General features: G+C 36.8%; 3 protein-coding genes across 3 annotated transcripts; all 3 read left to right on the top strand.

The window, feature by feature from the left end:
• Positions 1-21,840: 21,840 nt before the first annotated feature.
• On the top strand, positions 21,841-24,936 carry LOC110937790 (60S ribosomal protein L21-1). The gene is made up of 2 exons (XM_022180244.2): positions 21,841-22,171; positions 24,468-24,936. The coding sequence occupies exons 1-2, from the start codon at positions 21,935-21,937 to the stop codon at positions 24,723-24,725; spliced, it is 495 nt and encodes a 164-aa protein (XP_022035936.1). The 5' UTR covers positions 21,841-21,934; the 3' UTR covers positions 24,726-24,936.
• Positions 24,937-32,562: 7,626 nt separating this feature from the next.
• LOC110937791 (mRNA-decapping enzyme-like protein) lies at positions 32,563-46,882 on the top strand. Its single transcript, XM_022180245.2, has 8 exons — positions 32,563-32,888; positions 42,470-42,510; positions 42,746-42,795; positions 42,959-43,103; positions 43,544-43,594; positions 44,530-44,653; positions 45,151-45,585; positions 46,527-46,882. The coding sequence occupies exons 1-8, from the start codon at positions 32,730-32,732 to the stop codon at positions 46,581-46,583; spliced, it is 1,062 nt and encodes a 353-aa protein (XP_022035937.1). The 5' UTR covers positions 32,563-32,729; the 3' UTR covers positions 46,584-46,882.
• A 2,170-nt stretch (positions 46,883-49,052) lies between these two features.
• Positions 49,053-52,354, top strand: LOC110934121 (protein FAR1-RELATED SEQUENCE 5-like). Its single transcript, XM_022177311.1, has 6 exons — positions 49,053-49,071; positions 49,647-50,475; positions 50,580-50,838; positions 50,931-51,147; positions 51,253-51,497; positions 51,623-52,354. The coding sequence occupies exons 1-6, from the start codon at positions 49,053-49,055 to the stop codon at positions 52,352-52,354; spliced, it is 2,301 nt and encodes a 766-aa protein (XP_022033003.1).
• Positions 52,355-72,089: the final 19,735 nt, after the last annotated feature.

The following is a 72,089-nucleotide window of genomic DNA, read 5'->3' as shown; positions in this document are numbered from 1 at the left end:
TGCTCGCAAGTTTGAACAATCTTATAATTACTTAATAAATATTATCAAGTATATTATTATATGTAGGGTTATTGGATTTTAATAATCCTAATTTTCACATGTTAGCCGATAATAATCCCAACTAAAAGACTTCCCTCCAACGATCCCAACTTGTAATAATTTGGCCCTTATTGATCCTTTCCTAACATATATGCACTTAAATCAATTAAGGAGTCTCCAGGTGCAATTGAATCTATTCACGAAGCCAAATTCTTATATGTTTGAAAAGGATGGCCAAACTTTTACAAGTTAAGATCGTTGGAGGGAATTTTTAAAGTTGGGATTATTATTGGTTAACAAGTGAAATTTAGGATTATTAAAATCCAATAACCCTTATATGAAATTTAGGGAAAAAATAAAAGGGGAATTGGCCTGTAATAATCCCACCTATGCCTTATTGGCCATTAATAATCCCACCTCAGAATATTCCCGCCACCAGTCCCACCTTTCACCTATTTTTCCTACAATGGTCCCCCGTTAAAAAAACTTAACGGAGTTAAGCTTTTTTCCAAATTACAAACAGATTTTTTAGGGCTTTTGATCAAAACGATGATACGAGTCCATTGATGTAAGATTTACTTCGAAATGGTGCTCCAAGTGACTTGATTTTGGTTAATTGGAAATTTAAACACCCGAATTGAAGCGCCGTTTTCATCGTTTGGAGCACTGTTTCGAGGCAAATTTTACATCAATGGACTCGTATCGTCGTTCTAATCAAAAGCCCTAAAAAATTTGTTTGTAATTTGGAAAAAAGCTTAACTCCGTTAAGTTTTTTTAACGGGGGACCATTGTAGGAAAAATAGGTGAAAGGTGGGACTGGTGGGAGGAATATTCTGAGGTGGGATTATTAATGGCCAATAAGGTCTAGATAAGATTATTACAGGCCAATTTCCCAGGATATTTCTATATATAACAATTAGTGTCTATCTTAGGAACAGTCTAACAATTAGCCAAAGATTGTACCTTTTTTCACGTCGGTTCATTGTGAATGTTTTTTTTTTTTTTTTTTTTTTTTTTTTTTTTTTTTTGTCTATTGCTTGCCTCAAGCATATGTATTTTTTTCGATCAGTTATATTTTTTAATCTTTTACATGAACTTTCAACGTAATCACTTATATTCTTTACTAAATAATGCTTCCTTTATTTTTTAGTTTGAATCATTTACATTCGTCAGTGTAAAGAAAAATTGAATACTTTGATATGTTTATTTATTTTTTTAACGTTGCAATATAACGTTCTTTTTATTTTAAACGGGTATATTCAAAACGCACTTTATTTTTGCATAGTAAACTATATGAGTACCGATACTATAACGATATCGCACAATACCATATCAAACCAAAACGGTATTGACGTTGTGATAGGTATTCGACTTTATGGTCTTCGATGGATGAAAACATGTATTGATATTCTTTTGTGCATATCACGATTTTATTTTTTAAGTTTTCTCTTATCGTTGCTATAGCGAGTGTCAATACTACAACGGACCGATACTGATACCGACCAAGTTTCCGCAGCGTAACGCAAAGAAATCCAACTAGTTAAGGAATACTATTCATAGTAGAACCCGAAATTCATTTATGAATCTTTAAAAAACATTAAAGTTAAAAAGCTGTTGTAGATCATGACACTACACTTGAGTACTTGACCTTAAGCAGACCAACTTCACTATCAACTGCTTCTACACTTTCTTCCCGAACCAAATTAGTATTTTCTTTTTTTTATACATTTTTATGTAAATAATAAAAAGCAGAAAAATTGTATATTTTGTTTGTCACCGTGAATTTCTTTCACCTAAGTATTAAAATTCTATTTTATATACGTGTAAAAAGACCTAGTTTTTTCTTCTAGGTATAGTCATTGTTTCATATCTAAAAATAAATAAACTTTTTGTTTTGCGTATAAAATTAATGATGATTCAGTTTTCAAACTTATATTCACTCAGCCATATAACCCTTTTTAAACTCTTTATGACTTAGGGTGAACGGGGTGGGTGCGTGGTGCCCTTTCACCGCGCAGCAACATCGCCGCTGATCCTTCTCTCACCGTACGGCAACATGGAAATTGGGAAGTGTTCACCGCAGAAGGAGAGAGATGGGTGTATAGTAAGTCTCACTCTTTTCCAACCAATCATATATTTTTTTAAATGGTTTGAGTGAACCACCACTTGTGATTAAGGGCAAAAGAGGAGTCAGAGATAAAAGTTAACGTAGCAAGAAATCATTGGATGGGTAAAAAGTTTACCTCTTCTCAAGAATTCACCCTAAATTTTAGCTTACTCAAAACATCCTTTTGTTAAACCTTATCCTATGTAGTAGGGCATTTATACTTCGGATTAAGTTTTCTTGATTTCTTTTTTTTTTTTTTTCTAAATTTCATTATTATTATTACACATTAACATTATTAATTAGTATTAACATGTTAGGTGAAACCCACCCTTACCATGTATTATCAATCAAACCATTGCCAGTTTGCCACCACTCCATTTTATACCACAAAGTCAAACCATCATCACCCCATCTCCGCTAGTCAAACCATCATCCTCTCACCTTAACCAACACCATCACTAGGTGTGTAAATAAGTCGAGCTACTCGTAAACTACTTGAGCTTCATCAAACTCGGTTCCTCTTATTTACACCCCTAACCACCACCATTCTTAGCCAGCCTCCCAGATGAACACTTTCAACCACATCTCTGTCACACCAATGTACCCCTCTTGTAAATCATAGGTTATATGTAGTTATGTACCCTAATTAAAACCCATAAATCAAACCAACTTGAAAATATTTGATGTTTTTGTCTGTAACAATCCCAACTTTCAAAATACATGAGCTTTAAATACTTTATTTTAATAATGTTAATTTAAAACGGATTTTGCAAGTTTTTCTCTAGTTTTAACAAGAAAACCAAACCTGTTTACTCGGTAACTATTATGTGTCTGTAAGATGTATCCCCTATATGCAAGAGCTGAAGGGTTTGCAAAATGCAGGCATAGGAGTATCTAGGAGTAGGTTAGTTTATTATTCAAAAGAAAATTGATTAGTAGTAATAACAAAAGGATGAAAATCAAGCATTTAAATCATGTATGACCAGCAATGTCATGAATGAGCTAAGGCTATATCCCTATATTCTTCATTAAATTCATAGAACGTCATCTTTATCTTGTTATCTTTATTGGTGCACCATGGTTCCACATGCATTACAATCACCTGGATTAGTTAAGACTTTATACAACAAAAGATCAAATACAAATAAAGTTAACGTACAAAACATACAAACTAAAGAAAAGACAAAAAACGCGGTGATATTTTTGTAATTATCAATAACTATCAAAATTACTCTACAAATGATCCTGTAGAGTAATTTTGATCTTTTGTAGAGTAATTTTGTAAAATATTCTTGTAGAGTCATTTTGTTTTTGTAGGGTAATTATCAAAATTACTCTACAAGTGTATCAAAATTACTCTGCTTCAAAATTACTTTACAAGTGAATCAAAATTATCCTGCCAGTTTATCAAACAACATACAATTCAAAATTACTCTACAAATGATCATGTAGAATAATTTTGATCCCTATAGAGTAATTTTGTAAAATGATCTTGTAGAGTAATTTTGTTAGCATTTAGTTATGAGGTTTAGCTTTATAGTTTAGTTTTTAGCTTTTAGTTTGGGTTTGGGGGGGGGGGGGGGTTAGGTTTTTTTGGTTAGGTATAGTTGTTTGATCAAAATTACTCTACAAGATCAAAATTACTCTACAGTATCATGAAAATTACCCTACAAGCAGATAATAACAAAAACGTCATCGTGTGCTTTTTGTTTTTTCATGTTGTTTGTACGTTTAGTACGTTAACTTTATTTGTACAAGAACTTTCCCCGACTTTATACAAGTACATTAACTAATGCTCGAAACAATTCTCTACTTAGTCAAGTGTTTCATATATGTTTTAGCTCTTTCGACACAACAATCTACCATATTAATAATTTAATACTTTGCACATATGTTCACCTAAAAACCATAAAAGCATATTAACACTATACGTTGTGTTTGATTAGTGAGACCAAGTGTTATGGGGTCACCCCTAATGAGGTTGTCGTGACCCCCGGCTGAACACTATTACGGCCCTTGGTTAAGGGCATTAAACCTATTCATCGTTAGCAGCTTCACCATCGTTAAAGGGGTAATGGGTGGGCCCCATGTCCTGATGACCAATCACATGCTTTGTTTTGTTTAAAAGAAAATTATTAGATTCATATATTATTTTAATTAATAATCTTGTAAGTTATAAATTGAACTCACGTATATATTTTCAAACATTAAATACTGTTCTAATATTAGAATAAATTTTTCTTGTTTGAATTTCCTAACAACTGGTCTTAATTCTGGAGAATAAATTAGTTTTTGAAGTCGATAGATAAGCATAAAAGTAAACAATAAATCATTTAATAATATGCAGTCAAAGAATCTTTTATTTAAAAAAATAGAAAATATGGAAAGGGGGTAAAACTGAGATTTTACTAAATTAGGGAATTACATCAAAGGCAGTTAGGTTGGTGGATCGCCTACCAACTATGGTTAATCTTGCAAAAAGAAATATACAAGTAGGCTCGCTGATGTGCAAGTTATGTGGAGAGTCAGAGGAGACATCAGAGCATTTATTTGTTTCTTGCGGATTGACACAGTCCATTTGGGACTTTGTGGGATCATGGTGTCGACTTTATGGATTCTTCTTGTTCGATGTGAAGGATGTTCTCGGATACCATATGATGACTAGAGGAACAAAAGAATGGAAGAAGGTTGTGTATACAATCATCCAGACAACGATTTGGTGTATTTGGAGGGCACGGAATGATGCGACTTTCAACGGGAAGCAACCTCTGGCTAGGAATCTAAAAGAGGAGATAAGAGTCTTGGGATATCTCTGGGTCAAGAACCGAGCAAGGTTTACAGAACTTACTTGGGAAAAATGGTGCAATTTTGAGTTACTATGTATAGGTTCTTGATGTATCTGGTTTGATTTCTGGTGTAACTTTGGGTTAACAAAATGTTATCCCATGATGAAATATATGACGTCTTTGTTTGCTGTTCAAAAAAAAAAAAGGTTGGTGGGTTATTGAAGCATAAAACTTTGAAAAGAGAAACACAAGAAGATGGCCATTGGTTGAATTCTAGAATGCAACTCATGTGAATTTGTGCTTTTTGGACCTACTTGTGTGTGTTTTCTATATGTTGTTAAATAGGATTTCCTCCAATATTTCAACTTTTAACTTTGGTTTTTTATCCAATATATATCAAATGTTTACTTTTTATTTTTTGTTAAAGTGGGTATATGTTCACAATCCAATGTTATCATGTGTAAGCATTCACTTTTATAAAAGTACTAGATTCTGATTTTAGGGAACCTTTATTTTCAACTTACATAGAATTATGTTAAAAAAAGAATGGTTAAAATATATTATCATGAATTTTTTTAATCTTGTCGTCTGTGAGACTTAAACCCAAAACCTTCAGTTCAAACCTAGCTGTTTCTAAAGGTTTTATCTTTGCCAATGGACCACCAAACTTATTGATATACATTTCATTAAATTATTATTTATTTTACAAATTATTCAATCTTAATGTTTTTTAAAAAGCTATTTGAAAATAGATTGACTACAATAAATGGTACCTTTTAATGTTCTTGTAAAAAAATCTATTTTTATGACAAAGTCTTTGTTCTGTCAATTTATAAGTTAAGAAATACACCAACCAGGCATTAATGTCCTTTTTTTCATAAAAATGTGACATACGAAGAAGCATTGAAGGGCTAATTGCAAAAAGGCAACAATGTAGGGACTCTTTTGCAATTATGGTTTAGTACATTTGCTCTTTGGGAATCTTTGATAATATTGGAAAATCACACTAAAATTCCCTACATGTACTATTGTCTATCCATAGTAATTTCCTAGGTTGTTCAACTTTTCTAAAATTATCATTTATTAATTTATTGTAATGTAATAATAAATTATATTAATTAATCAAGCATATTTGTTTATAAATTTAATAAATTCTAAAAATGCCACAAAAACCAAACCGCTTGAATTCAACCCGACCAACTTGCTTCGATTTGGGACAGTTCGACTAGTTTCAATGGTGGTTGTACACCCCCCCCCCCCTTGCACAAACAACGATTCAAGTGGTCAAACTACAAGAAACAATAACTTAAATCGAATTTATTTACTTATACATTTAATAAATTCTAAATGTACCACGAAAACATCACCGCCTGGATATTAAACCAACCAACGCTTCAAGTGGTCAAACTAAAAGAAAACAAAAACTTTGCCAACAGGGTAGCAGTGACGAATCGAACCGAACCAAATCATACGTGGACCTTATCGAACAAGACCGAGAGGGTCGAATATTCTAGAGCGAGTTTAGTTATGAATTATTGATGAGTGTGAGAAAGGTAAGGAGGTGAAAAGTCAGAAATTAAAAAAGAAGGTCCACAAGTACAATGAATTATCAGGTGGGACCAAGTAGAGAGGGAGAGTACAACAAAAAGAGGGAACCATAAAGACAGATGAAGAACAGTTAAAACACACTTCACACATTACGGTTTGGACCACTTTCTTTTTTCACTCCAATTTAAGGAACCTCGCCCCCACCCATTCCCCTTCCCATGCCATCTCTGTTTCCACAATTAATTAATTTATTAAATTTACTTTTTTTATTTATATATATTTTAAAAGGGTGGGGTTCGGCTACAAAGTACATTTTTCCTACAAAATGTACAAAGTCATAAAATACCACAATTTCAGCCATAAAACACATTCAAAACCCACAAATAACAAAGTGAATATCACTAAAACACTATATCCAAACCCTAACAGTCCTTAAAAACTTCAAACACACCATCGTACAACTATGAATATAAAACACAACATGATTATCAACATAAAACACACTAATATTAGTCATTCGATAATCAAAGCCTTATCATCTAAAACACAACACAAAACCCACAAATATGGTGTTTTAGTAATCTTCACTATGTTATTTGTGGGTTTTGAGTGTGTTTTACGGTTGAAATTGTGGTGTTTTATGACTTTGTACACTTTGTAGGAAAAATGGACTTTGTAGACAACTCCCACCCTATTTTAAAAAATACTTTTTTATTTAAAAAAAAGTAAAATTACAACACCAAAGATAGGAGGAAAATAATACAGTAGAAACCGAGCGTACCCAACTGAAGCATGTCGGCCAGTTTGAGATTTAAACGATTCAGTTTTGGTTTAATGGTTCGGTTTGGAACTTGAAACACGCTATTTAGCTTCAATTATTTATATGTTTTTTTTTTTACATTTTTGGAATATTATGCATATTTGTTATGATCATGATGTTTATCATTTAAAAAAAAATATTGTACAGTCTACTGTTTAGGAAAAAAATCGGGTGTACCTATTTGCACACTTATTTGCTTATTGGCACACCAAAAAGGTGTTTTTTGTCTTATATGCACACCTTGCAGTGTCGAGCTATGGCCAAAGCGCGGCGTTTTGGTCCGGTCAACCAGACAAAGACTGACGGGTGTCTAACGGGTCTGTTGACCGGACCAAAACGCCGAGCTTTGGCCGCGTTTTGGTCATGCCAACCAGACAAAAGACTGACACCTGGTCTAGTTGACAGGACCAAAACGCGGCCAAAGCTTGGTGTTTTGGTCCGGTCAACAGACCCGTCAGACACCCGTCAGTCTTTGTCTGGTTGATCGGACCAAAACGCTGCGCTTTGACCACAGCTCGACACTGCAGGGTATGCACATAGGACAAAAAACACCTTTTTGGGTTGGTTATCTACACACTTGGTGTGTAGATAGTTTGAGCCAAAAAATCAGTTCAAACAGATTGTCCAACTGACCCATCCAGCCCGACCAGTTTGGTTTTCGTTCCTCGAAATAGGTAGCTAGCGGTTCGGGCCAGAATTCTTGTCAGGGGCTGTGAACACCCTACATATACCCGTATTTGTCTAACCATCGTTTTTACACCATCTCATATGAACTTATCTATCCCTCTCTCCACCAAGAAAAATAAATATATAAATGAAAATTTGTTCCTGAAACATTAAAGATTGTACTATATGTAAACAAGAGTTAATTACACAAATGGGTCCTGTGATTTATACTTAATTTCACCTTTGGGTACTAACTTTATTTTTTAACAGGTTTAGGCTCTATGGTTTCAATTTTGTAACACCTTTGGGTACTAACACCAAAATTAGTTAATTAATGACTAAAATACCCTTGCATTTTTTTTAAGTTTATCAATGTAACACATTTGGGTACTAACACCTAATTTTATTTAAGTTTAAATCAATTTTATAAAATCTACTTATTTTTTTAATTTTCATCTTTTTATTATATCTCTTAATTAACATAAACTCTATTTATTTTTTTTATTTTCATATTTTTATTAATTTTCTTATTTAACATAAAATTTATTTGTTACACCAGTATTTTTTTTAAATAAAATCTACTAGCTATATAGTTTTATGTAAATTAAATTTCTTACTCGTTTTAAATAATGTAAACCTTACTCGTTTTCAATTTTGGATTGAAATGATTGATAATAATAAATATCTTTCATGTAAAAAATTCAAGCCTTTTTTTAACTCGTTTTTTTTTTTTTCATTTACATTTTACTATTTTAGAAAGATATTTAATTTACATAAAATTATATAGCTAGATATTTTAGATAAAACTATATAGCTAGGTATTTTAGATAAAACTAAAAAAATTTAAGCCTTTTTTTAACTCGTTTTTTGTAAAAAAAGAAAGATATTTAATTACATAAAACTATATAGCTAGTAGATTTTACTGGTGCAACTAGTAGATTTTATGTAAATTAAATATCCTTCTAAAATAGTAAAATGTAAATGAACAAAAAAACAAGTTAAAAATGACTTAATTTTTTTACATGAAAGATATTTATTATTATTATTATTATCAATCATATATATCCAAAATTGAAAACAAGTAAGGTTTACATTATTTAAAACTAGTAAGAAATTTAATTTACGTAAAACTATATAGCTAGTAGAATTTATTTAAAAAAATACTGGTGTAACAAGTAGATTTTATGTTAAATAAGAAATTTAATAAAAATATGAAAATAAAAAAATAAATAGACTTTATGTTAATTAAGAGATATAATAAATATATTTTGAAAAAATTGATTTAAACTAAAATAAAATTAGGAGTTAGTACCCAAATGTGTTACATTGATAAACTTAAAAAAAATGGAAGGGTATTTTAGTCATTAATTAACTAATTTTGGTGTTAGTACCCAAAGGTGTTACAAAATTGAAACCATAGAACCTAAATCTGTTAAAAAATAAAGTTAGTACCCAAAGGCGAAATTAGGTATAAACCACAGGACCTATTTGTGTAATTAACTCTGTAAACAATGTAAACAATGACTGCATATGTAAATGAGCCTTCCAAGGAATCCCATGAAAACAATACAGTTAAGTAAGAACACTGCAAGTATAGATAAAGATTCCAAATGAAACTCAGGTTAAACTCTAGAAACGACCACGATACCACTGTTAGAGCGGACGGGGCGGGAGCGTGATGGCCGGTGGTCACGCGTTATAATCGATCGGCACACCGCCGCCAGTCACTTGAAAACGCGTTATCTTTCTAACGCGTTAACCACACAACGCGTTGAAGTTTGAGTTTTGATAGGGTATGACTTGTACATTGTGCATTAATACTTGTATATTGGAATCCCCATCACTAGTGATACCACCCCCACTACATTTCTATCACTATGACTAGAATATTGGGTGCTGACATGGCATGATTTGATTGGGTGCTCCCATCACTAGAACCCATCACTAGTGAACCACCCCGGGTCCCCTTAAAAACGGACTGTTGACCCACTTCACTATAGAAAGGCGTAACATCCGTTTAATACCTTCAGATTATCATCAAAGTTATTGGGATAAATGAAGAACACGTAACATTAAAATGAAAACTTCTTGAAAAGAAACTTGTCGACATTTATACATGTTAAGCTAAAGAACAGTTGCGCTAAGAAATTAAGATAGTCTGCATCGGGTCACACCGAATTTCAGGATAATAAAAGGGCGATTGTCGAGAAAAAACGCTAAAGACTTTCATTGAATACGCAAATAAGTCCCCGAACTTTGTTTTTCAATCATTGCATGATTAAATCCTGAACTTTTCGAATGTAACGTGCAAACGAGCCGAGCTGCTCGTGAGCTACTCGAGATCGGCTCGAGAAAAAGCTCGAAACGAGCCGAGCCTTATCGAGCCCGAGCCGAGCTTGAGCCTAAAATAAAGCTCGTTTGTTTATCGAGCCCGAGCTCGAGCCTTGAAAACAAAGTTATTATATGCACACCATCCAGTGTCGAGCCTAGAATTTATTATTGGGTGTACCTATCTACACACCATTTTGCCTATTTACACACCAAAAAAACTGTTTTTTGTCCTTATATGCACACCATCCAGTGTCGAACTGTGGCCAAAACGCGGCGTTTTGGTCCGGTTAACCAGACAAAGACTGACGCGTGTCTGACGGGTCTGTTGACCGGACCAAAACGCCGAGCTTTGGCCGCGTTTTGGTCCTATCAACCAGACAAAAGACTGACACCCGGTCTGGTTGACAGGACCAAAACGCGGCCAAAGCTCGGCGTTTTGGTCCGGTCAACAGACCCGTCAGTCTTTGTCTGGTTAACCGGACCAAAACGCCGTGTTTTGGCCACAGTTCAACACTGCAAGGTGTGCATATAAGGACAAAAAACACCTTTTAAGGGTGACTATCTACACACCATAGTTTGGCCCTTTATTATCAATACGAAGGAAACCGTATCATTCTGTCATTAAATAAATCAATCAATTAGTGAAACTTTTCAAATCAATAGTGAGCTGCAGGCGAGCGCGTACATGAAATTAATATCCATGATTCATTACTGAAAAGCAGTGTACAATCAGCTATTCAACGTATGCAAACTATGTAGACAGATTTTCACGTTACATGAAATCGACATATACACTGCATATGATTTTAGACAGTTGTTTTAAACAAGTGCCAGAAGCCTATATAATGTGGTTACTGATTAATAATAACCAGTTACACATGGCTATAGTTCCCTAGTTTATGGTACACGGGCCCACTCAACTACTCTTGTATTAAAAACAAACAGCACAAGAAAACTTTTAATGATTGGTCGATTCTCCAACGTATATGTGAATCCCGCAAGGTTTTGATCAGTTTAGCATTATCGATCCTGACGTAGAAATGCGTTTAGTCCACACATAGTGCTAATGTTTCTTAGTTTGTGAACATATATGCGAAGCTACTGAACACTCGCGCACGGCCCCTACAAGTTTCAGTTACGGAATTTCCATTATTCGAGAACTAAAGAGCTGCAGTGTCTGACAGGAATTCACATTTTCACCATTCGTGAATTGACCTGACATATTAAGCCTCTACACTGTTCTAAATTATCATGTGTATATTGTTTTCTGAAATTAGCCTTAAGGTAACGTGCACTAATCGGCCGAAAGACAAGGGAGTACATGCACTAATCGGCCTTTGTCTTAATTGCTGCTGAGTGTTATGTGCCTTATGTCCAAGGCTTGGTGCAAAACTACTATTGAGCCGGGGGTCTCACTATAAGCAGCCTCTCTATTCTTACGGGGTAGAGGTAAGGTTGTCTACATCTTACCCTCCTCAGACCCTACCTTAGTGTTGCTATTGGTGGGATTTACTGAGTATGATGACGATGACGACGAGCCTTAAGGTAACATGTTTGTCAGATATTACAAAGGAAGCAACGTACATGTTATGTCACATAATTCTTGAACATCAACTTACAATCTACGGCTAATGTCCATAAAATAGAGTCCCTTAACAATTCTAGGAGACGATTAATTCTTAACTTTTGTACGATGCTATAATCTGGTAAAGAAACCATAGTTATTAAAGGCGCTAAGCACACTTAAGGCGCATAGGCCTCGCTTGGGGCCTAGGCGCAAAGCGCAAAAAAAAGCGAGGGCCTGAAAAAATTAAGCGCATAATGAAAAAAAGTTAAACTATATTATGTATTAGAAAAAGAATACTATTCTTCAAATAAAATAAACAAAATTTATTATATAAAACTGTATATCATCTATTTAAAACCAAAAGTTCTAAAAATATTAGTGTATTAGTGTAGAAAAGTAAATTTCCTTGGATAAAAGTAGAAATCTGGCTAAAATCTTGTCGGAATTTATAGAATTTGACCAGAAACTCTCCGGAATCTAGGAATCTCGCCAGAATCTGCACCTGAACCATCACTTAGAGAATTAAAGCGCAATTTTCTCGACTTAAAGCGCAACTACCTCGCCTCGCCTAAAAAATGGGCCTAGGCGCAAATGGCAATGGCTTTTAACAACTATGAAAGAAACTTCCAAAGAAGTTGACTGTTGACCTTAGATAGAAGGCAGCACTGTATGCATCTTATTGAGTTTGAGTTAATTACTGTTTTCGTCCCTGAGGTTTGTTAAAAATAACGGTTTCAGTCCATTAGTTTAAAAATTGCGATTTCAGTCCATTAGTTTCATTTTCGTAACCATTTCAGTCCACTAACTTAACTCCATCCATTTATTTTGTTAACTTTGAGTTAACTAACTAATTCAGGGACGGTTTGCGTCAGTTTTAGCAACACAGGGACTTAAGTGTAAACTCTAAAACATTAAAACAAAAAAAATAGTAAATTCCAAAAAATCAAAAAAATTCCAAAAAACCAAACAAATTCCAAAAAATTCTAAAAAATAATAAAAATTCTAAAAACTTCTAAAAAATCCAAAAAATCTGTTTCGGCGCGAACTGTTTCGAACCCGAACCGTTTCGAGCGGAACCGTTTAGACGCGAACCGTTTCGACCCGTACCATTTCGACCCGAACCGTTTCGAGCTGAACCGTCCGAACCGTTTCGACGCGAACCGTTTCGACCCGTACCGTTTCGAGCCGAACCGTTTCGACCTGTACCGTTTCGAAGCCGAACCGTTTCGAGCTGAACCGTTTCGAACCGAACTGTTTCGACCCGTACCGTTTCGAAGCCGAACCGTTTCAAGCCGTACCGTTTCGAACCGAACCCTTTCGAGCTGAACCGTTTCAACCCAACCGTGCCATATCGAACCGAACCGTTTCGAGCTGAACCGTTTCGAACTGAACCGTTTCGAGCTATACCGTTTCGAACCGTACTGTTTCGATGCGAACCGTTTCGAACCGAACCCTTTGGACGCGAACCGTTTCGACGCGAACCATTTCGACGCGAACTGTTTCGAAGCCGAACCGGTACGGTTCGATACGGCACGGTTCGCGTCAAAACGGTACAACTCGAAACGGTTCGGTTCGAAACAGTTCAGCTCGAAATGGTTCGGTTCGATACGGCACGGTTCGGTTCGAAACAGTTCAGCTCGAAAGGGTTCGGTTCGAAACGGCACGGTTCGAAACGGTACGGCTTGAAACGGTACGGCTTCGAAACAGTACGGGTCGAATCGGTTCGGTTCGAAACGGTTCAGCTCGAAACAGTTCGGCTTCGAAACGGTACGGGTCGAAACGGTTCGGCTCGAAACGGTACTGGTCGAAACGGTTCGCGTCGAAACGGTTCGGGTCGAAACGGTACGGACGGTTCAGCTCGAAACGGTTCGGGTCGAAACGGTTCGGCTCGAAACGGTACTGGTCGAAACGGTTCGCGTCGAAACGGTTCAGCTCGAAACGGTTCGGGTCGAAACGGTACGGACGGTTCAGCTCGAAACGGTTCGGGTCGAAACAGTTCGCGCCGAAACGGATTTTTTAGAATTTTTATGATTTTTTAGAATTTTTATTATTTTTTAGAATTTTTTGGAATTTGTTTAATTTTTTGGAATTTACTATTTTTTTTTTGTTTTAATGTTTTAGAGTTTACACTTAAGTCCTTGTGTTTCTAAAACTGACGCAAACCGTCCCTGAATTAGTTAGTTAACTCAAAGTTAACAAAATAAATGGATGGAGTTAAGTTAGTGGACTGAAATGGTTACGAAAATGAAACTAATGGACTGAAATCGCAATTTTTAAACTAATGGACTGAAACCGTTATTTTTGACAAACCTCAGGGACGAAAACAGTAATTAACTCTATTGAGTTTTAATATATCTTCCTAAAACCATAGAACTTTAACAATACAAACATATTAAACAATGTGCTAACTTTTTTTATCGGGTAAGACTTAAAACATAACATATTAGACAGACCCTTATCATCCTGTGTTAATTGTTATGTGCCGTTTAGTATTAAGTGAACTTTAGTAGTCTGTAGTCAAGTCTTAGATGTTAGGGGTTAGTTCTGTAAATACGAAACGATAAGCCTTCTAAACGATAGCCCCAATTGCACTCAAGTGATTGAATGGTAGAATGGAGCTATGTGTTTGAATTGGCATTGTTCACATTCTGTTGTGAAAGACACTAATGTTGACTACCAGCCGTAAGAGATACAAACGAGACACATTTAGCCGCTGTAGTATTTATGAGCTAGATATAGAGAGCAGAGAATAATAATTATACTATGAATATGATAACAGCTAAATCAAATAATTCAACGCATACCGCCGGATACAGCACTTGCAGAATAAAACATAAGCAGTGGAAAATCTGCTAAAACAAAAGATTAAGAGTAAACTGCCATTTTGGTCCCTGAGGTTTGGTTAATTTTGCCACTTTAGTCCAAAACTCAAACTTTTTGCATCTGGGTCTCTGTGGTTTCAGTTTTATTGCCATTTTGGTCCAAAAATGAAATCAGGTCATATTTGTCTTATAAAATCCTGTTATTTTGTCATTTTCTGCAGGGGCAAAATGATCATTTCTTTTTTATAAATAAATACCATATTTTATAAGACAAATATGACCTGATTTGCCCCTGAGTAAAATGACAAAATTGCAGGATTTTATAAGACAAGTATGACCTGATTTCATTTTTGGACCAAAATGGCAATAAAACTGAAACCACAGGGACCCATATGCAAGTGGTTTGAGTTTTGGATTAAAGTGACAAAAGTAACCAAACCTCAGGGACCAAAATGGCAGTTTACCCAAAGATTAATTTTAAAAACAAGACAATTCCAATTAAGAAGTTAAAAACGAACTGAAGGTAACAAAACATAAGCAAGTGCAGAGGTACTCCTAATGGCAAACAGAAGCCATTTTGATCCCTTGCGTGCTTCTGAATGTATAGTATTCCTGTAATTAATTGTCGGAAAACAAATTAAACTATATGTAGAATTGAAAATCCCCACCCTTACATATAAACATACATGTGTTTAAACAGTTATAGATTAGTTTTTTCGACAAAATGCAAGCAATATTAAAATTATGTGTTGTGGGTTAACTAAATATCCGTTAACCCATTGCCACATCACCGCCACGTCACAACTTGACCATTAACTAAACAAAAAAAAGAAAAAGAAATTGAAGTTGGCTTGTGATTCGTAGATACATCCATGGGGGACACCCCAACCTCTCTTCCTCTGGTTCACTACCGCCAATATGTTAACGCTTTCGCCATTAACGAAAGCTGTTAACGGACCGGCGAGGTGTGCCGGCCGTTAACAAGCTGATGTGGTGCGTTAAAGGGAATCCGGTTAACTGAGAACGCACAGGCTAATACTCTCACACTACCTTTTTTTCCAGCCAATTGCATTAATGAACTAAAATACTAGATAATTTGCGATAAGAGGATAAGAAGAAGAATAATGTGGTAGACGTTATATAATCGTCTTAATCTCCATCAGTCACCTAATAGACACAACAAATCCGTCATCATCATCATCATCATACTCAGTAAATCCCACCAATAGCAAAGCAAAGGTAGGGTCTGAGGAGGGTAAGATGTAGACAACCTTACCTCTACCCCATAGGAATAGAGAGGCTGCTTCCAGTGAGACCCCCGGCTCGATAGTAGTTTTGCATCAAGCCTTGGACATAAGACACATAACACTCAGCAATCGGGACAAAGACCAATTGGTGCATGTACCCTTTTGTCTTTCAGCTATGAACGCCACCACATGATGCATGATTAACCGTCCTCAGCTTTTAACGTTATTTTCACGAAATTAGTAAAATAACGTTAAAATTGGTGCACTTTCACTTTTGCCCCCCGGTGGCCCACACATATATATACATTATATGTGCATACCGCAAGCGGGGCGTTAAATAATAGGAATTATATTATTATTTAATTAGGTGTCATGGTCTAGTATCATTTAGTATAAATCGATGATTTAGGGTCATTGCAACGTGTGGTATTTGTTCATAATAAAATAGAGTTCGTAACTAGTGATTAGTTACATAAATCTTCGTGTTTGTGTTGTTTGTTCAATCCGATTGTTCCAACACACCCTTGGCATATAATGATATAAACCAATCAAAACCTGCCTAGCAACAAGATCCCCATCACTCAAACCTAGAATTAAGATAGAACACTTGTATGGTCATATCAAACCCTAGAATCATAAAAGTTGAATATATTAACGAATCACAAGGGCACAAACTCCCTTAAACATTTTAAATTAATAACAAGAGTTAATTACTGTTTTCGTCCCTATGATTTGTCAAAAATCACTATTTCAGTCTATTAGTTTAAAATTTGCGATTTCAGTCCCTGTGGTTTCACTTTCATAACCATTTCAGTCCCTGTGTTTTCACTTTTGTAACCATTTCAATCCATTATTCTGTAAAGTACAGGGACTGAAATGGTTACGAGGTGGACTGAAATGGTTATGGAAGTGAAACCACAGGGACTGAAATCGCAATTTTTAAACTAATGGACTGAAATAGTGATTTTTAACGAACCACATGTACGAAAACAGTAATTAACTCTAATAACAATAACCAGATCGAATCAGTATTCAATTTCGAAAGCAAGATTAAACAAAGAGTAAGAATTACTTAATCAAAATTTTAAATGAATATCTCGTTTTCCTGCGAAAAACAATTAAAAAAATGCAAAATTATCTTGTGTGATCATCATATCAAAACCTAAAATCATAAAAGTTGAAGGATTCAATGAATAAATGAAGATGAAGAAACAACGTACCGAGTTTGATTTGAATGAGAGACAACGAAGACGTTGTAGATTCCCTGTGAATCTTTGCTAACTGACACACACACACTGTCGCAGGCCGGTTGAATTGACGGAACCGGTTAATTGTGTTGGGCCGGCCGTTATTTGGGCTACACAATGGCACTGTTGTTGATATGGCTTTTGGGGGCTAAACCATGGCCCAATGGATCTTTATTTTATTTTTTTTTAATGGTAAATTTGGATCACTAACACCACTACTGAGGTATTATTGTGCCACAAACGTAATCACCCAGAGGTATTAATGTATATACACTAATTCAGAATGAAACGCAATAAATCTGGAAAAAACCCTTTTGTGGGGATCGAACCCAGAACTCTGTAGTCCCTAAGTCTTATCTCACTCCTAATATGTCATTAGACTATAATGCCATGGGCGGATCTTTATTTATTAAACTTAAATTCAGAGTAGATATGCTCGTCTTCTTATTATCCAAACTCTGAAGGCAAAAATCGGTCAATAGGTTGGGCCCTTGCCTGCCTCTCGAACGAAATAGGCTGTCCGGTTCTGTTTCAACGACTTTCTTGCCACACAGTAGGCCCCCATTTCTTGTTCTTTCAATGTATTTTATTATTGAGTTTCAACTGAAAATATCATGACAAGAGACCTTTGATTCAACTGCAGTGGTAAACTAGTGAGCGTGTTTGTGTCACGGTTCAAAAAATAAAAAGTAAAAATCGCTTGGTTAATTCAACTCATTTTGGAAAAAAGAAATATTTTTCGGTTTTGAGGAAAGTTACATGGTAAAATGAGATCGAATGTGAGTAATTCATATATAGGTGACCTTTTAGGAAGTAAGACAACCAAACCAAAGTCATGACCTGATGTGTTTATATGTAGCGTTAAGGTCATATAATACAATTTACTTTCTAAAACTTAAAAAATCATATGCATATCATACGACATACGTACCGTTTGAGTATGTTCATATGTATCATTTGAGTATGGTACGAGAACTTTCTAGTTATGCACAATTATGAATACAAGGCATGTTGCTACCTAAATCGATGGACATATCAATATGTTCTTCTTACAAATGTTTCCAATGATGTAGAAAACCCGACAATTGAGTGCGTAATCTCGAAAACATAATATGGATATAAACAAGACTGGATTGTTCACTATTAAGACGAGTTAATCAATCTACCTGTTACATTTTTCTATTATCAATTAATAACAATAACAATCTACAACAAACGGTTACTAACTTTGTCAATCACATTTTGCACGTGTAAGTCATAACATCCTTTACTTTAGAATTATTACAACTGGATTTCTGTAACACCCGTCTCAATGAATCAAGATTATAATAATAAAACACGCATTTTATACTAAAATACGACTTTCCAAAAACTTTTCCAAGTTAACATTCTTACATGTCAAAACTATTCAAATATAGTACCAAGTGTTTTACATAGTTCACTTAAAACAAAAACATATTAGATTAACGCGGAAGCTTTGTTCGATCGTGTGTTCGGTTCTTGTCCATGCTTGAACTTCATCCGGGAATCCCTTGACATATACCTATGACCAAAACCAACTTAAAAGTTAGCTTTGGTAGTCAAATAACACGATTAAACAAGTCATATAAGTCAAACAATTAAAATAACAACCAAAAGCCCCTCCAGACCGTGGCTTATGGTCTGAACCGTGGGTCACGCTGCAGCCCACAATAACCAATCAGCCCCTCCAGACCGTGGCCTACGGTCTGAACCGTGGGTCACACTGCGCCCAGCTATTCTAGTTTTCAGTTTTGGTCTTTTTTACGAAAAAGGCCGTAACTTTCGAACCGTTTATCCGTTTAACCTCACGTTTCCTCCTACGTGATCGTGATTTAATTCTCCATCATATGAAGTTAAAATTTCAACATCCAACATAATAAATTTTGAGACTTCTAAGCCTTCGACTCGTTACCTTTTACCGAATTTTAACCTGTTTATGCATTTTATCAAACAAACGTATTTGTTTGATCCTTATATCACTTACACTTCCTGAAATTAATGTTATCTACCATTTTAGGCTCTAATTACAGGTTTATTACACAATTTAAACCCGTTTACGCTCGTATGCTTATTTTGACCCGTTAAGGGTATTTAAGCACTTTCGAGCCTAAAATCGCTTTCATTTGTATCTAGCTTTATATTTCCATATTTCTTACCAAGTAGTCTTCCACCACAACTATATTTGTGGTGGATTTAATATGGAGATACATATATTCCGAGTTTCATCCCTCGGACTATCATTTTACGGCAAAGACCCATATTGAGTCATTTGACCCAAGATTTACCCTTTTCACTCTTTATACTTATGCAACGTATTTGCTTGATCATATAACTTGTTTTTAACGACTCTTAAGGTTTATTTACTCGATTTTTCTTACGAGGGCGTTTTGGTCATCTTAAACCCTTTCTTTACAACAAAGGACTTTTCATGTCGCAATTGACCAAAATTCCACTTTTTAAACTAGGATCTTGTTTAAATAGCCATCATGTTTTTAAAACACAATTACAATAACTTAAACCATTCGGTTTACTTAAAAGATAACCCAATGTCCATTTTAACTTGTTTAGCCCTCATTAAACTTCAAGTTCTAATGGTGATTTGACCAATTATACATACCTGGCTCGAATCAATATATTGACCCATTTTGATACCTTGCCTTAGTAGCCGCTAAGTAATAGCGATGACAACATTCAATCGATATTTATTCCTGTAATCATACAACTCGACAAAACATTAGCTGATATTGTCAAAGGGTGATATTTTCACCGTTTGACCCGTTCGGTCTATATGACCATTTACTTTTGCGAGATGGATTTATTATCATCTCGTCTACATAACTTGTACCGGTTTACACCGTACGGTCGATTTACTTATAAATCTATTTCTTGATTATTTTGACCCATTATGACTTATGCCAAATGGTGTCGTTTTAAATCCCTTTATCTATTCGTTAACCCATGTCTGGATTACCATTTCACCATTTTTACCTCTTTCTACCATAATTTATTGTTTCTACCATTTTCGCTTGTTCTGAATAGCATTATATCGCGCCGGAACATCATGTTTCATTTACTTAATATAAAACGTATTCCATGCTCACAAATAGCATTTTGTAATAAAAGTAAAAAGGGCGTAAGCTTAGCTTACCTCGCACCCCGAATACGCCTTTCTTCTCACTTGATTCGTTTGACCCGCTCACTCATCAAGCTTCCACCTAGCTCGTTAAGCGTCAAACTATCATCATAATTCATAAGATGGTTAGATTAGTCATTATCAATTATGACTACTCCATCTAACGGGTCTTATGTCGACTTTATCACTCGATTAAATCATTGGTTAGTTTGACTTCCTAAAAGTCAATTGATCTATCGACATATCCAAATGCACACTTCACATGGAATTTCAACATTTTAGCTTCGTTTAGGCATTTTAACAAACACCTAGTGGGCATACTTTTACACATTTACAAACTAGTTCATAACTAGTTATTTTTACCAATATTAACATCAAATTTTACCACTATCACTTATGATCAAATACTCAAACTTGAAATTTGTTCAAGTATTTCCCGATTACTTAACATGCATGATGATTCTAATCATAATCATATCATCAATTCCACCTTATGACTAATACCCACTTAGCCTAGTGTGGGAATTCATTCAATCATTCAATTCATAGCATGTTAGGTATGATTTTCACTCAGGGTTTCGTTCCTAAGCAAGTATACATCACTTATCTAGCCATAGCTTCTCTAATTCATGCCTAATTCGCGATTAAGATGATTATCAAATTTTTACAACTTCACGAATGTTAGAAATTCAACATACCTCACGATCCCCTTGACTTGGTGATCACGAATTTGTGTTCATGCATTGGTTTGGCTCTTGATTTGGACTTCAATTTGATCAATTTGTTGAAGTTAGGGTTTGAGCTCTCCTGAGCTTTCTCCTACACACCTAGTGTGTGTGTTGTGTTTAATTTTAATAAATCAAGTTTCAATTCTTCCCTTTTTAGCCCCTCTAGTTTGTAGCTTTATAATAAGGGTTATTTCCCAAGTTTCTTTCTTTGTTTTAAGGCACATATTTAACTAGGTTGATATTCCTAGTTACTTGGTGGATTCAGGGAAATTATAACCCGTTTTATTTTATTTTTTTAGTCCCGTTAACTCGGGCCTTTTATAAACTTATTTTCTTAAAAGCTCTTATTCACTTTTAATTAATATTAGGATTATTCACTTGATTCCTAATATTTTCCGGTTTACTTTTACCGCTAACGGTACTTTCCCCATCTTTAGTATTAACGGGGTTTAATTACCAAACCTGTTTTCAGGGTGTTACAATTTCCAGTCATTGGAGTTAGCCCATTAAGCCAAAAAAACGTTAAAAACCAATTACCCGAAGGACTTAGCCCGTTAAGCCAAAAGACTGTTAAAAAAACAGTCACCCAGTTTGCTGGCAGAAGTATGCAAACCGGGAACTAACCGACTAGTTTTATTAACTAAAACCCCTTGTTTTCCAAACGGTTAAGAACTGGATTAGGGTTCAGTTATTAATCGATTTCGGTTATTCAACAAGTGTTTTTTTTTCACCTTAGCCCGTTACATTAAAACGGCCCAATACAAAAAATAGCCTGATAATCACAAACCCTAACACAAATATATCTTTCTAGGGTTTCTAGGGTTTTGAAACCTTTGTGTATACCGTGATTTTACTACGATCGAGACGACAAGATGCCGGCCGGACATGGATTGAGATCGAGAACCAGAGATCTGTTCGCAAGAGGATTCAGGAAGAAAGGTACGATTCATCTATCAACCTATCTCAGAACCTATCACGTCGGCGATTATGTCGATATCAAGGTTAATGGAGCCGTGCACAAAGGTATGCCTCACAAGTTCTACCATGGTCGCACCGGTCAGGTCTGGAACGTCACCAAACGCGCCATTGGTGTTGAAATGAATAAGCAGGTCAATATTTTTTCTTATATTTGTTTACAGTTTTATGTGTTTGTTCTATTGGTGCATTTTGGATTTACAAACGCGCCGTTGTGGAATGTTGTATTGCGTTTGGATTTTGGAGATGTTTGGATTGGATTAAGAGTTGTTTGTTAGTTTGGTGTGAAGTTTTAGAATTTTGTTGTATAAATGGTTAAATTAGATTTGTTTTTTTTAAGGAAAAAGTTTGTAAAACATCTAAATTGCTAGAGAAGTGGCTGTATTGATTAGTGACTAGCATAGTTGTCAGTAGCGATTGCTATAGCGCGCTAAGTAGCCTATAGGTTTAGGCTTGCTATTAGGGTTGTAGCGATAGATAGCGTTTTAATATAAATAACAGTTAAATATAGCTATAAATAGCTGGATTTTAGGGTTTTGTTAAATATACTTGTAAAATTGCATATATAGTATACCAGGGTATTTTTAATATGATATACATATAAAATTTTAAAAAAATTTATAGTATATTGCTATGTAGCATATAGGTATCTTATTGCTATTTGTAGCTATTCGCCATTAACAACTATGGCCAGGGTATGCGGTACCCAACCGGAACCCTTACGAGTTATGGTCTCGAGTTTGATTTGCATGTATGGGAACTCGCCTGTGTGAACGTTTGGCAACGTGTGTAACCTCATGTGTGAGTATGGTTTGAGCTAGGCGTCAGACGAGATCAGACAAGAGTTAAGTTTTGTATAATAAGTTAATAACTAATTTCTTTCACATATTCTGTTTTTAGATGGTTGTAAAAGTTCCGCCTAGGCTCCGAATATTCCCCGAGTACTCGCTACAAGGTAGGCTGCCGAGGCACGAGTACTGGTCTCCCAGGCCAATTACTCCCCGAGTAATCTCCGCCTAAGCCGAGTACTTCCCGAGTGCTCCCGAATCCAACTAGGGAGCGCCTAGCGACTTTTGCAACCATGGTTTTTACTGGTTTTTAAAGATCTCGGCTGAAGCCGAGATTAGACAGAGTTAAGTTTTTATTGACATTACTTGGTTTTAATTAGCCTTTCATTGTTAGTTAACATATAAAAAGTTACATAAAATGACTATAAACACGTTTCTTGTAGTTTAAGACCTTTTAGTTTTTTAATTTTGTTTATTTTGAACTTGAAGAAAAACTTTAAGGATTTAACGGGTCAGTCAGATATGCTTGTTTTTAAAACACACACACCTAAATTATTTTGTGAGTGAATTTCAAGGATTGTCCTTTATTTTTAATACCCATTTTCAGGTGTTGTCCTTTATGTTTCAAATTGACGAGTTTTGTCCTTTATGTTTTCATATCATACACGTTTTGTCCTTTAGGCCTAACCCGGTTAGTTTTTTCAGTTAAATTTGGTCATGTGTTTTGCACATGATGGCATTTTTGTCAATTTAAAGGTTGTAGAAGCTTTGAGCTGTAATTCTACCGTTGAACTTACATATGAATTGACAAAAATACCCTTATGTGCAAAGCATATGACCAAATTTTACTGAAAAAACTAACTGGGTTAGACCTAAAGGACAAAACATGTATGATATGAAAACATAAAGGACAAAACTCGTCAATTTTGAACATAAAGGACAACTTCTGAAAATGGGTATAAAGATAAAGGATAATCATTGAAATTCACTCTTATTTTGTTCAAAGTATTAGGATTTGTTTAGTTGGACTTGAAGGGTAATTGAATGTGGGACTGATTGGAATGATTTATTGATCTTCGTTCGAATATGTGTTTCAAAGGGTTAATAATCACATATCCATATGGTTAACATACAAGTTAGATTATTTCTGTTGTAATGATTTATTTCACCTTTCCTTCCTACTTCCTCCATAACACACATCATCTAAGATTGTTTTTATAATAATGTTTTTCATAATCGTTCTTTATGTAAACAGAAAAAAACTGTTAAGTGTGTCAGTTCATCCCGTTTGACACGTATAAATGACCTGTTTCATCTGGGCTTGTTTTGCTTCTTTTTGTTACATAATACCTTATAGTTTCACGCAAGTTGCCAACATTACAATAATGCTCTTTTATAATCATACTCAGCCCTATTGACGTGTACAATCATGATTCATTTCAACGCCGACCTTTTTGCAGTCTATTCTTACCTGATATTGTATTGTTTTCGTAATCATACTCTAATTTTATTTATACAAAAAGGTGAAAAAACAAGTTTGTGTGTCATCTCAACTTGCTCGGCCAGTACAAAAAAAAATTACCATTTCAACCTCGACCAAATTGCTTTCTGCGCTTAATTAATATTGTGTTGGTTTATGCAGGTTGGTAACAGAATCATCAAGAAAAGGATCCATGTTCGAATCGAGCATGTGATGCCATCAAGGTGCACCGAAGAGTTTAAGCAACGGGTTAAAAAGAACGATCAACTGAAAGCCGAAGCCAAGGCTAAGGGTGTGGTGATTAGTACCAAAAGGCAACCTTTGGGACCCAAACCCGGTTTTATGGTTGAAGGTACCACTCTAGAGACCGTTACTCCCATTCCGTATGATGTCGTCAACGATCTCAAAGGTGGATACTAGGTTAAAGAGAGCTTGTCTGTGGCTGTGTTCATCTTTTTTGCTACATTTGGAGACACTATTACCGTTTGTTTTGTTTGTCCTATTTTTTATAGATGTTTTGTTTTAAAAAATTTCAAGATCTCTACTATTTGGAATGAGTTATATTTACCAAATTTATATGGGCATGTAACAAATATATTTGCTGTGTAAGAGTAAGGTGTTCTTCGAGTTCTTTTTTTGGGTTTTTCGGGTCGGGTTATTCAGTTTGTGTTAGGAAAAAGTGACCCAATAACCAACGCATTTAAAGTGTGGGTTATTCGGGTTCGGGTTGTTCAACTTTCAGGTTTAGATGTAAATTGAAAAAAAATGTTTCAAACATCATCTAACAATTTGGAATTATAATGTTCAAAGATTTAAAACTTAATTTTCAAACAAAAACCGCTCCAAGTCAAATCTCATTTATATAAAAAAAAAACAATTAATTTTTGTGTTTTTATTCAAGTTTCGGGTTTTTCGGGTCAGGTTGTTTGGGCTTTTGGTTGGGAAAAAGTAACCCAATAAACGACCTATTTAAGATTCTGGTTGGTCGTGTTTGGGTTTCACGGGTTCGCGTTTTTCGGATATTCTCTAGTTCGGGTCGGGTGGCTTCGAATTTAGGTTGGGTTTTGGATTTCGAATAAAAAAAGGACAGCCCTATCAGTAAGAGGCTAGTTAACGCACATGTTGGTTTAGCTAGTTTAGGGGGGGGGGTGTTTGGCTCAACTTTTCGAAACAACTTATTGACTTATTGGTTTTTTTGAAAAAACCAATAATTCAAAATAATGTTTGGATAAGTGAAAATTACTTTTTGAAACAACCTTTTGTATAAGGTTAAAAAGTTAGGAAATCTTGGCTTTTCTTGTCTCACCTCATAAGCTCATTCAAACCCTTTTTTTAAAACAATTTTATTGACTTTTCCTACCTCATAAGCTCATCCAAACACTTTTTTAAAAACTCTTTTTCGATAATTTATAAGTTAATAAATTCTTTTGTAAAAGATCATTTTTGAGTTAAATAAGCAAATCTCAAACACCCCCTAGATAAATATCTGGGACCGTTATATACTGTTTAAAAAAAACAACAAATTGAACTTGTTGGGTTGGTTGGGTGTGTTTAACTGGTTTCTTGGTTTAATGGTTTGGGCTTGGGAACTTGAGCTAATTGTTCTTTAAGTTATATGATAAAGATGGTTTATGATCAAAAGTAACCTTACCCTATAATTAAAAGGTACTTAAAAAAAAGAATGGGGTGGTGGCCTATTGACAAAAGAAAATCTTTAAAAACAACACTATGTTCCCGAGTCATTTAAAAGGGGGAGGTGAGGGGAGGGGAGGGGAGGGGAGGGAAAATTTTCTCTCCTAATCTCTCCAATTTGGGAGGATGAATATATGATCATATTTGGTCATATTTATTCCATTTTCCCTCCCCTCTCCCTGTTAAATGAAACTCGGGAACATGATTTTTCATATTTTCATCTCTTTTCACTCCCCTTCCTCTGTTAATGAGTCTCGGGAACAGAGGTTGGGAAGAGGAATGTCTGGGGTTCAAGTCCCACAGACAACAGAAGATTAAAGAAATTAGACGTTAAAAAAAGTTCCTAAAAATCAATTTACTTAATATTGAAGGTTAAATGACGCGTTAATCAATAACTAAATGTTCTTAAAAAATCAATTTACTAATTAATTAATGTTAAATGACGGTTTTGGTTTACAATGTCAACTCTTTCTTACGTTAAAAAAAGTTCCTAAAAATCAATTTACTTAATATTGAAGGTTAAATGACGCGTTAATCAATAACTAAATGTTCTTAAAAAATCAATTTACTAATTAATTAATGTTAAATGACGGTTTTGGTTTACAATGTCAACTCTTTCTTTTGGTTTGACTGTATTAATTTTAACAGTTTCTTTTTCAAGTTTTTGAAAACAAATTGTATTTTTAACTATTCAAATGTATGCCATTTAGGGGTTGTTTGGCAACATTTGAATGGTTAAGTGCTGAACCAGTAAGTGTTCTGAATCATTAAGTGTTGAACCAGTAAGAGGTCTGAACCATTAAGAGCCTGTATAATGCTTAACCGTTCAGAGGAAAATGCCTGACCAATTCAGATTAGAGATCTTAACCATTCAGAATCTGTATAATGCTTAATCATTCAGAGGCAAATTTCTGAACCATTCAGACATATGCTCGTGAAACAAACAGTCTGAACCATTAAGTGTTGAATCAGTAAAAGGTTGAACCATTAAGAGTCTCATTAAGAGATAAACAAACAGCCCCTCAGGTTATAGCCTAGTGGTCAAGAGAAATTATCTCTTGTGGGAGACCAAGGTTCAATCATTGGGAGGTGTAAATATTTAAGGGGAAAATTTAGCCGTTCAAAAAAAAACATATGAGCTGGTAGTGGAGTGGTAAGGGATAAACTTAGGTGGTGTTTGTTTGCGCAGGCTTTTCTGTCTACGCCGCGCAGACCACGCGCAGACCTTACCATTTGCAGACTGTTTGTTTTTCCAAATACATTTCATTAAAAAACGTCTGCGCGAGCTCTTATTAGTGCAGACTTGGCCCAACCATTTTGAAGATCTTCTAAGGTCTTGTAACACCTCGTAAGCTCGTGTCCAATTATGTATCGACAAGTGTCCCTAATCCTAATTAAGTCAAAAGTTGACTAGGAGGGACTATTATTGCCAAACAATGAAAACTTTGAACATGCAAGGACTAAAAGTGTCAACATGCTTAAACTAAGCCCCTGAGTGACCTTATAAGGTATTCGTATTCTTTTAATAAGCCACTTGTTGGATAAACGAAACCGTTTGCAATATAATTCAAAAGTTGCGCATCCAAGGATTAAAAGTGTCAACATGTTAATTCTTACCTCTGAGTGACCTTTTAACAAACTGGGTGCTTCATAATATTCGTTCATACCCTTGGGAATGTTTATGTTGGTCGTTTAGGGCTTTAATGCCATTAAATAATAAAACGCACAAGTTTGTGTGTTAGAAGGGTTAAAAGTGTCAATATCTTAATTCTTACCTCTGAATGACCTTTTAACGAATCTGGGTGTCGTGATGCTCGGTTATACCCTCGAGAATGCCTAACATGGATCATGTAGGGCTTTGATATCGTTTAACGATGTTACGCACAAGTTGTGCGTTAAAAGGGTTAAAATCATCAACGAAAGAAACTAGTGTCTTCGGGTGATCTTTTGACGAACCTAAAGCTTAACGGTGTTTGTTATATTTTCATGAACACTTAAAACCTAACTTAGAAGGTCACAAGTGTCAAAAATGAAAGTTATTTCAAGTTTAGAAGGTAAAGGGACCATTTATGTCAAAATTGGAAATGTTTGGCTGATCCAAGAAAGGGTCACGCTGCGCGGCAGCTTCCTTGGCCCTCGGTCGTGCGACACGACTGCGTTGTATGCACAGATTATAACCTGCAGCTGCAGGTTTGTTTTTCTTGGCCATCACACAACCTTTCTACTCACAAAACATGAAACCATGGCCTATTTGATGGTTTTTAAAAACTAGTATACAAATGTTATGATCTGAAGAACCCTCTAGACACATGGAATGATCCTATATTGTCCATAAACACTATAAATAAAGGCATAGATTGCCATTCTTCCTTGCTCATATCCATTCCTTAATTCTGGAGCTTTCTGATCTGATTGGGAACTCTTTTTAGTAGAAAAGATAGCTAGTACCCTTTGTAAGTGTTCCTAGCCACTAGTTTCTGTTTTATAGGCTTAAAAGCCAAAAGTCAAGCGTTATCGTAATAACGCTTTGACTTTTTTACTAGACCTTAAACGATCAAGCCATTGTTCGCAGCGAACATGGCTACGTGATCGTAATTAGGTAGGTGTTAATCTCTCAAAAGAACACCTCATAAGAATCACGTTTGCTTGGTCGATTGACGAGTCAAAGTAATAATAATTTAAAAGTCAACGGGTCAGATTTTTAAAATAATTACGATATGAGTTTAGAAGTGTTCTAAAATATATTTTATCACTTAAACAACATGTGTAAACATGTTCGGCTCGTCAATTCCCATTTTAGGGTCGGTTCGCAACCGAAAGTCCCGTAGTTTGACTTCTATAGCCCCATAAGGTTACATTACACAATCGGACTAGGAATCTGAGTTTTATGTAAGTTTCCATATTTATGCCATACTTTGACCATTATGGCATTTTTAGCAAAAGTAAGGTTTTAGACACAAATAAGCTTGCAAATGATTTAAGTACTGATATGTTAACATGTTTAACATTTTTCAATGCTTATAAACTGGTCATAAACTGAGTTTATGCATATGGTCGTAAACTATGCTTTTAAAATGACTAAAGTGCCCTTTTAAGCCTAAAATGAGTTTTAAACATAATTTTGTTATAAAACTCAATTACCTACTGATGTGATATTAGTATTAGGATTATTTGGGATACTAAGTCAGATTGTAAACGGAGTTTAACTTCAGTTTCGTAAATAATGTCGATAAATGACGGTAATGCCCTTATGGCATATAAAATGCGTTTTAAGCATAATATTCAAACCAAACCTTTTGTTTACTGATGTGTTATGACAAATAAAATATTTTAGCTACTCAAAGCTGGTCATAACATCAGATTTCATAAATCTTCACATAAATCGTCATTTAACGACTTTAACGTCGTTTAGGCACATAGTATGGTTTTAAACCATAATTATGAACAAAGATTTGTTACCTACTAACTTTATAAATCATTTTAAATATTTGTACAGTAGGTATAAGTCATGAACTCAGAATCCCAAATAAATTCTCAAATTATGTGTGAAATGACCAAAATGCCCCATATGGTGCATAGTTTGGTCTTAAGTGTAAACCACACATATATTTGATATCCTACTGATATGATATCATAATTAAACCATTTCTACCGAATGTTTATGACCATAACATCAGTTTATTCGCAAGCTCCTTTTATAAATTGTAAAATTACCAAAATGCCTTTATAAGGCATAGTTTGATTTAAAAACCTTAACGGACATACAAGTTGATATCCTACTGATATTATAACTTGTTTAAAGTGTATTGGCATATGGAACTTGTTCATCACTCATCCGGTTACCCGTTATCGCTTTTACGCGTACGGTTAGACTTACGTAACTAGTTTACCTAAGTTTACCAAAAAGGGTTTAACCTTACCGTGTTGATCTCAAAATCCAGAATGTACAATGTTTACCCATATTATACAAGTCCTAGTACTTGTTGGGTTTAAACCACATTCTATTCGGTATACGCTTAATCTAGAGAACTTATTCTTAAGCATCAGGTCATGTCAAAAGGGTCTACCTTTGGCCCGTATACATTCTAACAAATAATAAATCTGTTCATTCCAAACTATAGTACCTCCCAGATAATCGGACTTGGGTCAATATACTTAGACTTACGGCTTTTTGCCAAATATAGTCTTGTTGATTGGAAGCTAGCAATAAGGTAAATACTCTTGACTTATTTTAGTGTAAACTTGGGATGACAAATATGCCTCTTGGGACAGTTATTACACAAGTAAGTCGCCTATGATTGCGCAAAAGTGTATGAATACAGTTTTATTCTGTTTACTTGATATTTACTGTTATTGGGGGGTATTAATACCATGTCCGGACAACCCAATGGGTTAATCAAGCATATAATCTCGTAACAAGAAAAATCCTAAGATTTAATTAAAGGATCACCTACGGGTTATCCATATGTTTAAAATTCTTTTTGAAAAACTATTTTTCCAAATAGTCAATTAATTGTATTTACCATCTTTAGCTGACGTATTTTTAAAAGATTGAACAACAGGTACTGAACCTTATAATAGGCTGGGATTACGGGTCGACTAGAATGAAGGCTAAGGAATTTGCACTCCTGAAGCTTAAGGCCTATGATGTCTAAAGCTCTGTTTATTTGGATCCTGCCTGTGGGCTTGTATCGAACGCTTGTAATACTTTTATATATTCAAGCTTTATTTTAATAATTTAAATCCAATACTTCCGCTGCATATTATTATAATGTGATAACTGTTATCCAATCCGTCACGTGTGTACCCATCCGGGTCCACCGGAAATCGGGGTGTGACAGGTCTGCAGAGAGTAAACACACCACCACCCACCACCATCGTCCACCACCCACCACTGTCCATCATCACCACCACTACCGTCCACCACCAACCACCACCAACCACCACCGTCCACCACCACTACCACTGGTTTATTTTAAAAGTCTACATACGTTAAAAAACTAACAGCCTTCTTCTTGCAGACTGCAAAGGTTTAGTCCAACTTTTATTCTACAGATGATTGCTGATGTGGTCCGTAGACTGCATACATTTTACCTCTTAAAAAACAAAAATCACCTTGGTGTTTCAAGTGACTCCAATTCGATTCCTTCCCTCCCCATTAGTTTTTGGGCATTTGGTGATGATGGGAGACTAGGCGGAGATCGCTACTTTGATCCTTGAGCTTAGCAGGTTTTACCTCATCGTATTATCGTGCCTTCGAAAGAGTGTTCACTGTGACACTCTGGATTTTTCTGCCCGCTTGGTTTTATGCTATAATTATATAAATGTTATAAACAAGAATTTTGATTGGATTGAATGTGCTTTTTGTGATAAATAGTGAGATTGTTATTGTTATTTTCATTAAGTCGGTAGTAGTACAGAATAGCCGCACACTCACCCACCCCGTGCACATGGGTCTGGGCCACACTCTCCCTGTTAGGACCGCACAAACACTTCTCAGGCCCAAAACCCAGGCCCAATTCTCACCTTTTTGCCCTAGTTTGGTCGCATAATTGAAAGGGAAGCACATTTAAGTGTGCGACATTTCCTGTTGGGTTTATAAATGCAACAATCAGTCGACAATCAAGGTTTTGTCGCAGAAATCATTTAAACATCAAATCCCTAGAAACATTCCCTTATCCTCTCTCTCTCTCTCTCTCTCTAACCCCTATCTCTCTAAAAACACTGTAACACACCTCCATTTTTGTTGAGTATCTCCGACAACTCACTCCGATCATACCAATGGCAACTTACATCTCTTCAACTCGGAACTCCGTTTCTTATGTCACCTCAACTTTTCTTATGTCAGCTCATTTTCTCCTTTTATAGAAAGTATAGATAGGTACTCAGGGGGCGTTTGGTCCGCGAAATGATTTGGAATTAAAATTGGAATTTGTATAGGAATTAGATTTGGAATTTAAACATTCCAATTCCAATTGGAATTGGAATCTCAATTCCATTTTTGTTGTGTTTGGTTGTCAAATGAATTAGAATCCATCACCCCCAACACCCACAACCACCAGTTCGGGTCGAAACGGTTCGCCTCAAAACTGTTCGGGTCGAAGCGGTTCGATTCGAAACAGTTTGGGTCAGAACGGTACGGGTTGAAACGGTTCGCGTCGAAACGGTTCGATTCGAAATGGTTCTGGTCGAAACAGTACGGGTCAAAATTGTTCGTGTCGAAACGGTACGAGTTGAAGCGGTTCGGATCGAAACCAGTATGGGTCAAAATGGGGTTGAAATGGTGCGGGTCGAAACGGTCGAAGATTCCAATGAATTTACTTTAATTTACATACAAAAATGATTTTGAACTCCTTTGGTTAAAAGAATTTGAAGGAATTCATGCTTAATTCTAATTCTATCATCAACCAAACACATAAAGATTTGAAATTGGAATTCCAGTTCTATCAAATCTTATAAACCAAACATCTTAAGAGATTTCAATTCACTTATATTCCATTAAATTTCTGCGAACCAAACTCGCCTTTACCACGACTATAAATCTATAATGCTTTTTTAGATAATAAATAGTAAACGAAATAGTAGTAGTCTTCTTTTTCGTTCACCAGATAAAGAGCACAAACCGACCCGATCAAAAAACACAGAAACACACGTCTCTCTAATCATCCACCTGGGTTTAGGGTTTCAAATAGAGGATTTCGATCGATCTGAAACCCTAATTCACCATCCAAAATGTCTCAAACTGGAAAATTAATGCCCAATCTGGACCAAAACAGCACGAAGATCCTCAATCTCACCGTCCTCCAGAGGATGGATCCGTACATCGAGGAGATCTTAATCACCGCTGCTCACGTTACCTTCTACGAGTTCAACGTCGACCTCAATCAATGGGTAAATTCATGTTTTTAGCTTTGATTATGGTTAATTATGGTCCCAATTTGAAATCTATTGGTTTTTAGAATGAATTTAGGGTTTATACCATTAGGTTATGCTTTTGTTCTTATTTTGAATCGTTATTTGATTAATTGAGGCCTGATTGTGACTGTGATTGAATATTTGAGTGTTTTCAGAGTGTTTAGTGTTGATTAGTTTTGGTTATGGTGGATATAAGTGTGTTGTTATGATTAGTTTCGGATTGAATCGGTAGACTTGAGGTGTTAGGAATTGTTGCAAAAGAAGAAATGGGATTGGATATTGATGTGAAATTAAGGATGGACAGATCTGGATATGATGTGTGGATATTATTCAAGTGTTGGACTAATGGACTATGCACTTGCAAATATGCAACGCATCCGCCGAGTTTGTTATTGTTTTAATTAGATCTGTAATTGCTATTTGATCTACTGATAATTGATTGCAACGGTGATTGAATGGTCAGAGTGTTTGGTGTTCTAGATATTATCATTTGTTGATTAATATTTTGTAATGATAGATATAGCCATATAGGTGTATTGAAATTTGATTTTAAAACTTTTAATCAGTTTGGGACTGGAGTTGAGATGTTAGAAACTTAGAAGTTGTTGAAAAGAAGAAAAAGGAATTGGATATAGAATCCGGAATTAACATTCTGCTTGCGGTGTGCACATATAATGTATATACGTGTGGACCCTCGGGGGGCAAAAGTGAAATTTCACTAATTTTAACGTTATTTTACTAATTTCGTGAAAATAACGTTAAAAGCGGTGGACGGTTAATCACACATCATATGGTGGCATTGATAGCCGAAAGACAATAGGGTATATGCGCTAATCGGCCTTTGTCCCGATTGTTGAGTCACTCCAGTTTGGGACTGGAGTTGAGATGTTAGAAACTTAGAAGTTGTTGAAAAGAAGAAAAAGGAATTGGATATAGAATCCGGAATTAACATTCTGCTTGCGGTGTGCACATATAATGTATATACGTGTGGACCCTCGGGGGGCAAAAGTGAAATTTCACTAATTTTAACGTTATTTTACTAATTTCGTGAAAATAACGTTAAAAGCGGTGGACGGTTAATCACACATCATATGGTGGCATTGATAGCCGAAAGACAATAGGGTACATGCGCTAATCGGCCTTTGTCCCGATTGTTGAGTCACTCCATTTATGTGGCCGTACCCGTCTCAGGTACTTGTCGGGGACGGAAACACCATGGGTACTCGTCGGGGACGTTTCCTAAACGTTTCCAATGTCGGGGACATATCTGGTAGAAGTATCCAGCCCGTTTCCATTTATTTTTAGGGTTTTTACTGATAGAGATCGGATATGAAATAATTGTGATAAATTGAATATAGAGAAGATTATAGAAACAAAGGACAGAACCGATTGTATTGCTGAATACGTAAAGGAACAATTACAAAGATAATCCAGGGCCTAGCCCTCTCTCACTGCACAAGCAGGAGCCCTAATGAACGAACGAACTAACTCAATCCTATCTCTAACATGCCTTATTCTCTATTACTTATACTACCCCCCATATTACACTTTAGCCCCTTAAGAATACCCTCATAGCTGATTCCCATCATTACTCCCCCCTTCAAAACAGTCTTGTCCTCAAGACTGGGATTGGCTGCGACGTCTGGTGGCCGACCCTGCCCATGCACCACCCATAGATGATAGGATCCAACAAGTAACTCAATAATGGAATTGTGAAGAGTGGCATATGGACAAAAAAACAAAGGTATTGTACCGCCTTTCCAACCAAGGCGCCTATCGCCAATTTTGAACGTAGATACCACCGCTGCCCTCAGAAGCTGTTTTTCCAATGGTGGAGGTTGCTGAAATAGAAGTACAGTGAATAGGAAATCCTCGGAACCCCAGAGTCGACCCGCAGATTGGATAAGCACGCCCACAGGTGAATTTGCCTTCCATAGCAGACCTGAATCAACAGAGAAAAACGTAACTGGAGGCACCGGGAGCAGAACGACATTTCTAGATCTGGTCATCCCTGGAAGAATTTTCTCACATAACAGGCCCAAATCTGGATAGTCCTGGCCCACAATAAGTTTTTGCTCCTCATCGTAGCCCACAGCTGTGCCGGAGCCCAACATCCCTTGTAAGTCGTCCAACATGCCTCCATTAGGGGATTTAGGGCTATGCGACATCAAACGGCCATGGCTAAGTGAGTTTTCTTCAGATCTGGACATTATAACCTTCGATTGAGCTAATAATGACGGAGAAGAAGGAAGAGATGACGGAGATCTGAACAGAGGATTTGCAGAATTGCCTCGATCGACCGGAATTTTGTCAGATGTGGATCTGACGGAAACAACTGGAGTACCGGAAGTCGTCAATTTAGAAACATAAACTGAAGAACGTGAATATGTATGACTAGTCGACATCAAATGTCCATAACCACTCAAGCGTTCTTCAGATCTGGCGACGATCGCTTCCAATTGCGCCAATAGAGATGGAGGTGGAGACATAGAACCTGAAGACGAAGCTGGAAAAGGAGAAATCGAACTGAAAGTAGACCTTGAATCCTGTTGGTGCATCCAATTGAGAACCACCTTTCGAAACTCTCTGGATTCAATGAGTTCCTCTTCTAACACTTTCAAAGAGGTTTTGATTTTAGAAACATCACCTTGAAGTTGTGTGATCTGCTGGTCTTGAGCATCCAACCGAGAATTTTGAACTAGGGTTTCCATGATATGAACAGAATGAAGCGACAGGTCACAGGCAGGTCGGACCAATGATAGAGATCGGATATGAAATAATTGTGATAAATTGAATATAGAGAAGATTATAGAAACAAAGGACAGAACCGATTGTATTGCTGAATACGTAAAGGAACAATTACAAAGATAATCCAGGGCCTAGCCCTCTCTCACTGCACAAGCAGGAGCCCTAATGAACGAACGAACTAACTCAATCCTATCTCTAACATGCCTTATTCTCTATTACTTATACTACCCCCCATATTACACTTTAGCCCCTTAAGAATACCCTCATAGCTGATTCCCATCATTTACCCTTTCAAATTCCACAGCCGGCAACTAAATAAATAGACCTATCATGTTCGGCTTCTCTAATCTCTAAACTCTCAAGTCTCATCATCTCTAATTCTCTATCGATTGCCGATCTTTCACTAGATGAACCGGAATTTGAAAATGATTTGATTATTGATAATTAATTACCTTTGGAAGATGTAGTATTTTTGGAATTTGTTTAATGTATTTTGATTTTTTTTATATTTTTTATTGCCGTACCCGTATCTTGGAATTTTGAGTTTTGCTGTTCCTCGTTCCCGTATCGTCCCCGTACCCCGATCCCGTACCCGTTTTAGTGCTACTTAGGTTGAGTGTTATGTGCCTTATGTCCAAGACTTGATGCAAAACTACTATTGAGTCGGGGGTCTCACTGGAAGCAGCCTCTCTATTCCTACAGGGTAGAGGTAAGGCTGTCTACATCTTACCCTCCTCAGACCCTACCTTAGCTTTGCTATTGGTGGGATTTACTAAGTATGATGATGATGAATCTGGAATTAAGGATGGACAGATCTGGATGAGATGTGTGAATATTATTGTATATTGTATATATCTACTAACTGATAACATCTTGATGAACAGTGGTCATTGGACTTTCTCTTTTCCTTTTTCTCTTTGTTATGACAATTTGAAGGGCTCAATTTAAATGTTCATTTTGATATAACTAATCAAACATCTAATTTGGTACAAATACAATTATTAATTTTCAATACATTCTCTTTTCCTCTTTTAAGTCTATGTTATATAAAATTATGAAAACATGATTAAAGCATATTTACTTTTATTTACATTTCCATATATAAGTTATATTCGACTAGCATGAAAAATAGTATATATTTGGTTTTTCTATGAATTCTATTTAAAATAGAGTTCTTTTTGAGACGTTAGCTATAGCGAGTGCCAATACCATACCAGACGATATCGATACTGGTGTTGATTTTATTGGAACCAGTATGGTTTTTTGTCTTTATGGTTTTCGATGGAATAAAAAGATGTATCGGTATCCTTTTGGGCCTATGATGCCTTTATTTTTTGGTTTTTTTTTGGTAACTATACTAAATGTGTTAGGATTTAGATCACACACACACGATCAATAAACGAAAGCAACAAGAAAAGTAGACACGAGATTTACGTGGTTCGGTCACAGTGTGTAACCTACGTCCACGGGGGCAACTAGGGTTTGTATTTTATTGAGTGATAATGATTACAAGTACAAGAGATATATTTATAGGCTAGAATTAGGGTTAGTCCCTTGCTAAACAAGTAACTAAACAACTGGACCTAAAACACTTAAAGCCCATTAGGGTTAGGGCCGACCGAACCCTTTCCCTCCTTCTCTCTAATTCTTGACTAGCCTTAATGGGTTGGGCTGAAGACAACATCTCCAACAATCTCCCACTTGGTGTCTTCGGACCTCGAACTGCACCATCTCTTCTGTACTTCTGTAAATGAAAATCCCCCTTGATCTTCAAAACCCCCTAGTTACCCCGCCTTCTCAACATTATTCCTGAAGGCCAGCTGAAGCTATGCATAGCTTCAGCTTATCCAGCACCACAACCTTGGTAAACATATCTGCTGGATTCTTAGCACCTGGGACATTCTTTAAACTGATTAATCCTTCACTGATCAATCCTCTAACAAAATGATACCTCATCCCTATGTGCTTCGTCTTCCCATGATAAACGGGATTCTTTGCAAGTTTCACTGCACTTTCATTGTCACAATACAACGGGTAGTCAGCTTGATTCTTCCCTAACTCTTTCAGAAAAGCTTTCAACCATACTAGTTCTTTACTAGCCTCAGCTACTGCCATGTATTCAGCTTCTGTAGTAGATAAAGCCACACTTTTCTGAAGTTTGGACATCCAACTCACTGCTGTTCCTCCCACTGTAAAGACATATCCTGTAGTGCTTTTAAATGTATCTTTACAGCCACCCAAGTCAGCATCGGTATATCCTTTGAGAACCACATCCTTTCCTTTAAAACACAACCCCATCTTTGACGTACCTTTCAAATAACGAAGCACCCATTTAACTGCTTCCCAGTGTTCTCTTCCCGGATTTGACATAAAGCGACTGACAACTCCAACTGCGTGTGCTATGTCAGGTCTCGTGCATACCATAGCATACATTAGACTTCCTACAGCAGATGCATATGGAACTCTAGCCATATCAACTTTTTCTTCTTCTGTTCTGGGACACTGTTCTTTAGTAAGCTTGAGGTGACTTCCTAAAGGCGTGTTTCTAGGCTTGGTCTTCTCACTGTTCATACCAAATCTCTCTAACACTTTCCCGATGTACTTCTCCTGGGATAGTGTCACTGAGCCATCTTTCTTGCTTCTGGTTATACTCATCCCGAGTATTTGTTTGGCTGGACCCAAATCCTTCATCTCGAATTCTTTGGACATTTGCTTCTTTAACCTGCTTATTTCTTTCATATCAGAACCTGCAATTAACATATCGTCAACGTAAAGCAACAATATGATATAAGAACTGCTGAACTTCTTCAAATAGCAGCAATGGTCCATCTGACATCTCTTGTACCCTGACCTCTCCATGAAGTTATCAAACTTCATGTACCACTGTCTGGGTGCCTGTTTAAGACCATATAAACTCTTCTTCAATTTGCAGACCCAATTCTCTTTCCCAACAACCTTGAATCCCTCGGGTTGTGCCATATAAATGTCTTCATTTAGGTCACCATGTAGAAAAGCTGTTTTCACATCTAACTGCTCTAGATGCAACTTTTCTGCGGCTACAATACTAAGAACCAACCTGATGGTAGTCATCTTCACCACAGGAGAGAAAATCTCATCATAATCAACTCCCTTCTTCTGCTGAAACCCCTTGACTACTAAACGGGCTTTGTACCGTTTAGAACCATCGTGTTCTTCTTTGACCCTGAAGACCCATTTATTTTGTAAAGCTCTTTTATCAGGCGGAAGCTTTACTAAGACCCAAGTCTTGTTTTTATCTAAAGAGCTCATCTCATCTTTCATTGCATGCTCCCACTGGAGAAAATCTTTCATCTTGACTGCCTCAGAGTAGCTTTCTGGTTCACCGTTTTCTGTCAAGAGAATATAATTAACTGAAGGATTATATTTATTAGGCGGTTTACTAACTCGGGTGGATCTCCTGACCCAATTTTCTGACGGGTCAGGCTGCTGTGGAGGCTGTTCTTCTTCATGCTCTGAGCTCCCACTGTCAGAGACTTCTCCTGTCTCATTATATCCACCTTCAACCTCTGGTCCTGTGTCATCTTCAGAATCTGATTCAGGTTCTATAACTGGTTCATTCTTTTGACCATCAGTGTCAAACTCGACCACTTCTTTCTGAACCTCTAACTTCTCTGAATTCCTGTCTTTGTACAGCTCTGCTTCATTGAATTCAGCATGTTTGCTTCTGACTAGCTTTCTGCTTTCATGATCCCAAAGCCTGTAGCCCATTTTATCAGACCCATATCCAACGAGCGTGTATTTCTTTGCTTTGGCATCTAACTTGTCACCTTCAAGATCAATATCATAAGCACTACACCCGAAGATTCTCAGGTGATCATACTCAACTGCTTTTCCCTTCCATTCTTCCTGAGGAATCTTGAATCCCAACGGTACTGAAGGCCCACGATTGATAAGATAAGCCGCGGTGTTAACCGCATCAGCCCAGAACATTTTTGGGAGCCCTGCATTCAATCTCATACTCCTGGCTCTCTCACACAATGTTCTGTTCATCCTCTCTGCAACCCCATTCTGTTGCGGAGTTCCTGGAACTGTATTTATCATCCTGATCCCTCTCTCAGCACAATAATCTGTAAATTCTTTGCTGATATATTCACCTCCGTTGTCAGACTTCAAGCATTTCACCTTCAAATCAGTTTCAAGTTCAACAGCAGATTTCCATTTCTTAAATTTATCAAAAACTTCAGATTTATGTTTAAGAAAGTAAACCCATACCTTGCGTGTTGAATCGTCTATGAAGGTCACATAATAGCGAGATCCTCCAGGTGAAGCAACTGATGTCGGCCCGTACACGTCTGAGTGAATCAACTCCAATTTCTGAGCTTTTGGTGCTCTCCCTGTCTTCACAAAAGTCATCTTCTTTTTCTTGCCAAGGATGCACGGTTCACAAAACTCAGACTCGACCTGTTTCAGTTCTGGAAGCTTTCCCTTGGTAACGAGCATCTTCATCCCCTTTTCACTCATGTGGCCGAGTCGTTGATGCCATAACTTTGATAGACTCGGCCCATCAGATACTGCATTAACCCCGTCAGTTGGTACCTCAACCATGTATAGTGTACCCCTTTTCTTTCCTCTTGCAATGACCATACTGCCCTTGACAACTTTCCATTGTCCTCTACCAAAGTGGACATCATATCCCTGATCATCAAGCTGACCAATGGATATCAACATCCTCTTCAAACCAGGAATGACCCGAACATTCTTCAAGGTCCACATGGTTCCCAATGGTGTTTTTAAGTCTATGTCTCCAATTCCTGTAATATCAAGACTGTGATTATTAGCCAAACGAACTTTACCAAAGTTACCTGTTCGTAGATTCTTCATCTTCTTTGTGCTAGAAGTAGCATGAAACGATGCTCCTGAATCCATAATCCAGTCTTCAACAGTATTTTCGACACAACAAATAAGGGCATCCTCTGAATCTGAGGCTGTGGTAGCATTCACCTCCTTTTTGTCTCTATGAGGTTTAGTACACTGACTTCTAAAGTGCCCATGCTCATCACAGTTCCAGCACTGTATGTCTTTTCTCGGTTTTGCTGGTCTTGACTTGCTTCTTCGTTTTGACTTTGACCTTCCTCTATTTCCACCTCTATTATTACTTCTCCCTCTCCCCTCAGTACTGAGCAACGAACTTGTCTCTCCAGAATTCCTCCTTCTCGAGTCCTCATTCAATATCAAGTCACGAACTTTAGCAAAAGTGAGGGTCTCAACTGCCCCAGTGACTGCAGTAATAGTTCCTGACCAGCTGTCAGGTAATGAGGACAAGAGCAGGCATGCTTGCAGTTCATCATCTATCTTGAATTTTACTGAATTCAAACGAGACAAGTGAGAATTAAACAAATTAATATGCTCGATAACAGAACTTCCCTCTTTCATGCGGGTGTTGACTAACTCCCGTATCAGAAACACCTTGTTGGCAGGAGATGGCTTCTCATACATATTTGACAAAGCCTCTATGATTCCTCGTGCTGAGGTTTGTTCAGAAATATTGTAGCCAACATTCATAGAAAGAGTAAGCCTGATAGTTGACATGGCCTTCTTGTCAATGGCTGTCCACTTATCCGTTAGAGGTGTAGGAGGAGGCTCTAAGGCTGCATCCAGATCCTTTTGTATCAGCAAATCCTTGATTTGCATCTTCCACCATCCGAAATTCTTCCCATCAAACTTCTCAATTCTGACTTTTCCATCATCAGACATCTTTGCTGAATAACAGAAACTTGAAAAACGTGCAGAAAATCCGAAAACGCAGCAGCGAAAATCGGTAAAGAAACCCTTCTGTTTGAGCGACGGCGGCTGGAAACCCTAATCTGGTTAGCGGCGGCGGCGATTCTGCGGTTCCGGCAAGATGGTAGGCGGCGGCTGGCAAAACCCTAATCTGGGTTAGGTGGCGGCGGCGGTACCCGGTTGCCCTGGAGCAAAGCTGCGAAACTGCAGCGGGTCGGTGGGTGTCGGCGGCGGAAACCCTAGCGGCGGCAAAACCCTAATTAGGGTTTGCGGTGACGGCTGGAGGCAGGAGATGGTAGGCGGCTGGTGTGTGTTCTTGATCAAGAGCCCGAGCTCTGATACCAGTTGTTAGGATTTAGATCACACACACACGATCAATAAACGAAAGCAACAAGAAAAGTAGACACGAGATTTACGTGGTTCGGTCACAGTGTGTAACCTACGTCCACGGGGGCAACTAGGGTTTGTATTTTATTGAGTGATAATGATTACAAGTACAAGAGATATATTTATAGGCTAGAATTAGGGTTAGTCCCTTGCTAAACAAGTAACTAAACAACTGGACCTAAAACACTTAAAGCCCATTAGGGTTAGGGCCGACCGAACCCTTTCCCTCCTTCTCTCTAATTCTTGACTAGCCTTAATGGGTTGGGCTGAAGACAACATCTCCAACAAAATGTTGGTACAATAACACGCTGACTTGCTGAGTAGCTACCGACCGAATTCCCGCCGCGTAGCGCAGAGCAGTAACACTAGTTGGAAATAAAACATCAGATAGCATACTCAATGAAAGCATTGCATATGCATAGTCCATTAGTCCACAAACTAACAAATACATCATTATAACTGGCACTGAAACTTTTTGAAGCTATAGAGAGAAATTTTAGCTAAATAGATCTTGTGTATTACAACATATATAGATCTTATATTTTAATCTAAACTAAGTTCAGAAAAGATACCCTGCAACCATTACATAAAGTAGTATTTTTTTTTTTTTGTAAAATGTTTTTTGAGCTTCCTTCTTATTTTCTTCTTCTTTTGTTTCTCAGAGTCGCAAGGATGTTGAAGGGTCTCTCTTTGTGGTTAAAAGGTTGTAGACTTGTAGTTAATTCAATTTGTTCTATCTTGTTAATTTCTATTTCTTTTATGCCAATTATGGCATATAATGTTTGATTATGCATTATATGTCAATGACGCTAAGTTTGAATTTTTTTAATCATCATATAAAAATTATAGAAACAGGAACAAGTTTTTGATTGATTGCTTTTATGTGGAGTACGAGAACTATCCAACTTAATATATTATTTTCTTCACTGTAAATACAGGAACACTCAGCCGAGGTTCCAGTTTATAGTGATGAATCGACGAAGTACAGGCAAGCTTCATATGATATTCGTTATTTTTTTTTGTTCTTTTTTTTTTCTCAAATGACACTGATATGAAGTCAATCTTTTGTTTTATCACAAATGTGGATTCATCATTCATATTAGCGTGTTTCAGTTTCATGATCTTTGACATTATTTATTAATAATGAACAGAAAACCTTGTGGAGAATCTGTTAGGAGATTTTGAGTTTGAACTTCAAGTTCCGTATCTGCTGTACCGAAATGCTTCTCAAGAAGTGAATGGTATTTGGTTCTACAATACGCGTGAGTGTGAGGATGTCGCAAACCTCTTTACTAGGTACTTAACTTGTTATTTTTTTTCTTTTCTAGCTTTACTCTCTTTTACCATTTATTAATATAACAATTTGACACATGCAAGGCTGCAACAGTACAGCCAATTGTTATGGAAGTCATCAAGCCATGAAACATAAAGTCTTATCACCTGAAAAATGTAACATACAGATTTTGAACATTTTAAAAAAAAAACTAGTCGGCGCTTTTTACATTTTTTTTCTACAAAAATGTTCAAATATATGTATGTTACATTCTCTGTTTTTTTAGAAAAAAAAAATGTTACATAGGGTTTTCTTGAGTTTTTTCGACTCAAGTGAGTTTTCTTCCTATACTTCACCTCTATATATATATATAGGTTATTTTGTGACATATTTGTCAATGGTTCATGATATATTTGAATGCAGTTGGCATTAATATACTTGTTTAATTTTTTTTATTTTTCAGGATACTTGGTGCATATTCAAAGGTTCCCCCAAAACAGAAAGTGAACAAAAGGTAGCTAGGTTTATTATGATGTATAATTTGCATCTAATTCAGTATGCATATTGATGCTTTTTGTGCTATACCTTTATTTCCTCTATATTGGATGCCAAAATCCTATAATTGTTTTAAGTTCAATTAACACCTTTCAATGACTGACAGCCGAAGTGAAAAGCTTTGATGTGTTATGCTTTCTAAATTCCCTTTTAAACGTATTTTTCTTTCATCCAATAAGCTGCAACATAAAGGCGCAGGTTGGACTGGTTTGACTTGTGACACTTTTCTTCCAAAATATTTACTTTTTATAATTATTAGTGAGTCGAATATGATTGCCAAACTTAAATTGTTTTCAATAATCTTTTCTTTGAGGAAAGTACACAGATGGTCCCTATGGTTGACCAAAATTTCGGATTTGATCCCTAGCTTTCGAAAAGTACATGGATGGTCCTTGTGGTTTGCACTTTGTAATGGATTTAGTCCCCAACTTTTGCAAAAAGTACATGGATGGTCTCTCGGGTTTGCACTTTATAACACATTTAGTCCCCAACTTTGACCTACATAAAGTCTGAAACCTTTAGACTTGTTAGCTGGGGACTAAATGTGTTACAAAGTGCAAACCACGGGGACTATCCATGCACTTTTAAAAAGCTAGGGACCAAATCCAAAGTTTTGGTTATCTACATGGATCATTTGTGTACTTTACTCTTTTTCGTTGAATGGTTCAAGAGGTTTTGTGCATTACTGCGTTTACTTTTTTCCTTTTTGTGAATTGTTTTCCAATTTTAGCCATTTAACCCATTGGAAATAAAATATAACTTGAATCGCCAATTCATAAGTAAACAGGTTGAAATTAGTTAATTACCACCTTTAATTCTTAGTTCTTGTTTGTCTTTTGATCTTCTCATGTGTTAAGTCTTTACAATTTTTTTAATTAACGTTTTGTTGTGTAGTGAGTTTGAGGAACTTGAAGCAGTACCTACTTCTGCTGTAATTGAAGGACCACTGGAGCCAGGGTTGACCACCTCTAGGTCAACAGATGTACCTGAGGATTCTTCATTCGTCAACTTCTTTAATGTACGTATCTATCAACACATATCTTTACTTTATGTTTGCTGCATATCGTGGACCATGTTTGAGTTCTGTGGCATAATTTGCGGTAATATGCTTTTAAATTTTAGAATAAAGTAAACGGATGGTCCCTGTGGTTAATTAAGATTTTGGATTTGGTCCCTAGCTTTTCAAAAGTACACAAATGGTTCCTGTGGACCCTGTGGTTTGCACTTTATAACGCATTTAGTCCCCAACTAAGTTAGGGACTACATGCGTTACAAAGTGCAAACTACAGGAACCATCCGTGTACTTTTGGCAAAAGTTGCGGACTAAGTGCGTTACAAAGTGCAAACCACAGGGACCATCCATGTACTTTTGGAAAACTAGGGACCAAATCCAAAATTTTGGTCAACCACAGGGACCATCCGTGTACTTTAAATTTTAAGTGGAATTAATGGTTTGTAGGGGGATGTTTGGATACGTGTGACTAATTATTTTAAAATTAAATTTCATTGATGCAGACTTCTATGAATTTGGGACATAATAACGTTCAAACTCCCGTTAATTCCATACAACCTTACCATAACTCAACAGCACCGTCACCTGTGATCACCACTCCACCGTTACAAATACCCTCATCCACTACACCAATACCGTCGCATGACAGTGTTGACCCGGTCAACAGCAGCAATCACTTGACCAATCTTATTAAACCTCTTTCTTTCTTTACACCGTCTTCTTCTTCCGCTCCATTGATGAGACAGTCCTCGACATCCGTGCCAGTTGCCGCCCTTCAGCCGCCGCTGAATGTACAAAGAAGCGTCGGTATTCCCTTGCTTCAACCATTCCCGCCGCCCACACCACCGCCGTCACTCACTCCTAGTTCTACTTCTGGTCCGTTTTATGGACCGTTGACCAGAGAAAAAGTCCGAGATGCACTTGTATTGCTTTCACAGGTATCAAAATCTATTCTATTGTGAAATGTGTAGTAGTCAGCTCTTTGTAACAGTTGTTATTGAGGGTGCAAATTGGGCGGGTACGTTTGGAAATGGGTGAAAATGAGTTTGGGTGAAATTGAGCCTGAACTCGACCAGGCTTCAGCTCAAGCTCGATTAACTTATGAGAGCTCGAGCTCGGTTCGGTTCGGTTCGAGCTTTGTTTTCAAAGATCGAGCTCGGCTAGTTGGTAGCTTCTCAAGCTCGACCTCAGCTCGTTTATTATCTATTAATTAATATATTAAATATAAACAATATAAATAATAGACTCCTTTAGGCTCGTGGCTTGAAAAGTGAAGCTCGGGCTCGTTTATTAAACAAGCTTATTTTTGGATTCGGGCTCGGCTCATAAAGAAGTTCAAATAAGCTCGGCTCGGCTCGTTAACTAGACAACTTTAAATAAGCGGTAAATGTTAATAAATATTTAATTAAAACTAATATTACACTAAGGCTCGACGAGCTAGCACGAGCTCAGGCTCGATAAATGAACGGGCTTTATTTTAGGCTCAAGCTTGGCTCGTTTTGAGCTTTTTCTCGAGCCGCTCGGCTCGTTTGCATCCCTAGTTGTAATCATGTTATATTCTGCATAAGTTCATAGGAAATAGGATAGAAAATGTTAGTGTGTCAACCCAACCCGACCCGTTATAAGTTATAACCCGTAAGTCTTTAACACTTGTTAATTTGTATAAGTTTTGCACCCATTTTAATATGATGTTTCACCCGCTTAAATTCAAAATTCAATAAGAAGACTTGAATTTTCCACAATTCTGCTTTTAAGACAAACATTTGTATAATCAGAAGAAGTAATATAAAGAATTTATTTATTTAGTTATATTTATAATCAATTCTCTCAAAAAACATTCAAACTCTTGAAATTGTTTTATTTATTTATTTTTGAGCAGGATAACCAATTCATCGACATGTTCCATCAAGCTTTACTGAAAGTACATCAATCATAACATACTCGAAGAACTGTTTGAAAATTTGTCTGTAGATTTGAAGACTTATGTTTGTTTTGAACACTAAAGGTTTGTTATGCTTGTATTATTGTCCTTTGTTTTTAAATGATGGTTTGTAACGCTTCATACTTCTTGCCGGTAGCACCTAACCGTAGGGAGATTGACCATTTTACCCCTTATCTGGTACCCACAGTTGCTACGAAATCAAAAGCGTTTAAAGCGTGTTCGGATCGAGGGTTTGGGAACGCAAATGATAGACGTTTAGTCGTTCGTGAAACTCATTGGAATTGGAGTTGAAATTAATTTGTTCAAAATCATGTTTGGTTGATCATATCTGGTCCATTTTTTCCAGCAAATCTAGAATCGTCTGATGTTATTAAATCCAGCAATCTAAGCTGATCTGAATCGTCGATGAATATAGTTCAAAGAGCCAAATACAAAATTGACCGTCAGCGCAGAAGACATTGTCGGTGTCTGATATTCGAAGGGGAGTGCCGAGAAGTGAGGATGGACATGATGATTAGGTGTTGATATTGGTATACCCTCCTTTTCTCTCTCTCTCTATATATGTGTGTATATATAGAGAGAGAAAGTGTATTGTACAATTGGGCTCAACGTAGATTGCGTACGCTGTGAATATATAACATGCGAATTTTGTACTTGCAACATACGATTTTTTTGGGTAGAGGTAAAATCACATGAGTAAAAAAAACAATCAAATGTTTTGAAAAATGACAAATCGCATGTTGGAAAAAAATAAAATCGCATGTTATATATTCTCAGCGTACCTAATGTATGTTAAGCCTGATTGTACGTTAACCAACCCTTCTATATATATATATGCCTAATTGTACGTTAACAAACCCTTATATATATATAATCCTATGTAGGGTGAGGTTCTAGAGTGAACGCTAGTGTTTTGTGAACCGAGTGAACAAATCCTGGCCATTGATCCACACACGTGTATTATTTTACGATTTGATGATGAGATCCTGGCCATACACGTGTGTAGATCAATCCTATGTATATAATTCTATGTATATATATGTATGTATAGATGGATGGATAGATAGATAGAGTGAAAAAGGGTGTGTAAATAATTAGGGTGTACCAATAAGATGACCCTTCAGTTATAGTATCATTTAAATTTTTTTTTACATTTTAATTCCTTTCTTAAGAACAAAATAAAATACGACTTTCGTTAAAATTACTTATAATTCCTTCTAATCTCAATTATTTTACACATTTTGGGAACTAAACCCTCGGATCATGCATAATGGCATTAAAAAGAGTGAAGGGGCTTGATAACACTTCCACTACCGCCCCTCTGTGTGTTATAGAGGTGTGAAGTGGTAGAAACGTTTTTAGTATAACGCCAAATGAGAAAAAAAATTGGAAAGTAATAATTGAAAGAACACTAAAGGCGTTAACCATCAAATATTTTTTAAAGGGGGTTATGAAACTGATGTAGTAGTAAAAGTCTCTTAGACCAGACGGTATGGGGGCCAGCTTAGGCCCGGCCTGGCCCGGCACCGGACCCCCACTCCTCCGGCTCATCCTTTTCGACTCCCACCAGCCGATGTTGATGGGCCTCAATTTCTCTCTCTCCACACACACACACACATACACACACACACATATATATATATATATATATGTATAGGGAGAAGATCATGCGAGAACCACCTCTTATTGCGAGAACCAATGTGAACACAACCAAAAATGTCTAAAAATAGCTAAAAATCACACAATTTTTTTTTTAATATTTTTTATATAAAAATCGCTACTTTTCGAAGCCAAAAAAAAAATTTATTTAAATTTTTTTTTTTGGCCACTAAAAGTAGCGATTTGAGCATAAAAAATATTAATTTTTTTTTAGATTTTTTAAGGTTTTTTGGGGGTTTAGTTTTTAGCATTTTAGCTTGGGGGGTGGGGGAGAGGGTTTAGGTTTTTTTTTTTTTTTTTTTTTTTTTTTTTTTTTTTTTTGGGGGGGGGGGGGGGGGTTGGGGTTAGGTTTTTTTTTTTTTGGGGGGGGGGGTTTAGGTTTTTTTTAGCCATTTTAGGTTGTGTTCACATTGGTTCTCGCGGTTCTCGCAATAAGGGTGGTTCTCGCATGATCTCCTCCATATATATATATATATAGGTAAATGATCCTGTAAAAAAGGCCTAAATTGTGAGAAAAGTGAGAAAGAATCTCAGCCATTAGATCATTCCATATTAATTTTATTAGATCAAGGTTATATTAGTAATTATACAAACAAACCTAATTAAGGATCAAATCTTTGTAACCGATTTTTCTGAGTTTTTTAAGGGAATTCGATTTTTGAATATTTTATCAGATCATCTAAATCTTTAAATCATCTTGATCTCTTAATCATTATAAATTCGCTTTCAATTTCTTATTTTTGATCACGCATACAGACTGAATTACGCATACAATCGTTAATCTGATCCATACTTTCTTTCTTCATGGAGAACGACGATCAAGGTATTTATGTATCTTTTATTCGCAGCTTATTTATGTAATTGTAATTAATATTCAATTACAATCATCTGTTTAATTGTAATTGTCAATTTTTCAATCATCTGTTTTTTTATTGGAATTCTCATGAACACCAGTTATAACTCTGTATGGTGTGTTTTTTATACGTGCATGGTGTTTTTATGTATGTTATCGAAGTTGAAGCTGGTATGTGTTCTTTATTTTGGTTGATGATGAGTCATAGTGTTTTTTCCATTGGATGTTCCTACAGGGTTTTTATAAGTACATGGTGTTTTTTCATATAAATAGAGGCTGGTTTGTTATAACAGTTGTTTGTGGTGTTATTTTAAACATATTATGTTGTATTGTTTTTTTACTGTAGAATCATTCAGTTGATGATGAGTCATGGTGTTTTTATATAAGCAGAGGGTGTTTTTTTATACGTACATGGTGTTTTTTCGTATAAGTAGAGGGTGTTTTTTCGTATAAGTAGAGGGTGTTTTTTCATAACAATGTTTTTGTGGTGTTATTTCATACATATTATGTTGTATTGTTTTTTTACTGTAGAATTATTTTCGCAGGATTTCAAACCTACCAGCCGGTTGGGAAACTACAACTGTCTCCAAACTCCGATAAGAGGACTTATTTACCGAAGGTAGATGAATCGCTTAAGCCGAGGGATAAGATGACCTTTGACACAGTGAACAACGCATTCCTCTTTTATCAGAAGTATGCAATGGCTTCAGGCTTCACCGCCAGGAAGTCTTCTCAATACACACATCATGGTGTTATAAAATCTAAATGGTTTGTTGGCTCAAAGGAGGGGACTAAACCTTTTAAGGCGATCGATACATCTAAAAAGATTGACACCTCAAATAATGGGTCAAAGAGGAAATCTGTTCGACGTGTTCCTTCTATAAGGACTGGGTGCAAAGCACGTATGTTTATAAAGTTAATGCCTTCGAATCTATACAAGGTATCTTCTTTCAATGAGGCACATAATCATTTTTTTGTTGCTGAGGAAGATAGGCATCTACTCCCCTCTAACCGAGGTATGAACTATATGCAAGAGCAAGCCGTTAACGCGTTGAGTGCCTTGAACATTGGCCCTGTGAAAGCGTTTAATATCATGAGGACATTGTATGGTGGGTTTGACAAGGTTGGGGCAACCAACAACGATTTTAAAAATTTCAAGCGAGACCTGAACAGGTATATATCGGAGTTTGATGCTGATATGATGATTAAACGGCTTTTGAGGAAGAAAGAGTACATGCCTAACTTTTCAATGGAGTATATAACAGACGAGAATGGAGTTTTAAGGGGTTTGTTTTGGGCAGATGAAGATGCCAAAAGGATTTTTTCTGTGTTTGGTGATGTTGTTTCATTTGATGCCACATATCGTCGTAACAAGTAAGTTTGGTAATTATTGTATTTATTTTGGGTTTTACAACTTATTTTTCTTAAGTATGTGTAATTCATTTTTATGGTGTTTTTATTCCGTATTTGTTTTTTAGGTACAACATGATGTTTGTTCCATTTACCGGCATCGACAATCACAAGCGCAACGTTACTCTTGGTGCCGCTATAATAGGAAACGAAACTGCTGAAACTTACAGTTGGTTGCTAAATGTGTTTCGTCAAGCATTTGGCCGTGCCCCTCCGGTGATTGTCACCGACCAAGACCCAGCCATGAAGAAGGCTATCGAAGATACATGGCCCGAGAGTAGACATAGGCTATGCATGTGGCACATCATGGACAAGCTTTCTGCTAAGGTGTTTAGTTGTTCGTCCTTTTAACCTTTCTTACTACTTTTTAAATACTTTTTGGTGATTATGGTGTTATATGTTATTCAATGGTGTTTTAGGTTGGTGCTTCAATCTGCAATAATACAGATTTCAAAAAGAGGCTGTGTGCCATTGTGTGGACCGATTCAGTTATACCAGTTAAGTTTGAAAGTGAGTGGGCTACCATAATGAACGATTTTAACTTGGTTGATCATGAGTGGCTGCAGTCACTTTACCAAATCGGGGATACTTGGATACCAGCTTATTATCGTGAGGAGGTCATGTCCGGGCTTATGCGTACCTCTTCTCGTTCAGAGAGCGAGAACCATTTCTTTGGATAGTTCTGTAACCCGGGTTGCACACTTGTCGAATTTCTGGGGCATTTTGATTCTGCTATTGAAGCTCAGAGACACGAGCACAGGAAGAATGACCATGACACCAGAAATACAAACGCTGAAATATGGGCTGAAGACTTTGTTTTGGAGGATCAAGCGTCCAGGGTATACACACGCACTATATTTTTTGACCAGCAGTTGGAGATACAAAACGGTATACACAGATGTGCTATCGGAAAGTGGGAAAACATGGGTGACTTCGTTAACTTTTTTGTGAAAGACTGGGAACAACCATGCACTACTTTCTTCGAGGTATACACATGATGTTTTTTAGTGTTATTCTTGAAAATTGTATAGATATTGGTGATTTCCAGTTGCATATGGTGTTTTATAGTGTTATTTATGAAAACTTTATAATTTCTAATGGTGTTTTATAGGTTATGATGCGGGAGGACGACATGACTGTGTATTGTACATGCAAAGGATTTGAACAGTTTGGGTTGTTGTGCTCACACATCTTTTGTGTGCTAAGGATGCTTGACATTAGGGAGTTTCCACAACGCTATATATTACGACGTTGGACTCGGAAGGCTGTTCCAAATAGTGCCCCTGGTGCTATTCTAGGTATCAATGAGACTGAGGATCGTTATAATGAAGTTAACCGTGTTGTACGTGAGATCACATATTCTACAGAGTCGGTTATTAATCAGCTTGTCACCAACTTTGATGCGCTATGCTCGTTCAGGGACCATGTTGTTAATTATTTCAAAATTGCGGATGAGTCTGTCGTTAATGCTCCACCTAAGAGCCGTCGTGAAAGGTTTGCAGAAATTACTGGTAACACAAAACCATCAGGAGCAACCGTTCGTGTTCCGATTGGAACAAGATTCAAAGGTATGGGTAAGCCTAAACGGATGAAGTCCAAACGTGAAATTGCATTAAGTCAGTTGGGTAAAAAGAGCCGTCAATGTCAAAACTGTTTTATATACGGTCATAACAGACGTTCTTGCAAAAACCCTACCCGGACTAAAGAACAAGCTATGGCCAAGGATGACGGTGAAGAAGCTGATGAAGTTGACGAGGAGGAAGATGAATGGGAGGAAGTTGAAGAAGATATGGATGAACAAGATGAGGATGCATTAGACGAGGAGGATGGGGAAGAGGAGTAGTAAGTTATTTAGAGATGTCTAAAAATTTCGTTATTTTTAACGCACTTCCTTCTTGTTTCGTACATTGCTAGGTTTTTTATCGTTTTTCGGATTCGCATACACTCATGGATTTATTTTGTTTGCTTTTGTTCGAATTTTAATATTACCAGTGACAATGGTTTATATATTGTTTCTATTAAATATGTTTGTTTTTTGTTAACCAATGCTGTTATTTTTTGTTCAGTGTGTTTTATTATGTATGTTGCAATTTGAATAGTGTTATTTGTCCTCCCTCAGATATTTATTGTAAACCAGTGGTTTTATGTGTTTTTCATGGAGTTATTTTTTTGTTAATGGTGTTATTTGTTAATTCAAGTTGAGTAGTGTTATTTGTCCTATCTGAGATATTTCATTGATAACCAGTAGTGTTATTTGTAGTTCAGGGTGTTATTTATTGTTAATGGTGTTATTTCTCTGTATAGAAATTATTTTTTTAATTTGTCAAACTATGGTGTTATTAGTTGTTCAGGGTGTTATTATTGGTGTTCATATGTTTAGGTTGCTTATTTATGTATGTGTAGCGTTATTGTGTTATTTACTTGACTATAGTGTCTTAATTGTGCAGGTTGCAAAGGAGTTGGTATATTTTTTTACATAATTAGCATGATCATCATTTACTTTGTAAAAAACTATCTGGCCAATACGCGTTCTTTTTTGTGCCGGAAATCGCAATATTAATTCATTAAAACACCAGAATAAAAAGGTGTGTAAAACACAAACAACTTACGATTGTAATCATACTTTACATAGCCAAACTACACCATATTTACAACTTTTCCAAAACGCTAACACATCATATAATCTATATTTCCCAAAATGTTTGTCTTTTAACAAAAAGTTTAACTTGTTCTGCTATCCACTTACACTTCAGCTCCCAACCTTTCAGCAATCCGATTGATTGCATTGTCTTCCATTCTCAACCTATCATCCTCGTCCAAAAGTGCATATTCTTGTACTTCTTGTTCCACTTGTCCCCGTTCCGTGTTCACGTCGCTTAGGAGCATTTTTGAGAGGTACTTCTTACGCAGATCCTCGATTTCGCGTGCTTGATCAGGCAAAACCAATCCAGTAACGTCCCTCGCATTCGATAAACCACACATCCAATGTCCAACGTGTGTTCCTATTCAATACCAAACCATCAGAGTTGTTCATATTTCGTGTACATTTATTTTAATTATTTTTTAATAAATAGAAATATAAACGCGATTACCCTTGTAAGTTTCCATATGCCGCATAAGGAAAATACCACAGTCGATGCCATTGTAAAGTGTTTGCCATGGCAACTGTAGTCGAACTGGTTGTGTATTCCTTAGCTGTGCAGTGATTTTTGGATGCATCGGTCTTAGATACCGACAAAATGTACTTATCTGCAGTTATAAATTATTGATGTTAACAAATAATTTTTTTTTGTTACATCAGCTGTATAAATATAAACATTCAGAAACATACCATCTTCTCCACATTTCCTTGGTATCTTTCTAAGCCTGCAGCACCTTCTATGTTGTCAATAATAAAGACATCTCTTGTTCTCAAGTTGAAAAACAGCAGATAGTAATGTTGCCCGGTCAACATAGGTATAAACACCATCTCAAAGTTGCCTTTAAATACTTTTGGTTCTGTTGAATCAAGCACAGCATTCATGTTGTTCGTAAATTCTGCTAATCGTCCATCTTCAGAGAACGCGAAATCTTTTTCCAGCTGTGGTGTTTTTCAGGTAAACAAAAAAAGAAATTATGGTGTTAAGTTAAGAATTCACAATCACATAATTGTGTTATTTAAGTAATACACAAATAAACAATTGTGTTATTTACATAAACATGGTGTTAAGTTAATACATGGTGCTATTAACTATGATCACATGATACGGTCTGTGTTCACTTAATAATCTGCAGAAATTAAACTTACCAGCATTCCTGCGTTGAAGAATAATCTTGGGGCTGTCCCCATCCTCCTCTTATTTTCTTCATGGTTCAACAATGCGGCCCATGCACTGATGACATTCACGTGCACAGTTACACCAGGCATCATCGATTCAAAAGGCCCCCTCATAACTGACACGTTACCGTTGTCACTGAACAAAATATCCCTACAAACCGAAACACCATCGACACGAATGTATAATTCAATATATGTTCAAAACTTATAACGTATAATACACCATATAAATACGTTTTTTAAGGTCCAATTTGGATTCTTACCATACGTTTCCTACTGCAGAAAATATACATCGAGCAAGTGTTTCTTCAGCCTTATCACGAACGGTTCTCAACATAACAGGCCGCTCGACGTACGGTGACCGCAGTGCCGCCGGAAGCTTGATTGTTCGTTTCGGCCTTGGCGATCTCTGACGCTGAACAGGCTCCGTTACTTCTTTACGTTTTTCATCCGTTGATGCATCGGCCAGTCTTGTTAACAAGTTCACCGTTTCAATTCCTGAAACGTTGAACTTTGTCTCTGGTGTCTTTTCACTTTGAACCCTTTCAACAACTTTGTCCAGTTCTACGACAAACGAAGCCGTTATTGGTGAAAAGGGAAAAGTGTGTGGTGTTATATGATCTTTTTTTTCTCGTTCGTAGGAGTGTTATATCCGTCTAATGATACACTACCTTTTTGCGGATCAACTGGTTCAACTGCCTCAGCCACATCATCCTTTTTTTCCTCATCATCAATGACAAGCAACATTTTCATTAACTCCTTCCACTCCAATCCTTTCTGTTTCAGCAGATCACTATCCGGGATCATCAGACACGATACTGTTATGGTGTGATTTTTAGCTATTTTTAGGCATTTTTGGTTGTGTTCACATTGGTTCTCGCGGTTCTCGCGGTTCTCGCAATAAGAGGTGGTTCTCGCATGATCTTCTCCCTATATAAGGGAGGGGCTCATGCGAGAACCACCCTTATTGTGAGAACCGCGAGAACCAATGTGAACACAACCTAAAATAGCTAAAAAAACCTAAAAACCTAACCCCCCCCCTCCCAAGCTAAAATGCTAAAAACTAAACCCCCAAAAAACCTAAAAAAATCTAAAAAAATAAAAAAAATCTAATTTTTTTTAATATTTTTTTATGCTAAAATCGCTACTTTTAGTGGCAAAAATTTTTTTTTTTGGCTTCGAAAAGTAGCGATTTTTATATAAAAATATTAATTTTTTATGTGTGATTTTTAGCTATTTTTAGGCATTTTTTGTTGTGTTCACATTGGTTCTCGCGGTTCTCGCAATAAGAGGTGGTTCTCACATGATCTTCTCCCTATATATATATATATATATATATATATATATATATATATATATATATATATATATATATATATAAAGGGATTCATTCCCCACCCCGCTAGATCCATCCGCTTCAAGCCCCTTCTACGTGGCGGTGATGTGGCGGCCCACCCCTTGGAAATGAGGCTCTTCATACCCACTAATATTCGAGTTATTTAAAACAGCGTTATGCCTCACATCATAATAATTGAATCCCTAACCTTCCTGATTTGATTAATAAATGTCATACTTTTCCAAATAAACATTTTTCTAATTAGCATGATTTATAATATTAACACGTAAAATATTCATCTGTTAGGTTTTTGTTAAAAATTGCTATGTTTATTCTAATTATATAAACCATGCGAATAAACATTCATATATATAAAATACTGTCTGTTTCATGTTTCCACTTTTTGTTCACAAATCATCTATAATGCCTTGAAATGTACATATATAACTTACCTTTTTTTTTTATAATATAGTTGCTACATGAAAAAAAAAACTAGAAACTTGATAGTGTTTTTTGCTATTTATTTGGTCCCATTTATACAAGACACCTCCCATAATAAGCCAACAATTATTTCAGACATGGGAGATTAGACGAATAGGTAGATATCGCTAGTTCGATCCTTGAACTGAGCAGATTTTACATCACTGCATTGTCGTGCCTTCGTGCGAGTGTTCACGGGCTTCGGCCCTAGGTGAGGGTTTTCCCTGGTTCGGAGACGAGTGTATCCCGATGTGGTGAATTTCGCCAGTAGCCCATTTAAAGGTTCGTTGGCCATTAAAAAATTATAAAACAATCATATGAGATAACATTGATCTATCAATATATTTGATTTATTATTTTCATAATTTTTTATTAATTTGGGATAAGGTGATAAAACCATTGCAACAGGTTTCTATTAATTAGAGTCATACATCAATTGCAGTATCACACAAACTCATGCATGGGCAATTAATAGAGACTATACACTGCAACCTCATGATCACTGCAAGTATTGTGCATGGGCTATTTGTTTTCATATTGCTTTTAACCATCACCATTTACTATATAAGATAATGTTTCAATTGATGACAAGTATAAAAAAATATAATAATATAATTAATATTAAAATAATATAATAGGTAGATAGTCAAGGACAAGATTGCTTAAAATTTGATCATAAAGTTGAATGCCAAGTATATATATGATATAACTATTGTATCATGTTTCTTTTTATTTACACCGTATAAGAATACGGGGTGTGGGGAGCTTGTTTTGGAAGCATTGCTCGACACGTGGCAAGTGTGGGCTTCATCAGACCACTCAAAAAAAGTGGGGTGTGAAAGTGGCGTGGCCAGGCCGACGTGGGCTGACATGTGGATTTTTTATATAGTTGAAATTTATATAATAAAACACAAACTTATATTAATTTAAAAAAAAGATACATAACATCCTAAAAAAATTAAAAAAACCTACTTATTAAATCCTAAAATAAAAAAAGTAGTTACTAAATCCTAAAAAAGAAAAAAAAATTACAAAGTTCGGTAAATATTAAAGTGGGGAACCCACTTAAAATCCGAATTCCCATCGTGCCTCCACTCGATCTTCGCGATCTCCACTCGATCGTCGTGGGTCAAGTCACTCACAGGGACACGGTCGAAACAAACTTTAAACTGATCAAACTTCGGTTTGAGTTCACGCCACTCGTGTTGGCACGCGTTTAAATTGTGACGTGTGTTCCCAACGTCTTGCTGAAAACGCTCGTCCCCAATACGCAGTTTGACCGCGTTGTAGCATATGTTGTGCATCGACAATCAATATCACAGGTGCGATTTCCTCCTCTGTCCAATGCACCATGTTCGGTTTTTTGGTATGGGTTTGATTGAAGATTTGTTATTTGTGTTTGGTTTTGGTTGAAGAAGATAAATGTGGAAAAAATGAAGTTTGAGATGGGTATTTTTAGGTAAAAAATTGTAAATTTGTTTAAAAATTTGATTTTTTTACTTTAAAACCGCCATCCCCAACAGCTAGAGCAAACACCTAACCCAAACGATCATCTCCCACCAGCCAATCCAAGCCAGCCACCTCACCTTACCCCCCCCCCCAACGCCAGGCTTCAAAGCCACAACAGCGGGGTAACGCTGTGGCCAATGCTGACCCGATGTGGTTTAGCAAGCGTTGCCTGGCATCTCTGCACCAACTAACACCCCACACCCACTAGTCTAAATACTATAAGCTTTATCATTATGGACCTAAAACGAGTAGGTTTTTACTTAAATTGTAGCAAAATGAGAATCTTTTCAACTTATTAATAAAATTTAAAAAGTTAAGCCCTAGAAATAACAATATACAAACTTGTAACACATTATTTTTAAATCTACTAAAACAGTTATCCCTTTCTACATATTGTCTGTCGATTAAATAGAAAGATGTCATTATATGGCATTTGTATTATAGAGAAATGTTTATTTCAAAATTAGTAATATGTTAAAACCTTGAAAACTGATCTGACTCTTACACAAATTATTATATAATTTGACTAAAATTGATGTTGATTAAAAATTTACAATATGTTTACTATTTATTATTTTATAAAAATATGGTATTAATATTATATTAAATAAACATGTAATGTGCACATTTATATTTATACTAGTTGATGCCCCGCCCGCGTTGCGGGGCGATGGCCGAATAATTCTCAATCAATTAAAAAACACTATTATAGTTTTGTTAGGAAAGAAAAAATCTAAAACGATGACAAGACCGTAGTTCTGAGCTCAGGGCAAAACTGTAGTTTGTCAGGATTAATGAGCGAGTGTTAGGCAGCTCCTTCACATGGGAAAAAAATTAAAGCCAGTCAACCAATTAAAAAAAACACTCTTATAGTTTTGCTAAAAAAACTAAAACGATAGCAATATTGTAAGTTGAACTGAGGGTAAAGTTGTATTTGTTGAGTTGGGTAAAATCGTAATACTATAAAAGTTAAAGTGATGGCCAGACTATAAATTTGAACCAGAGACAAAATCGTAATATAACTTTGCACTTTGGACAAAATCGTAATTTTAAGCTTGGGACAAAACTATATTTTTAATTTGAACTGGGGCAAAATCGTAATTTTAAATTGGGGGGCAAAAGCATACTTTCATTTTGAACCGGGCAAAAACATAATTTTAAACTGAAGAGGAAATCATAATTTTTGAAACGGGGCGAAAACGCAAAATCGTTATTTTTAGTTTGGGGCAAAAGCAAAAATTTATTTTGAACTATGGCTAAAATTATAATTGTAATATGGGGATAAAAGCATAATTTTTAACCGATGGCAAAATCGTAATTTTGAGCGAGGGGCAAAAACATACTTTTATTTTGAAGTGGGGGCAAAAACGTAATTTTATTTAAAATTAAGGATGAAACTGTAATTTTAAAACGAATATAAAAGAATAAAACGGTTGGTCCAATAGGAAAGTGCCACGCACCTTCGTGACACTATTCCTCAAACTTCCTTTTGCATATGTTACAAATGCTTTATACATAGGTAAGTGTTAAAACAAAAGTTGTTCGTATTATTATAGTTAAAAGAAATTACATATGTTTTTTTGATTTTTTTTATACAGTCTAAATAGTGAAAATTGATAAATTTTTTTTTTTTTATGTTTTTAGGCTTTTTTTAGTTAGTTTTCGCATTAACTAGTGGTTTTCATTTGAATCTTCCCCTACTTAACTATGCATCCTACATGCTAGGGTCCATTCATGTGTGTGTATACATATAATATTTTCTAATTGAAACATATGTAATTTCTTTTTTTTTTTTGAAAAGTAAACTTCATTAAGAAACGCCAACCCAAGCCGGGCCGGCAAAAAACTACACAAAACTTACATATTTACAAAGGAACTCCATTCCCCCCAAGCTACTTCTTTATGTTTAGATCTATTTGCAAACCATAAAAAACCCAATGCCTTAACCTCGCTAATAATGCTATCAATCCTAACCGGAGTATTGGAGAATTTCGCCAAGTTCCTAGCACGCCAAAGACTCCAACAGACGATCATGATAATACCTTGAATAGCATCCTTCTTTTTATCCGAAACTCTGAGGTCCTTGTGAGTGACTAGAAGATCTTTAACCGAAAAAGCGAAGATATTAGGAATCTTGCACCAAGAACTAATACCGTTCCAAACAACCGAAGCAACATGGCACCCGATGAAAAGATGTTAGGTTGTTTCGTCCCCCGTCTGACATAAGGGGCACATCGAGTTACCAATATTCACGTTTCTTTTCTTGAATGCTTCAATTGACGGGATTTTATCCATCTCCATCCTCCAGGCGTGGATGTTAACCTTGGTGGGGACCCAGCTACACCAATCCATAACAAAACAGTCTTCCTGCGAATCGTCTAACTTCAGCAGCCTTTTTGCTGCCTTAACCGAGAAGAATCCATCCGGGTCCGACAGCCATTCCCATCGATCCATAACCGACGAGACCTGCACATCGTTAATCGCTGAACACAGCTAAAGCAGACTAGTCTGCTGCACAACGGTCGACGACACCGATTTCCAGCTCCACTTCGGAACTGATTAGCTACCATCACTCTTAATTCTGGCCGCTACCACACATTTTTTATCTGATTCTAGAGAGAAAAGTTAAGGGAATTTACTTTTTAAAGGTTCATTAAATAGCCAAGGATCTAGCCAAAACGCGATATGTTCACCATTGCCGACACTGCCTTTCAAATAATTCCTTAAAGGAACGCCTACGATCTTGGTATGCGTGAAAATCTTCGCTATATTGCACCTGTCACACCCCCAATGTGACAACCCCCACTAAACCAGGTATCCGTACGACTTAATTAATAATTAATTACTGCTTAATCACTGTGCTTATCTGAACTTGTGGATAAACTGCTACTTGAAATGCTGTTACATGTATTTACTGGCATCATACTTTATTTACCGTCACTACATTATTTACATGCTGAACTTTAGTGACAAACATGATGCACAAAAGCACAGTAGCACAATGAACGGATAACCTATTGAACGCGCTGTCATAACTAGCACCAGGCAGGCACTGCCTCTAAGGCTTGTATGAGCCCGAGATAGTAAACCACACTAATAGTGAGTGTGAAGATACAAGGGTTGTAGAACTGCGTCACTAGGAATAAGTTACAGTGATCGGATGTGCCTAAAACGTACTCTAAGCACAAAACTCAGCACTTTAATTAACAATTTAGCTTTTAGCTAACTAATAAAGTGCCAAAACATGAGAAAAATGTTACTAGACACTTTCCAAAGTGTCGGGAATAAGTTGTGTCACTAAAATTAATATTAACGACACTTTAAAGCTTTGTTAAGCGCTTTAACGGATTACTATCCAACCGAACAACCGGACTTTACCCGGGACATGAAAATATTGCCAATAACATTATTTATCTTTTTCTGAGCCAGTTTGGGTCCCTGAATACCCTAACACCCGCCATAAAGCACAACACACTACTAACCGGGTTAATCCCTAAACTAACTAGATTAACCTAACTATTATCTAACTAATTGGTTAGAAATGAACTAGCTACCCCCCCCCCCCCTCTTGGCCGATTTCGGTCACAATGTGACCCACACATGTACCATTTTGATTAAACAATTCTCATTGGTCCCATATCTAGTGGACATATAAACCTTTGGATCATAACCTAACTTTTGTCTATAAGAGCTAGAGTTTGCACATCATAATCTTTCACCACATTTCACACAACAACACTCACTCTCTCTCTCTCAAAGGCTTCGGCCGAACACCCCTACACAATCCATCATATTTTCGAGTTTAGTTCAAGCCATTCCAACATCATTCAAGTGTTAAGGATCATTCACAAGGAGGCTTGGTGCATTCGGAACTCAAAGGACCTCTTCTCGTTGCTTTTATCCTCTCATTTTGCGCCTAGATTCTTCCCTAGCCTCGAGCTAGTTGTAAGTTACAATAATCGCCTTCTCGAACTATTTTGAAGTGGTTAAAATGATTTGTAACGGTTAAAAGTCATGAACATACAAGTTGATGCATAAAAGTCTACCAAAAACACTAAAAGTGATGGTTAAAAGCTTATATGTTGTGTAAATCATGTAGTATTTGATTTATGTAGTTATTTGGACCCGATCTATGTTGTGGTAGCTCGGATCATCGTTTAACCCGGATTGGTCATGATCATGGATCATGACATAGAGTTGTTTTGGATGTAACAAGGGTTAAATGATGAAACTCTACCACACACGAATCATGAACTTATGTAAAAGCGTTTTTACTTGTGGAATAGTGTTTAAAACTAGTAGATCTACGGATCTACAAGCGGTATTTTCAAAGAACCAAGTATCAAAGAAATTATGTTTCCTAAAAACGGATCTTACACTAACAAGAATGATTTTTAGAACACACAAATGTATAAACACTTGTGTAGCACAAAGTTTCGACAAAATAACTATTTTTGTAAAAGATGACGAGAAGTTGTAAAGACGGAATTTCTCTAAAAACGAGGTTTTTACGAAATCGGATTGCTTTATATAAGGATCCACTAAAAGTAATGAGTTTCACTTCATAATTTTAGAAAACTACAAGTTCATGTGATTTTTGCGATTCATATGTTTATTGACTAGATTGATGCGTTGAATATTGTCTTGGTTAAATAAGAAAATGGTTGATTTGATTTATAAAAAGAAAATGATACGCTTGAAAGCGTGGCTGTAGGTCCCCTTGATGTATGGATCGTCACAGAATCGTCTATCTAACCTAGAGTGCGGAATCCTCTAGATCAGATTGTAGCAGAAAACGTGTAGAACAGCAAATCACTTTCAACCGGGTTTCTATTGATTATCAAACAAACGTATTACAATCAATCAAACCCTAACCCTAATTTTCGTCCAAGCCTAATTGCTCTCACGAAAATACTCTCTCACAAACTGTTTTGGCTGATTAACTGATTAACCTAAACCCTAAAGCCTAACCTTGTTTATATACCACAAGGTTTACAAGTTGGACTAGGGTTTCCTACATGGGCAAGGCCCAATTCGTTTCCCTACATCCAATTGGGTTTAGTTTAGCCCAAACACTATTATCTCACTATTACAAAGCTAAACCCGCTAACTGTTTATCATTAAACTAATTACAAGATATCCAAAGACCAAATCTAAGCTGTTGTCACAAATATGCACCAACAAACTCCCCCTTGACAATAGCTTCATAAAAACTTTGTCTTCAGTCAAAACTTTGTCTTTAGTCTTCTTGCAATCTTCAAGTAATCTTGCACTGTCTTTGGTCTTTGGATAGCTTCAGCTTCAATAGCTTCTGTCAGCAACAGACTCCCCCTAAGCTGATGCATCCAATCACCAAATCTTCAACACGTTAGCGTTTGAGTAAACTCCAGTTCAGCATTTGCACAGCAATCTTCAAACTCTTCAATCTTGTCTGCAATATAGAAAGGAGGTTCTACCATGCATCCAATCAAACTCTCATCTTCACACTTCACAGCAACTTCTCAGCAACAATACCGCTTCAATCTGTATACTATAAAACAAACATCTCGAGAAACCATAAGAATTTTTCAACAAAGTTAAATAAATTATTATTTTTCAAGAGGTAGTTAAACTGTATAACAGATTAAGAATTTTCAATTCATCACCAACACGCAAAACTTTTTGTTCAACACACAAGAACCTGCAGAAGTTAAAATTTGAACTCACTTTCTAACACTGTCTCCCCCTATCAGTAATAATTCCTCCAAGAATAACAGTTTTCCGTACGTTAAGAATTTTAAACAGAAAATGACACTATTTTTGGATTTTTATATTTTCTGAAAGCAAGTAAATAACAAAAACAATAAACACTCTATTTTTATGAGAATCACTGGTAAGAAGATCATATCAGCACAATCAAACTGTTTCACACAATTAGATAATTCTTTATTCAATTTTTTCGTGAAAAACAGTTCAAGACGATTACCAGTATGTTTGTCCACTTAAACAAAATGCATGAACATTTCAAGTACCATTACCATATGATACGTTAAGGTAATTTTATTTTATGAAATACGAGCGTGTCCCACTTCAGGATATACCCCCACGATCAAGGTATGCATAAAGATTCATCGTAGTAGGTGAGTATACTGAATTCATCCTTTAAGATATCCTGACTGTGTCCAGTTCTGCATATAATCTGTTTTATCATGTTTTGATTTCTTAACAATGAACACCCAAATAAATACTAATCAAATCCTGGAAATATAAACAACACACTCTATCATGCAAGTATCTTCCCTACCACATATTTCACAAGTCCAATCCAGAGTTCTGAAATCTTAACTGGGATTAGGTTGAGAAGAGAAAAGAATAGATCTTAGTAGAGATGGTATAATATACAAATCAAATGAGATTTTCTCAGTTTGATATAGGTTTATTGGGTTTCTTTTGGGCACTAGAGGGCCTCTTTCGGGTGTATTAGATCTATAGCGCGACAACGTACAGCTAGGTCAGCATGTATCTGGATGCAGCAGAAGCTGTCGTTGCCTAGCACCTCCAGGTCAGCATATATCTGGATGCAGCAGAGGAGGTACACGATTTTTTTCAGAGAAGATTTCAGAATCAGATCAAAATTGTGTGTATCGGGAATTATACAGACATTCAAATAGAAATGAGCTAATTCCAAGTGACTATCTTTCCTGGGGTCATGTACAATTTTAGTTCTAACAGACAGACAGACAAGATATCCCTAGTTGAAACAACAGTATAAAGACCCAAAACTTCAGATTTTGGCAATCTATCAACGCAAGAATTAAGGCCATTAAACCATACATCACTGATATGTTCCCCACTCATATTCAGTTCATTTATGTTTATATCACATTGGTAAGTTGATTATTTCATGCTTTTTGCCTACTGGTACATCATATGATGAAGCTGCTATCACACTTAAACAATTTAGGTTCAACTTCAGTGTGACAGTCTAACTTGCCGATGTACTATCATCTCTTCTTTTTCACACAGTGAAATCTCATTTTTGATTTTCTATATTTTTTTTTTATGTTTTTGATTTTTCAATTTTTTTTTATGTTTTTGATTTTTAAGAAAAGCAGTAAACTATTTACAAAAATTCTTATGAAAAACCGGTTATTCAGGATTCCTCATCCCGTTGAGTTCGACTAAGTGTTCAAAGCGAGCCCTGTCAAATGCTTTAGTATAAAGATCTGCCAGGTTATCCTCTGTGTCGACTCGATGTAATTCAATTAGTCGCTTTTCAGCACAATCCCGTATAAAATGATGACGTATGTCAATATGTTTTGTGCGACTGTGATTCACGGGATTATTAGTTATTGAAATAGTGGCATTATTGTCTATCATAATAGGAGTACGAGTGAAATCCAAACCGTAATCGCGCATTTGCTGTTGTATCCAGAGAACCTGAGAGCAGCAGCTTCCAGCAGCAATATATTCAGCTTCACACGTAGAGGTAGACACACAGGATTGCTTCTTGCATTGCCAAGACACGATCCTGCCTCCTAAGAACTGACAACCACCTGTTGTAGACTTTCTGTTCGACTTGCATCCTCCAAAGTCTGAGTCAGTGTAAGCAACAAATGTCAAATCACTATCAGCTGGATACCATAACCCAAGTTTAGGTTTCCCCTTCAAGTAACGAATAATTCGCTTCACTGCTTTCATGTGTGACTCTTTAGGATTCGCCTGATATCTGGCACACAAGCATACTGCAAACATGATGTCAGGTCTTGAAGCAGTCAAGTACATTAGAGAACCAATCATTGCCCTGTATTGAGTAGGATCAACATCTTCAGTACTTTCATGATCTGGGCCAAGATTGTGATTTTCACATATGGGTGTGTTGGAAGTAGTGCAATCATTCATTTTGAACCGACTCAAAATGTCATACATATACTTTGTTTGATGAATAAACATCCCATCCGCCTTCTGTTCAACTTGTAATCCCAGAAAGTAGGACAGCTCACCCATAGTACTCATTTCGAACTTGCTCTTCATCACCTGCTCGAACTCTTTACACATGCTTTCATCAGATGACCCAAAGATGATGTCATCCACGTACACCTGTACCAGCAGAAAATCTTCCTTCTTCCTCTTGATGAACAGTGTACTGTCAATCTGACCTCTTTCAAAACCATTCTTTATCAGATGTGTAGACAGTGTCTCGTACCACGCCCTGGGAGCTTGATGTAACCCATATAACGCCTTATCAAGTTTGTACACTCGATCTGGATAATCTGGATCAACGAACCCATCTGGTTGTGAGACATACACCACTTCTTGGACTTTCCCGTAAAGAAACGCACTCTTCACGTCTAGTTGGAAAACTTTGAAGCCCTTGAAAGAAGCAAAAGCTAGAAACAAACGAATTGCCTCCAACCTCGCCACTGGTGCAAACACCTCATTGTAATCTATCCCTTCTTGCTGATTGAAACCTTTGACCACCAATCGAGCCTTGTTTCGCGTGACTATACCTCTTTCATCCTTCTTGCACCTAAACACCCATTTAGTGCCAATCTCTCTTTCACCTTTAGGAAGATCAACCAACTCCCAAACCTTCAACTTAGCAAACTGGGCCAATTCCTCTTGCATAGCTTCAACCCATGAATTGTCTTTAAGAGCCATATGAATGTTCTTCGGCTCCTCTTGGGAAATAAAGCAACTGTACAAGCACTCGTTCACAATCCCAGTCTTCTCAATTGAAACAAATAACCCTGTATTCGTTGCTATGCTTCTTCTTGTTTGAACACCTGCAGCAGGATCTCCCAGTATCATGTCAACTGGATGATCTCTATTTGCTCGTGTAGTAGCAACAGCATCAACTTCCAAATTGTCACCAAGGTTTGAGCCAACCTCCCCCTGAATATGCTGATCCGCAAACGGATTAATGAAATCCTCCCCCTGATTGGGTTCGGGTTCATCGTCACTTGAATCAGTATCAGCAGCATCTTGAGAAGGTCCCGGAGCATCTGTTGTATCAACATTTGATCTAGGCATGAACTCGCCTTCATCATCACCAATCACTGTTTGAATCAGCTGAGACTCATCTGCATTGGAAACCTCAGGAATATTAAATGATTTAAAGACACTTTCATAATCATATAATATAGCTGGTCCACTCGTTGACTGTTGAGGTTTGTAAGAAGTGATTTCAACATTAAACACAACCTCAATTTTACCAGTTTTTAGATTAAAAACCCTTTTATTCGGTGCGCCAGGTACGTAACCTAGAAAGTAGCCCTCGTCAGCCACCTCACCGAATTTTTGTTTATCTTTATTACGCACAATGGTGCAGGGTAATCCAAATGGTTCAAAGCCTTCTAAGTTTGGTTTCTTGTTAAACATTAATTCATGACAAGTCTTGTTAAAACGTTTAACAGTCAACACTTTATTCAGGACATAGCAAGCTGTATTCACAGCTTCTCCCCAGAAAAGAACTGGTAGCTTAGAATCTGAAAGCATCGTCCTGGCGGCTTCAATCAACGTCCTGTTTTTCCTCTCAGCAACTCCATTCTGTTGAGGCGTATAAGGAGCAGAATATTGATGTTCAATTCCCTTGCGAAGACAATAGAGATCCAGAATACGATTCTTGAACTCCGTGCCATTATCACTCCTTATCCTCTTGATCTTTGCATCATGGACGTTTTCCAATTTTGTAAAAAGATCTATCAGCATCTCTGCCGTCTCATCTTTTGTACCTAAAAAGAAAACCCATGAATAACGTGAGTAATCATCAGTGACAACTAAACAATAGTACTTTCCACCTATGCTCCTCACGTTCACTGGACCGAACAAATCCATGTGAAGTAATTCGTAAGGGGCATCTATGGAATTTACTGTTTTTGATTTGTGAGGTTTCTTGTGTTGTTTTCCCTTTTGACATGGAAGACATTTGTCTTCCACTTGAAACCTCCGCAATGGAACCCCTCTCACTAGCTCATTTTTAACAAGATAGTTCATTTTGCGATAGTGAATATGGGCCATGCGTCTATGCCACAACATCGATTCAGCTTCAGATGCTTTTGATAGTAAACACGCCACCACTGCAGTTGGATCCTTTGCACCCATGTCCATGACATAAGTGTCATTTCTCCTTGGCGCTCGCATCACTATCCAATCGTCCGGTATCTTCAAACCTGGTTTCAACACTAAAGCTTCATTCTTGGTAAAATGGACCGAGTGACCCTTGTCGCAGACTTGTGACACGCTCATAAGATTGTGTTTAAGCTGCTCAACATAGTTCACTTTGTCCAGTGTGATCTTCCCATTGGTCACCTTTCCTCGACCTGTAATTCTACCACCTTTTGCACCCGCAAAATTCACTTGTCCTCCATCATATTCTTCAAATTCAGTCAACAACCTCGCATCCCCCGTCATGTGCCTGGAGCAGCCACTATCAACATACCACAAGTTGATAATCCTCCTTAGCAGCTCCTGCACACACCAACCAAGAAATTAGTTAGATTGGGGGACCCAAGCCTTAATGGTCTTGGGTCGTCCAAATTCACCAACCACCGGAACGTCCATCCAATATCCATTACTCCTAACTGGAGTCTTGGATCTTAGACCTGTTGGAAATTGATTTTGACTTCCACTAGGTCTTTGGTCCTGAGGGTTCCTATGTGTGTTTGGACTATTTGACCTTTGAAAATTTGGATTTTGATTCCAAGAAGCATTATAGTTATAATTTCTAAAGGCATTGTTATAAAAATTTCGACCACCATTATTTTGGTATCGATTTTGATATTGACCTTGACTTCTGAAATTATTTGTGTTTTGATTGTTCATTTTTGGTGAACTGCTTCTAGGTCTCTCAAATCTGCCTGGTGGAGATCTAGGCTGAAATCTAGATTGATTTCTTTGAAAACGAGGAACTTGTGAAGTTCCTTTTTCAGCCTTATCCTCACCAACAGCAACTGGCTCTGGTTGCTTAGGAGCAGATTTCTTTGGAGAGTTGGACTCTCTCTCCTGCTTATCACCATTCTTCTCTGGTGACTTCTCTCTCTTCCTCTCATTCACCTGTGCTTCATTCGTTTTGTTAGGACAGCAGCTAGCTACATGTCCTTTGGTGTGACATTTGAAGCATGACATCCTTTTCGAAGACTTCTTATCTGAAGCCTTTGAACTAGATTCAGGTTTTGATGATGATGCCACAGAAGGATTTGGTTTAGTTTGCTTAATTTCAGAATTTTCATTGTTTTTATTTTTTGCAAACTCTACGTTCGATTCATTTTCAATAACAGCTGTTTCGTTTTGCATGTCACTTCCTTGAACAAAACTAATCTTTTTAACAGAAGTTGAGTTTTTATTCCTAGGTTGTGAGGTTTTCGTTTTCAAAACAGGTTTGCTGTTATTATCCTTCTTGGCCTCATCTCTCTCAGACTCCTCTCCTCGACCTGCTGTGGAACTACTCGGTGCTGTTGACATGAATTTGGTTAGCTCATCTTCATCAGGTAGGAATGAATAATCATGACTAAGAGGAGGTGGGACTTCATTAAAGCCTTGGAATCCCACACTAGTCTTGTCATTACTCTTCTTTAACCCACCCATCATATGTTTCATAACAAAAGCAGAATCCCTGAATTGACCCAATTTCTTTTCAAGTTCAACAATTCTGAGTTGAGCATCTGACAACTCTTTGTTTTTATCAGAAATCTCTTTTGTTTTTTCAGCCATCATGTCATGAGCTAAGTCAATGACTTGAAGTTTTTCATTTAATTTGCAGGTTACGGCATCAAGTTCACTTTCATAACCTTTTATTTTCTTCAAGTATGACGTTTCGTTTCTTTTAGCAAAAAAGTTTGATTCTTTAATGTTAGACATTTCGCTTACCAAACTTTTGTTTTGTGCAGACAACCTGTCAACCTCACCCTGCAGTTCAAGACATTTTAAACATACAGAATTAGATTTTACCTCTCCTGTTTGTTTGTCAAGGTTGGCCATTAGAGCAGCAAGCTGAGCTTGCAATTCTTTATACTTGGCATCCTTTTCCTCAGCTTCTTTTTCATATTCAGACTTTTGTTTTTCGTCTTCAGCACCTGTTGTCTGATCAACCTTCTTCTCTTCAGCTCTATTCTCTACCTTCACCTCAGCATCCACCTTTACATCAGCATCCTCTTTCACTTCAGCATCATCTACTTTAGCTTCACCATCATCGATTGGAGCAATCTCTGCCATGAATGCTTGAGAGACATCCCCATCATTTTCTAAGTGAATGCTCCAATCATATGAACCCTCTCTTGCAGTAGAGATCAACGCCTTTGAGCTAGAGTTGCTTGATGCATTCCTGTTGTTTGAACTCTGGCTCGAATTATCTTGCTTTTGTTTCTGACATTCCCTAGCAAAGTGCCCATAACTTTGACAATTAAAGCACCTCACTTTGGTTTTGTCGAAACCAACACTCCTTCCAACAAATTTCCTCCCAGTTCTATTCATAAACCTCTTCACACGCCTAGAAATCATGGCCATTTGCCATTGCAAATCCATCTCTTCAAGATCATCAGGGTCAATCTGATCATAGTCTTCATCTAAAGTAGCAGGATCAGAAATCTTTCCCTGAATATAGTTTTCATAAGAGGCAACAAACGAAGCAAGTAGAGCCAGATGCTCTTCAGCAGACTTCACACTCATTGGCATTGACTTAGCATTAGTACTCTGCTTAGAAGCTGACGATTTCTTAACTCCTGATGATCCTCCTGAAGCAGCAACAAAACACACATCACCATCCTGATTCACCATAACCTGCTCATTCTCACATGATAAAAACGCAGTAGCAGAGTCGCTAGAAGCGTTGTGAGATGAAGAAGATGTAAGCCCATTGTACACTGCCGGATCTTGAACCTGATCATATCCAGTATCTTTCTTCTTCATGCTGAGCTCATAAGCTCTCAACTTTCCTACAACCTCTTCAAGCTCTTTATTTTCATAATCTGCTTCACCCTTGATCATTAAAGTGTAGATATCCCACTTAGTAGGCAAAGCATCTAGCAGCTTGTCATTTTTCTCTACATCAGAATAGCAATCGATCTCATAATTGTCCATTTCTGACATCAGATGGTAGTAACGTGTGATGACGTCTTCAAGTGACTCATGCTTCATGTACTTGAAAACAGCAAACTGCTTCTTCAGTAGATCAATCTTGTTCTTCTTGACATCAGCATTACCAGCGTATCTTTTCTCCAAAGCATCCCACATATCCTTTGAGTTAGTGTACTTTTTGAAGGTATGTTTGATGCTATCAGGCAACGACATTTTGATTGCAGCCAAGGCTCTCTTTTCAGCCTCATACATCTTTTTATCATTGTCTTGCATGTTCACATATTCTGTTCGACGTGGTCTGCCCTCAAAGTCGTGTGTTGGATTCACGTAACCATCTTCGATGCATATCCACATGCGCGTATCCTGATATTCAATGAAGGATTGAAAACGATCCTTCCATGTCAAATAGTTCTCCACCTTCATCATCTTAGGTGGTTTGTTGGTAGTGCCAACCTCGTGCTCCATTCTCAACAGCTCGTTCAAACTAGACATGTTCGACATTTTAACGTAACAGACTGAGAAAACCGTACGAAAGTTTCCGAAGGCAGTGGTTACTAAGTTACACCGTTAGAATCGTCTCGAAAAGACGAATCCAATGATATATAATGTCAAAGACCGAAATCGGGATTTTCCAGACTTTTTTTTTTTTTTTTGTCCTAAAAATCACACGAGTTCAATGGTGCAAACGGTTCTGTCTAACGAGTTACGGATCAATTTCTATTTGCAAAACACCGAAAATTTTCCGACGCTTGCCAACTTAAATTCCACCTCTTAATTTTGCTGATAATTTCGCTGGGAACACTGTTAATTTCGCTGGTTTTGACTTAAAATCGCTGATCAGGTTAAGTTTGCTGGTTATTTCGCTGAAAATGCTAAATTCGCTAGTCTACTTTCGCTGGTCAAATTCGCCAAATTCGCTGGTCAAATTCGCTATTACGACGACCAGTAAATTCGCCGAAACCGAAATAATTTCGCTGTGGAAAGTTATTCGGTTACCAAAGTCGCCTTTGGATTTAAGTTCGCAGGGTCAAACAACAATTTCGCTAAGCAGACTGTTAAATTTGCTGGTGAATCTGCTGGTCAGTGTAATTTCGCTGGTCCTGCTGCGAAATTGCTCAAATTCGATAGGTATCTATGGAAAGTTGATCTTTTTGAAATTTTGATGATTTTCTGGATTCTGCTAACACAAGTCTGCAAAATCAGAAAACCTAATCAGAACAATAATTTCGAAAATTGTGAAGAACAGATTAAAAACCACGAAGAACACGAAGAACAGTCTTCGAATCTTCAAGTCTTTCAACCAAAATTCTTCAACACAACCAACCAGAACTTTCTCCAACACCTGCAAAACAGCAAACAAGCAAACCAAAGGATCAAAATACC

Source organism: Helianthus annuus, chromosome 2 (assembly GCF_002127325.2).
Source record: "Helianthus annuus cultivar XRQ/B chromosome 2, HanXRQr2.0-SUNRISE, whole genome shotgun sequence".
In the NCBI taxonomy this organism is placed as follows: Eukaryota; Viridiplantae; Streptophyta; class Magnoliopsida; order Asterales; family Asteraceae; genus Helianthus; species Helianthus annuus.
The sequence above is the reverse complement of the archived record's forward strand: the minus strand, read 5'-3'. Positions and strand labels throughout refer to the sequence as shown.

Coding starts and splice junctions, on each gene's coding strand:
- LOC110937790 (XM_022180244.2), top strand. CDS start 21,935: ATGCCGGCCGGACATGGATTGAGATCGAGAACCAGAGATCTGTTCGCA. Junction 22,172..24,467: donor GTGTTGAAATGAATAAGCAG/GTCAATATTTTT, acceptor TGGTTTATGCAG/GTTGGTAACAGAATCATCAA.
- LOC110937791 (XM_022180245.2), top strand. CDS start 32,730: ATGTCTCAAACTGGAAAATTAATGCCCAATCTGGACCAAAACAGCACG. Junction 32,889..42,469: donor ACGTCGACCTCAATCAATGG/GTAAATTCATGT, acceptor TTTGTTTCTCAG/AGTCGCAAGGATGTTGAAGG. Junction 42,511..42,745: donor TCTCTCTTTGTGGTTAAAAG/GTTGTAGACTTG, acceptor CTGTAAATACAG/GAACACTCAGCCGAGGTTCC.
- LOC110934121 (XM_022177311.1), top strand. Junction 50,839..50,930: donor TGGACAAGCTTTCTGCTAAG/GTGTTTAGTTGT, acceptor ATGGTGTTTTAG/GTTGGTGCTTCAATCTGCAA. Junction 51,148..51,252: donor GGTCATGTCCGGGCTTATGC/GTACCTCTTCTC, acceptor CTGCTATTGAAG/CTCAGAGACACGAGCACAGG.